Below are 72,089 nucleotides of genomic sequence, written 5' to 3'. Positions count from 1 at the left end.
AAGGTCAAGTCTAAGTGGATCAAGGAACTTCACATAAAACCAGAGACACTGAAACTTATAGAGGAGAAAGTGGGGAAAAGCCTTGAAGATATGGGCACAGGGGAAAAATTCCTGAATAGAACAGTAATGGCTTGTGCTGTAAGATCGAGAATTGACAAGTGGGACCTCATGAAACTACAAAGCTTCTGCAAGGCTAAAGACACCATCAATAAGACAAAAAAACCACCAACAGATTGGGAAAGGATCTTCACCTATCCTAAATCAGATAAGGGACTAATATCCAATATATATAAAGAACTCAAGAAGGTGGACTCCAGAAAGTCAAATAACCCCATTAAAAAATGGGGCTCAGAACTGAACAAAGAATTCTCGCCTGAGGAATACCGAATGGCAGAGAAACACCTGAAAAAATGTTCAACATCCTTAATCATCAGGGAAATGCAAATCAAAACAACCCTGAGATTCCACCTCACACCAGTCAGAATGGCTAAGATCAAAAATTCAGGTGACAGCAGTTCCTGGCGAGGATGTGGAGAAAGAGGAACACTCCTCCATTGTTGGTGGGATTGCAAGCTTGTACAACCACTCTGGAAATCAGTCTGGCGGTTCCTCAGAAAATTGGACATAGTACTACCGGAGGATCCAGCAATACCTCTCCTGGGCATATATCCAGAAGATGTCCCAACCGGTAAAAAGGACACATTTTCCACTATGTTCATAGCAGCCCTATTTATAATAGCCAGAAGCTGGAAAGAACCCAGATGTCCCTCAACAGAGGAATGGATACAGAAATTATGGTACATTTACACAATGGAGTACTACTCAGCTATTAAAAAGAATGAATTTATGAAATTCCTAGCCAAATGGATGGACCTGGAGGGCATCATCTTGAGTGAAGTAACACAATCACAAAAGAACTCACACAATATGTATTCACTGATAAGTGGATATTAGCCCAAAACTTAGGATACCCAAGATTTAAGATACAATTTGCTAAACGCATGAAACTCAAGAAGAATGAAGACCAAAGTGTGGACACTGTGCACCTTCTCAGAATTGGGAACAAAACACCCAGGGAAGGAGTTACAGAGACAAAGTTCGTAGCGGTGATGAAAGAATGGACCATTTAGAGACTGCCGTACCCAGGGATCCATCCCATAATCAACTTCTAAACGCTGACACCATTGCATACACTAGCAAGATTTTGCTGAAAGGACCCAAATATAGCTGTCTCTTGTGAGACGATGCTGGGGCCTAGCAAACACAGGAGTGGATGTTCACAGTCAGCTATTGGATGTATCACAGGGCTCCCAATGGAGAAGCTAGAGTAAGTACCCAAGGAGCTAAAGGGATCTGCAACCCTATTGTTGGAACAACATGATGTACCAACTAGAACCCCGGAGCTCTTGTCTCTAGCTGCATATGTATCGAAAGATGGCCTAGTCAGCCATCAATGGAAAGAGAGGCCCATTGGACTTGCAAACTTTATATGCCCCAATATAGGGGAATGCCAGGGCCAAAAGAATGGGAATGGGTGGATAGGGAAGTGGGGGGGCGCTATGGGGGACTTTTGGGATAGCATTGGAAACGTAATTGAGGAAAATATGTAATAAAAATATTAAAAAAAAAAAAAAAGAGAAGCCTGGATAGCTTGCAACATATTAGTTTTTGTTACCAAGAGTTTCCAGTTTCTAACATTACCAATCAACACAGCAGGACTCCACTCCTGCTTGCTGTGTAGTGAAGGCAGCTGTGGGGGTCATTCTGGCCAATGACGAGCAAGATGCGCATCACTTGCAGGTAAAGGTGACTACTTATCTGTCCCAATCCTCTGAAGCTCTGATTCCCCTGCCCTGAGGCTAAAATGTTCAGATTTGGTGTTGCCATCAGCTTTAGTAGCTTCTGGAGTGTATGGAGAGGGGGCACAGACTCTAACCATAATGTGAGAGCAGAGAAAGGCTGTTGCTGCTGAGTGCCGTAGGGATTTTGTGTTGTCTGCTCTGGCAGAATGCAGGCCATCTTGACTGATACACCAGAGGTGAGGGGTGAGCAGTCCAGGCAAAAACAGTTCTTTGAGTAAATGCTAGGCAGTCATTTCTTTGAAAAAATAAAAATAGCCCCTGAACAAATATTGAAAGCAAATACATTGATTGTAAATACTTACACCACACCAAAATCTTAAAGGAGAATTTAAATTATTATGATTCCAACCTATCAATAGTGGTTCTCTCATAGTTTAATTTTCACAAAACAGAGATGGATGGACTGCTGGGCACACATGAACTGTGCTTGGGACATTTGTAAGTTGCTGAATCCTCAGCAGGCTGTGGATTAGGAGCTGGAGACAGATGTTGATGGGAACCACAGACCAGTGGAGAAACTTCACGAGTGTGAAGGGAAGAAGACAACATGGAGCAAGCTAGAATTGGAAGTCACAGGGCAGAAACAGCCATTGCAACCCAGGGATGAATGATACGCCAAGGAGAAAAGGATGCTTAGCAAAGAGATGAGGATGGAGGTGAGTGAGCAGTGCCAGGAGTGAAGAGGAGTAAGGAGCACCAGTGGGAGGGGGAGACCATGCTGAGAAGCACATGTGTGGTCACATAGCATGGACCAGCTCAGCATAGAGGAGATCAATTTTAAATTGTAACTAAAAAATTTAAGTTAACATACAAAGTGATGGGCTTAAATGATGACATTTCATATATACATGTCAATATATTTTATATTCCTCCTCCTGACCCACTAACCTCCCCATCTTCCTTGACCCCACTTTGCGGGTTCCCATCCTCCCTTTTCTGCTTTCAGATCACAGAGGTGCACATACCCCACTCCCATGCACACATACACAAACACATACCTTCATACACACACACACACACAGAAAAAGAGAGAGAGAGAGAGAGAGAGAGAGAGAGAGAGAGAGAGAGAGAGAGAGAGAGAGAAAGAGGGGTGGGTAAAGTGAGATATAGATAGGTAGGTAGATAGATAGAATTAAAAAACTCAAAATCAAAATAGTACAAGGCAACTTAGGAAGGTGTTGGACATCTACGTCACCTTGATGGTTATCACAATTGTTTGCATATGTTCAAAACAAACTGCACCTGCCAAATGTGTGAGTCTTTGGTAATTATGCCTTAATAAAGGATGCTATTTTTGTTTTAGAAGAAAGCCACTGGTTTGTTGAATTATGTTTTGCATCCTCAGGAAGAGGTATGCTTGAGAGGGGGAAAGTCAGACAGCCTGGTGGTTTGAAGGAGACGTTCCCTATAGTCTCGGGCATTTGAATACTTAGTCCCTACTTGGTAGCATGTTTGGGAAGCTTTAAGAAGTGGGGCTGGCTGGAGGAGTTATGTCACTGCAGGCAAGCTTTGAGGTTTCCAAGCCATGAAGTGTTCCCAGGTCACTTTTTCTGGTCAGTTTGTCCATGTGGTTCAAGATGTGAGCCCTCGGCTTTCTGCTCTGGCCACCATGCTTTGATTCGTGGACACTAAACCTCTGCAATGGTAAGCCCACATTAAACCTTTCTTTCTATGAGATGCCTTGGTTATGGTGCTCTATCCCAGGAAGGAAAGTAATACAAACAGTGAAAGGAAGCTAAGGCTGAGAGGATGAGAATCACACTGGGCTGTGGACTGAGTGATGAATGGTTTCAATATTCTTACTAAAGCAGGGCATCGGAACATCCCTTGGGCAAAGGAGAGACTGTGGAGAGAAAGAAGAAAGTCTGAGTAGCTATTGTGAAGAGTGAGCCTGGACTCCAGAGAAATGGGCACAGATGAATCAGGTCTTCATGGAAAGCATTCTGTAGCCTGAATGAGAAAACAGAAGGTTCTCTGCCTACCCACAGGATTAGGCATTATAGACCTAGTGAGAATCAGGGAGACCCGTGAATCATAGAATAAAATTCAAGACTTTTAGAACCATTATAAAGTGGGGAATCTTTCTAATTTAGTTACTAAGCTCAGACAGTTGGGACTCTGAGGGGGCAGAGTGGAGTCATTCAGGAGTTGGCGGCAGACCAGGGACTGATGACAGTGTGTTAGAGTTTGCTGGTGAGCAATAGAAATGGGCTCTGACTCATTTAACTCAGAGAGTATAGTAGGTAGAGAGTCTTGGAGGCAGGGGTAATCTGAAGACCCATACTGAGAAAGCTGGACTAGTGGTTCTCAGGATCCAGCTGGCAGGAAGCACTGCCCTCCGGGCATACTGGGGCCAAGTGAGTCATCTACTCCTGTTGTTTTCCCTCAGTCAGTTCTTGGCAGAAAGAGGTAGAGGAACTAAGCTTTAAAGAAAACATGATAGACAGCTCATGAAGCCTACCTGTGATATGAGAGAGTGACTTTTCTCAAAGCAACACCATTCTCGGAAGCTGGATGGCTACAGAGGAGTGAGCTTAAGAGGGCAGTGTAACCACAGCAGTGTAGGATAGCCACTGAGATCAGGACCCTGGAAACAGAAAACCCAGTTTAATTATCTACATCCAAGTACCGATAACTGTCTGTTCTTCTCATTCTCCATCTGTAAAGTATGTATACTAGAGACTTGAATTGCTATATGTGAAATGAGGTGGTGGTGGGGGTTAACAAAAAGGTGCTTTTAGTGGCCCATTATTATGGATATTTATACTGGGTGCATTCTATCCCTACCATACCATGTGGCCACCATATTGGACATGTGATGGAGTTTGCTTCTAACTTCTATTTCTCTTCTCAGCTGCTCTATCTCATTTTGACTTTTTAAATCAGTCACCCATGGACAAGATAGTGTAGGTTAAAGCCCAACCTCTAGTTAATGATAATGATTTTATTATTTAAGGCCATATTTGAGGCATTTCTCCAGACAACCACTATTAAGGGGTAACTTGTACTGAGAAAACACAGATCTAAGAGTCTGAAGTTCTAGGTTCTAGTCCTGGCCCTGGCTCTTGTTCATTCAGTGACTTGGGTAAGTTAGTTAACAATTCTGGAATCCAATCATCCGGGACCTGAGACTGCATTAACCAGGGAAGCAGATAACCCGGCCTGATCGGGGCACAAGTCCCTTCTGGTCCACTGCAACACCAGAGTTCCTGGCCCGGGGAGTCTCTGGACACCTGCAAGGACCCACACAGGATCCCCCACGGGATCCTAAGACCTTTGGTGAGTGGAACACAACTTCTGCCAGGAGGCAGGTTCGAACACCAGATATCTGGGCACCTTCCCTGCAAGAGGAGAGCTTGCCTGCACAGAGTACTCTGACCACTGAAACTAAGGAGAAAGCTAGTCTCCCAGGTCTGCTGATAGAGGCTAACATAATCACCTGAGGAACAAGCTCTAACCAGAGACAACAATAACAACTAGCTCCAGAGATTACCAGATGGCGAAGGGAAAAGGTAAAAATCCTACTAACAGAAATCAAGACCACTCACCTTCATCAGAACGCAGCACTCCCACCCCACCTAGTCCTGGGCACCCGAACACAACTGAAAAGCTAGACGCAGATTTAAAAGCTTATCTCATGATGATGGTAGAGGACATCAAGAAGGACTTTAATAACTCACTTAAAGAAATACAGGAGAACACTGCTAAAGAGTTACAAGTCCTTAAAGAAAACCAGGAAAACACAACCAAACAGGTAGAAGTCCTTAAAGAAAAACAGGAAAACACATCCAAACAGGTGATGGAAATGAACAAAACCATACTAGACCTAAAAAGGGAAGTAGACACAATAAAGAAAACCCAAAGTGAGGCAACGCTAGAGATAGAAACCCTAGGAAAGAAATCTGGACCATAGATGCGAGCATCAGCAACAGAATACAAGAGATGGAAGAGAGAATCTCAGGTGCAGAAGATTCCATAGAGAACATCGGTACAACAATCAAAGAAAATACAAAACACAAAAGGATCCTAACTCAAAACATCCAGGAAATACAGGACACAATGAGAAGAACAAACCTACGGATAATAGGAGTTGATGAGAATGAAGATTTTCAACTCAAAGGGCCAGCAAATATCTTCAACAAAATTATAGAAGAAAACTTCCCAAACCTAAAGAAAGAGATGCCCATGAACATACAAGAAGCCTACAGAACTCCAAATAGACTGGACCAGAAAAGAAATTCGTCCTGACACATAATAATCAGAACAACAAATACACTAAATAAAGATAGAATACTAAAAGCAGTAAGGGAAAAAGGTCAAGTAACATATAAAGGCAGGCCTATCAGAATTACACCAGACTTTTCACCAGAGACTATAAAAGCCAGAAGAGCCTGGACAGCTGTTATACAGACACTAAAAGAACACAAATGCCAGCCCAGGCTACTATACCTGGCCAAACTCTCAATTACCATAGATGGAGAAACCAAAGTATTCCACCACAAAACCAAATTCACACATTATCTTTCCACGAATCCAGCCCTTCAAAGAATAATAACAGAAAAAAAAATAATACAAGGACGGAAATCACGCCCAAGAAAAAGCAAGAAAGTAATCCCTCAAGAAACCAAAAGGAAGACAGCCACAAGAACAGAATGTCGACTCTAACAACAAAAATAAAAGGAAGCAACAATTACTTTTCCTTAATATCAATTGGCTCAATTCCCCAATAAAAAGACATAGACTAACACACTGGCTCCAAAAACAGGACCCAACATTCTGATGCTTACAGGAAACCCATCTCAGGGAAAAAGACAGACACTACCTCAGAGTGAAAGGCTGGAAAACAAATTTCCAAGCAAATCGTCTGAAGAAACAAGCTGGAGTAGCCATTCTAATATCGAATAAAATCGACTTCCAACCCAAAGTTATCAAAAAAGACAAGGAGGAGCACTTCATACTCATCACAGGTAAAATCCTCCAAGAGGAACTCTCAATTCTGGTTATCTATGCTCCAAATGCAAGGGCAGCCACATTCATTAAAGACACTTTAGTAAAGCTCAAAGCACACATTGCACCTCACACAATAATAGTGGGAGACTTCAACACACCACTTTCATCAATGGACAGATCGTGTAAACAGAAACTAAACAGGAACACAGTGAAACTAACAGAAGTTATGAAACAAATGGACTTAACAGATATCTACAGAACATTTTATCCTAAAAGAAAAGGATATACCTTCTTCTCAGCACCTCACAGGAACTTCTCCAAAACTGACCATATAATTGGTCACAAAACAGGCCTCAACAGATACAAAAATATTGAAATTGTCCCATGCATCCTATCAGAGCACCATGGACTAAGGCTGATCTTCAATAACAACATAAATAATGGAAAGCCAACATTCATATGGAAACTGAACAACACTCTTCTCAATGATACCTTGGTCAAGGAAGGAATAAAGAAAGAAATAAAAGACTTTTTAGAGTTTAATGAAAATGAAGCCACAACATACCCAAACTTATGGGACGCAATGAAAGCATTTCTAAGAGGGAAATTCATAGCTCTGAGTGCCTCCAAAAAGAAGCTGGAGAGAGCACACACTAGCAGCTTGACAACACATCCAAAAGCTCTAGAAGAAAAGGAAGAAAATTCACCCAAGAGGAGTAGACGGCAGGGAATAATCAAACTCAGGGGTGAAATCAACCAAGTGGAAACAAGAAGAACTATTCAAAGAATTAACCAAACATGGAGTTGGTTCTTTGAGAAAATCAACAAGATAGATAAACCCTTAGCTAGACTCACGAGAGGGCACAGGGACAACATCCTAATTAACAAAATCAGAAATGAAAAGGGAGACATAACAACAGATCCTGAAGAAATCCAAAACACCATCAGATCCTTCTACAAAAGGCTATACTCAACAAAACTGGAAAACCTGGACGAAATGGACAAATTTCTAGACAGATACCAGGTACCAAAGTTAAATCAGGATCAAGTTAAGGATCTAAACCATCCCATATCCCCTAAAGAAATAGAAGCAGTCATTAAGAGTCTCCCCGCCAAAAAAAGCCCAGGACCAGATGGGTTTAGTGCAGAGTTCTACCAGACCTTCAAAGAAGATCTAATTCCAGTTCTGCACAAACTATTCCACAAAATAGAAGTAGAAGGAACTTTACCCAACTCATTCTATGAAGCCACAATTACTCTGATACCTAAACCACAGAATGATCCAACAAAGATAGAGAACTTCAGACCAATTTCCCTTATGAATATCGATGCAAATATTCTCAATAAAGTTCTTGCTAACCGAATCCAAGAACACATCAAAACAATCATCCATCCTGACCAAGTAGGATTCATCCCAGGGATGCATGGATGGTTCAATATACGGAAATCAATTAACGTAATCCAATATGTAAACAAACTCAAAGACAAAAACCACATGATCATCTCGTTAGATGTGGAAAAAGCATTTGACAAGATCCAACACCCTTTCATTATAAAAGTCTTGGAAAGATCAGGAATTCAAGGCCCATACCTAACCGTGATAAAAGCAATCTACAGCAAACCAGTAGCCAACATCAAAGTAAATGGTGAGAAGCTGGAAGCAATCCCACGAAAATCAGGGACTAGACAAGGCTGTCCACTCTCTCCCTACCTATTCAACATTGTACTTGAAGTCCTAGCCAAAGCAATTAGACAATAAAAGGAGATCAAGGGGATACAAATTGGAAAGGAAGAAGTCAAAATATCACTTTTTGCAGATGATATGATAGTATATATAAGTGACCCTAAAAATTCCACCAGAGAACTCCTAAACCTGATAAACAGCTTCAATGAAGTAGCTGGATATAAAATTAACTCAAATAAGTCAATGGCCTTTCTGTACACAAAGGATAAGCACACTGAGAAAGAAATTAGGGAAATAACACCCTTCTCAATAGTCACAAATAATATAAAATACTTTGGTGTCTCTAACTAAGGAAGTGAAAGATCTGTATGATAAGAACTTCAAGTCTCTGAAGAAAGAAATTAAAGAAGATCTCAAAAGATGGAAAGATCTCCCATGCTCATGGATTGGAAGGATCAACATTGTAAAAATGGCTATCTTGCCAAAAGCAATCTACAGATTCAATGCAATCCCCATAAAAATTCCAACTCAATTCTTCAACGAATTAGAAAGAGCAATCTGCAAATTCATCTGGAATAACTAAAAACCTAGGATAGCAAAAACTCTTCTCAAGGATAAAAGAACCTCAGGTGGAATCACCATGCCTGACCTAAAGCTTTACTACAGAGCAATTGTGATTAAAAACTGCATGGTACTGGTATAGTGACAGACAAGTAGACCAATGGAATAGAATTGAAGACCCAGAAATGAACCCACACACCTATGGTCACTTGATCTTCGACAAGGGAGCTAAAACCATCCAGTGGAAGAAAGACAGCATCTTCAACAAATGGTGCTGGCACAACTGGTTGTCATCATGTAGATGAATGCGAATCGATCCATTCCTATCTCCTTGTACTAAGGTCAAATCTAAGTGGATCAAGGAACTGCACATAAAACCAGAGACACTGAAACTTATAGAGGAAAAAGTGGGGAAAAGCCTTGAAGATATGGGCACAGGGGAAAAATTCCTGAGTAGAACAGCAATGGCTTGTGCTATAAGATCGAGAATTGACAAATGGGACCTCATGAAATTGCAAAGCTTCTGCAAGGCAAAAGCCACCGTCAATAAGACAAAAAGACCACCAACAGATTGGGAAAGGATCTTTACCTATCGTAAATCAGATAGGGGACCAATATCCAGTATATATAAAGAACTCAAGAAGGTGGACTCCAGAAAATCAAATAACCCCATTAAAAATGGGGCTCAGAACTGAACAAAGAATTCTCACCTGAGGAATACCGAATGGCAGAGAAGCACCTGAAAAAAATATTCAACATCCTTAATCATCAGGGAAATGCAAATCAAAACAACCCTGAGATTCCACCTCACACCAGTCAGAATGGCTAAGATCAAAAATTCAGGTGACAGCAGATGCTGGCGAGGATGTGGAGAAAGAGGAACACTCCTCCATTTTTGGTGGGATTGCAAGCTTGTACAACCACTCTGGAAATCAGTCTGGCGGTTCCTTAGAAAATTGGACATAGTACTACTGGAGGATCCAGCAATACCTCTCCTGGGCATATATCCAGAAGATGTCCCCACCAGTAAGAAGGACACATGCTCCACTATGTTCATGGCAGCCTTATTTATAATAGCCAGAAGCTGGAAAGAACCCATATGCCCCTCAACAGAGGAATGGATACAGAAAATGTGGTACATTTACACAATGGAGTACTACTCAGCTATTAAAAAGAATGAATTTATGAAATTCCTAGCCAAATGGATGGACCTGGAGGGCATCATCCTGAGTGAGGTAACCCAATCACAAAGGAACTCACACTATATGTACTCACTGATAAGTGGATATTAGCCCAAAACTTAGGATACCCAAGATATAAGATACAATTTGCTAAACAAATGAAACTCAAGAAGAATGAAGACTGAAGTGTGGACACTATGCCCCTCCTTAGAATTGGGAACAAAACACCCATGGAAGGAGTTACAGAGACAAAGTTTGGAGCTGTGATGAAAGGATGGACCATATAGAGACTGCCATATCCAGGGATCCACCCCATAATCAGCTTCCAAACGCTGACACCATTGCATACACTAGCAAGATTTTGCTGAAAGGACCCAGATATAGCTGTCTCTTGTGAGACTATGCCGGGGCCTAGCAAACACAGAAGTGGATGCTCACAGTCAGCTAGTGGATGGATCACAGGGCTTCCAATGGAGGAGATAGAGAAAGTACCCAGGGAGCTAAAGGGATCTGCAACCCTATAGGTGGAACAACATTATGAACTAATCAGTACCCCGGAGCTCTTGACTCTAGCTGCATATGTATCAAAAGATGGCCTAGTTGGCCATCACTGGAAAGAGAGGCCCATTGGACATGCAAACTTTATATGCCCCAGTACAGGGGAATGCCAGGGTCAAAAGAATGGGAATGGGTGGGTAGGGAATGGGGGGGGTGTATGCGGGACTTTTGGGATAGCATTGGAAATGTAATTGAGGAAAATATGTAATAAAAAAAGAAAAAAAAAAGAAAAAAAGAATTCTGATGTTCACTCATCTATAAAGTGGGCTTCTGCTGCTGCCTAAGGGAGGTGATGTACGGAAACATCGTATGAGCTGTGGTTGATACACAACCTTTTGTTGATACTCTGGACTTGAAAATGATTTTTTCAAATTAACAGGAGTAGTGGTCTGTCTGTGCTGGCACATACCAGCTGGAGCCATCATAGAGTCCTTTTGCTCTTGTTTATTTTTTCAGAGTTTCTTTGTAGCTCAGACTGGTCTTATACTTGCCAATTCTTTTAAATGCTGGGAGTATAGATATGCCCATCACACCTGGTCAGGGCTGACACCTTGGATGGTCTCTATGGAGACCAGGTTTTTAACTCCACTCCACGAGCAGAAGCCTGGAGCTTCCTACTAGCCTAAAAAAGGTAGCCAATGCCAGTGCACAGGACTCCCACTGCTTCTGGTCCTGTAGTCACACTCACGGGAGAATGTCAGTGCCAAGTGTAGAAATCAAACTTAGGAGTTACTTGGTTTGTGCTGAAATTCTGCCTTTGTCTGGAATGTGGCTTTAACACAGTTTCTTATCTGGGAAACGAGGGGATTGATGGTCACTGTGTGTCCTTGGGAGAGTCATCTCAGCAGTAGAGAGCTGTTTCTTTATCCATAGGACATTAGGGAAGAGCTGGCTGATGTTCGGGTTGCTTCTGATTTCTGAGCCATCCCTAGCTTCTTTGAGGCACTGGTCATAACTTGAGACTGTTTGCTTCTTTTAAGTTTTTTTTTTTAAATTGTATTCACTTGAATGGATGCATCGTTTGTCTGCTGTTTTCCTGACTGATGCTCCGTGTATAATAGGACTCAATAGCAATTTCCTAAGCAGTACAGAGGAGCCATTTAGTGAGTAGAAAGGAACTATACTTTTTCTCAAGGTTGATTATTTTTATATACATGGTCTTCCTGGTACATGTGATACTGTCCAGTGCCAATATTAATTTTGTATTTTGAAAATACCCTTTACAGAGTTAGTGGAGATATGCCATATTCTGTGATGCATTTTGTTTAAGGACAATTTTAATAATACAGGTGTTGAAAATGCATGTTTCTATGCGCGAATGCCCTAGACCTATTTTTCCAAGCACGTGCATGTCAGAGGACTTGACTTCTGCCCAGTTATATGCTGTTTTTATATCTGGTATTTGATATATGTGTGAGCACTTGGGCTCGCACTGCTGTTTGGTCTGCAAAGGGGAAAAATGAAACATAAATACGTTGTCTTTGACCTTGAGATCATCAATTAAGGCCAAACAGGTTAGAAGAGAAGCTTTTAGTTTCTTAAAGGTATTAAGATTGCCCAGAGCACCAAAAGAGCAGAGGCCCAGACCAATTACAGGCCATTTTATGAGCCCTGGCAAGGGTATATATTCGATTCTTGTTGTTTGTCCTTACAGAGTCCTTATTTTTTCATAAATTAAGACCAATCAGTCATAGGAACATGAGATTCCATTTATATTCCCAGATGACTAATGGCCTGGCTTTTGATTCTCGAGTTCAAACTCTGATGAAACAAAATAGTAGCTGTGTGATATTAGCAAATGGACCCTGTCAGGTCTGGCCATGTGCACAGCCACAGGGCTGACCCTGAGCCTAGCCTACATTTGTAGTTTTTGAAATGAAGTGACTAATCAGTTGATCATGACTGGGGAGAGACCACCAGGCTACTCTGGCCTTCCTAAGCCCCTCTTCTAACCAGCAGTTGCACAAGTCTCAGATTCAGAATGGTCACTAGCCTACAGCATGCATGCTGCACTTTCCCCAAGGACTCAAGGGCATCCATCTGGTCCCCTGAAATATATATCCTTCTTTTCTCTAAGTGTCAACACGTGAACAATTTTTAATTGTATAGGATGAACCCAAACCTGGAGATTCCAGATATACCTTTTGGAGACTAGAGTGGGGAAGCAGGAACTACATGGTAAGACAGGGGCAAGTGGGCATGAGACCAACGAAGTTTAGCATTAAAGAGTAAGCTGTAAGCAAACCCCTCCTGTTTAGCTGCCGATATCTGAGACACACATGCCGATAGCATGAGCACACACAGTAATAAGAGCTTCCTACCCTTCACAGCCTGGGACCTCCAAGCCCAGCTCCATTTATTCTGCTCTTCCTCAGGTGGAAATTTCACTGAGGACAGGACAGAATGACCTTGGTTCACAGAGTTGAAGACTGATTAAGCGTCACTGGCCAGTGGCAGGATGGCCAGTGGTAGGAGAAGAGCTTGAAATATTCTATCTGGGGCTTTGAAACCCAGCTTCTTAGATTCACTGAAACATCGAAACTCTGGGTCAATTCTTTCACTTGTTTGTGGAGGATATGTCAAGTGAAGCCATTCACTGTCTAGACTAACAGAGTTTGTGGGAGGAGGAGATGTCACAAGGAGTCAGTAATAGACAAGATCAATATTGTTGAGCTAATCCAACATGGACCACCAGGGAGGATTTTCTAGCTAGGCAGTGCTGAATTAGACCTGAATTTCAGAAAGGTCATCCTGGAATAGAGATGAACTAAGAAGTAGGAAGATAATATCAGAGGCAAGAACATGATTTGGATGAGTACAGCTGCCGAAGGGATGGCTGGGTGGAGTGGCTGGATGAGACACTGGAGACAGATTGCAGGTTTAGTGACTCACTGGATGTGACAGCAGAAGTGAGGGGGAGCTGACTGAGTTGTCTAGTCACGATGCCACAAGTCATGACGATCAGTACAGAGGGTAGAGTGAGGTTAGGAGAGAGGCTTCTGCTTCAGTGTGACTAGAGGGCATGTGGCAAAGCCCAGTAAGCAGTGGAAATAATGACTTAGAACACGACAAATGGGGACACAACAAAGAGTTAGGAGTCATCCGAGTAAAGGGAGTTCAACCAACAGCCAAGGTGAAAAGTTTCATCACCAGATCATGATGGTGTTTGGGCTCATAGATCTTCATTCCCACCAACAGCTACTTCTCTTGCTAGAGACCCTGAAAATGGGGTGTTCAGCCACGACAATGAAGCCAGACTCTTGTCTGTGTGCAGATTCAACAAAGCCCAAGATGAAGTCAGCACAGCCCTTCAGCAGTTGAGAAAATCTTTAGCTTCCACTGAATGTGGACATCATAAAATACACATGCTGTAACCTGGCCCCATCCAAGGAATGACTGTCTTGTGAATGACTACCGACTCACCACCATCTTTCCTTCTTCAAGGTGGTTACACCACTGGGCTCACAGCCACTGGGGGCTGCTGACTTCCTCTAGCTCAGGGTTGTGTTGTGCCTTCTCTGCCTGCAGGCAGATGTAGGGATTCAGTGGTCATGTGCCTTGGGACTTTGGGGGGATAGGATGTGCATCCTATCTTAGTGCATCATCTCTATGGAAATAGGAATGGCATCAAATTTTAAGCAGCTCTCCATGCTCAGCCACAATTGCAAGTGAAATGTACTAATTTCTAATTCTGTCCATCTTGGAATTGAAGGATCCTCTAATTTGCTTACTGTGTGTTGTATGGTGCAAAGTTATATCAAAGTATACTTGACACATACGTTGTATGAACATGATACTGCTTAGGAACTGGACACACCACCTTTCTCAAAAGAAAGCCACCTCATTGTGGTTTTAGTTAATGGGCAGGACTGTGGATCACACACTCATTAAAACCATAGCTTTGTTTGGAACTAAGATTGCTCTACCTTGGGTCATTGATGCAATGTAGGACCCTTCATAAAGTATATTGAGTGTCCTGAACCCAAAGGGACACATACAAAGACCTTTCAGTGACATTATTCAATAAGACAGCAACCCTGCATGTTTAGGAACTTAAAGGGCACTTCAGATGTGAAGACCGCATACTATACAGGTGCAAAGCCAGGGACCCTGGTATGTGTGCTGCAGATCAGGCACTGTGAGGCATTCTCCATGCTTTATTGATCAGTTCCATAAGGTTCTGGAAGAAGCTGACATGTTATAGTGATGTGAATCCAAACCAAAACCAACCAACCAAACAAAGCAGAGTTGTTTCTTCCAAGGGGCCCAGTTAGGGGCATGTCAGGGTGGCCTTTAAGAAACAGATATATACACATGGTATGTACTCACTGATAAGTGGATATTAAACAAAGAACATGGAATACCCGTGGTACAACTCATGGATCACATGAAGCTCAAGAAGAAGGAAGACCAAAGAGTGGATGCTTCATCCTACTTAGAAGGGGGGAACAAAATAATTAAAAGAAGTAGAGGTGGGAGGGACTTGGGAGGAAGAAAAGAGGGGGAGGGGAAAAGAGTGGCAGAATCAGGTATGGAAGGAGATGGAGGAGATGTACAGAGGATCAGGAAATTGAAAAGAGGTGTTTAGCAATGGGGGATGGGGAACTGGGGATAGCAACCAGAAAGTCCCAGATGCCAGGAAAGCAAGAGCCTCCTAGGACCCCATGGGGATGACACTAGCTGAAATACCCCACAAAGGGGAGGGAGAAATTGTTGAGACCATATCCAGAGGTTAGGCATGACCCCCTGGTTGAGGTATTGGGCCACCCACCCATCTCCAAAAATTTAACCCAGAATTCCTCCTGTTTAAAGGAAATACAGGGACAGAGAGGGACAGAGACAGAAGAAAAGACCATCCAGAGACTGCCCCACCTGGAGATCCATCCCATATGCAGTCATCAAACCCAGACACTATTGTGAATGCCAAGAAGTACTTGCTGACAGGAGCCTGATACAGCTGTCTCTCAAGAGGCTCTGCTAGATCCTGACCAATAGAGATGCAGATGCTTGCAGCCAACCATTGGACTGAACATTGGGATTCCAATGGAGGAGTTAGGGGAAGGACTGAAGGAGCTGAAGGGGCCTTATCTGGCATCAATGGGAGAGGAGGCCCTTGGTCCTGTGAAGGCTTGATGCCCCAGTGTAGAGGAATGCTAGGACAGAAAGGTGAGAGTGGGTGTGTGGGTGGGGGAGCACCCTCATAGAAGCAGAGTAAGGGGAGATGGGATAGGGCGGTGGCAGAGGGGAAACCAGAAAAGGGGATAACATTTGAAATGTAAATAAATAAATTATTCAATTAAAAAAGAGAGAGAAAGAAACAGATATAGCAGAATACAGAGTTCCTGAAAGCTGGGAATCTCTTCAAAGGCTAAGGAAGAAACAGAAGACCTGGATCCATCTTCATAGAATAGAGAGTGTCTCATTTCACGGGGACATTGGACATCAACTTGCCCTAACCTTTTCATTAACCAGAGAGATGAAGTGGCTAGTGAGCACAGTCTAGACACTGTCAGCACTGGGCTGGAATGGCAGGTAGCTCCTGAGAAGCCCCAGGCTCCCTGCTCCTCCTAACTCAATTGTGGCAGGCACAGAGAAGGGGTGGGGCCTCTCTTGTGCTGGGGTCTGCTGTGGAACTCTGTCCCTGGCATAGTATGGCTAATGCTATCTTGAAATAACAGTGGCCCTGCCCACCCCAAGAACAGCCTCACAAGAATGGCCCATGAACACTCTTCTGTGGAGGGAACGGGAGTCACAATATATCACGTGAGATCATCCCTCCCCAGGATACACGGGAGTCACAATGTATCACGTGAGATCATCCCTCCCCAGGATACACGGGAGTCACAATGTATCACGTGAGATCATCCCTCCCCAGGATACACGGGAGTCACAATGTATCACGTGAGATCATCCCTCCCCAGGATACACGGGAGTCACAATGTATCACGTGAGATCATCCCTCCCCAGGATACACGGGAGTCACAATGTATCATGTGAGATCATCCCTCCCCAGGATACACGGGAGTCACAATGTATCATGTGAGATCATCCCTCCCCAGGATACACGGGAGTCACAATGTATCACGTGAGATCATCCCTCCCCAGGATACACAAGCTTGCACCATTTCTGGAAAGACACATTTTCTTCCATGGGGTAGCTGCCCATTTGTGGCTTCAATAAGGTGATCCCTTCCGGTAACTAACTCCAATAAACTCATTGGTCCACCAAGCCAAGCTGGTGGAATCATTTCTTCAGTCTGTCGTCAGTGCTTTCTGTAGGGTGAACACATGCTGGCTTACATCTCCCCAGGTAATGTTAATGTAACAAGAAACTCAGTGGTAGCTAGCTAGACTTTTGGTATGATGAAAAGGTTGGAGTTTTCTTAATGGGGACCTCATGCACTCACCAAGTGGAGGTCAGCAGCTTATTGCAGGGGCGCCATTCCCTAACTTTCCCTCAGATCATGTCTTACACTTCCCACTGTAAGAATGTTACAAATAGCACTGAACTGCCATGTTGGCCCTGTTGTCAAGGGCAGCACCAAGTCACCAGAACAGCTTCCTAGAGGGTGGTTGATGTTGGGACAGAGACAGGGGTGGCAAGGCTACCTGAATATGGTGGGATGGACTGAGTCCTCGAGTGGATGTGCACTGTTCTCCCTGCTGAGTGAAACGACCCAGTGATTGTTCTCACTTAGAAAGCCGCCTTATAGCTTCCTAGTCATCGACCCTGAGGAATACTCAGAAAGATTCCAGGAGACAAAATCCTCTACTTTTACACTTAATTTTTAGAAGTGCATACTTAGTAAAAGTGTTAAACACATTGAAACTTGGCCCAGTTCGGTGTCCTTTGAGAACCCTCTAGAATACCTTGAAAGCCATAGCATTGTGGCTCCCGCTGAGCTTTTACTCTTCATGCTACCTTAGTGTTGAAGAAGCCGAGAACGCTTCTAAGGATACCTTTCTCTTGACCTCACCATCTGCTCATCACTATCCTCGAATGAGAACACCCACGCCACGCTCAGATGTGCTGCTCACTAACCTACCCGAGAAAACCCATCGCTTATTTTCATGGAAGCAGAATCCCTAAAAGCCTTGGGATTTTGTGCTCTATTTGTCACAAGACATCCGCCCAGATTGATGCTGTTTACAATGAGAGTGCTGATGCTTGTGAGTCATTTGTACCAGTCCACAGTGTGAGGGAGCCTGACTCCCAGGGGTTCAAGCATCCTGGGCTGAACTGTACCTAGGCTTCTACAAATTCATGTCGGTTGAACTCACTAGCAGTTCTGTCTTCCACAAGGCACTTTTTCATTTTGCCTTAATGATAGTAGTAGTAATAAATACTATCATACTATCACTACTACTACTACCACTCCTGTTGGCATTCTGTCCAAGCTCTGCCCCACAGTTACCTGGCAACAGTCAGGTAGGCCTGACTCACTATAAAAGAAGCTGTTTGCCCCCTCCTTGCTCTCTTGCTCCTTTCTTGCTCTTGCTCTTCCTTCCCTCCTCTCTTCACATCCCTTTCTCCCCTCCGTCCACATTCCTTTTCCTCTCTCTCTCTCTCTCTCTCTCTACTTGCTCATGGCTGGCCTCTACTCCTCTATTTCTCTCCCTCTCTCTGCCTCTACTACCCTCTTAACTCCCTTCCCCATGCCCTGAATAAACTCTATTCTATACTTTACCATTGTGTGGCTGGTCCCTCAGGAGGAAGAGATGCCTCAGCATGGGCCTGCCGAGGCACCCCCTGCCCCCACACCTCACCACACCTCCATAGAACATAATCCCTCTCTATTTTTTTTATAAACACAACAACTACTATTAATACCTAAGCACATTTTTCTTTGCTTTAGATTTTGAAATATTTTATGTTAATAATCACTTCAGGTTTACTTAGAACTTACAGCGGTGGAGAAACATAACTAACAATCATTAAATGTCCATCATGTCTGTCCCCAGCTGTTACATACAGAACACACGCCTCCCTGCTTTCTTTTCTTTGCCCTTGGCAGATGTTACTAATCACTCATGACAAGCTTTCAGTGAACCTGAGTAGGACCCTACCATCGTCAGGCTAGCACTTCAGGAAAGCACTGTCAATTGACCGGATCCAGACATAAGATTTAAGAATAAAATAGAAAAATAGACTTTGCTATTCTAGTAGTACTAGGCCTTTATATTTATTTTTATTTTGCAATGAAGACTCAAACAGGACACATTATTTTTGTTTACAGTTTAACACACTGAAACTAAGATTAAGTAAGTCATTAGCCACACTCAGCTAGTCTGAATTCAGATGGTTGGATAGAACTTTGCTGTTTGAGCTCCTTTATACAGATTGGGTACCTAGAGACTTGGTTTATGTGACTCCTGGATCAGAGAGTATTACAAACACAGCAGCTTCTATATCCCTAGCTCATCTATTCATTCCACAGACGGTTACTGAGGGCTCAGCATTGTGTGTGGCAGGCATTAGATAGCAGTGGATAAACAGATACGATACATATCCTTGAGGAACTTCTGGGCTGTGTGGGACAGACTGGTGTTAAACTAAAAGACCCAGGTGAAAGGACCAATGTTGGCACAAGACACCCAAGACCAAGTTCTCAACACAAAGGAGACATATTTGGTCCAGAGGGAGAAAGGGTAGAGAATAACAGACAAAACCAGGAGGTAGAGGAAGAGGGAGAGGGGCAAGGGAACAGGGAGAGGGGAAGGGAACAGGGAAGATGAGAAGGGAACAGGGAAGAGGGAGAGGGGGTATTTGTCCTGGAGGGGGACCCAGGATTGCCTCTGGATAGAGGAGACAGATGTGGCCCATAGGAAAATGGCAGTTTATAAAGGGAAATGGGGAACCCTTGCTAGGATGAGTTGGTTTGCTTTGATTGAGCATGTTAATTAGGTGAGCTAAAGGAGCTTTTGATTGCAGGACTCCAATGCTTTGATAACTGGATTTGGTGGTCAGCCTCAGGAGGAGAAAAAAGCCAGGGAACAGACCCTGGAGGCTAGCTTTAGGAATGCAATCTAATGGGTTTTAGCAAGGCAGAGGGAGTGGGGGGAGAAGGGCAAGGCCTGCCAGACCATGCTTGCCATGTTCAAGCTGGACTACTTTTTATAGATGCTGTCAAGTAACAGGGAAGGTTGCTACCTTTAGAGAATACAAAACACTTTTAAGAGGAAATACAGTGAATCTTCTCTAACTGCTGGTTCCTGAGTCTGAGGAATCAACCAACTATGGCTGGTAAAAACGTATTTTTACAATTGCATCTGCAACTAATTGCACAGACCCCTCCCATTCTGCTCTTTTTAGTTAAATGTACTCTTTGACAATTTCATAGATGCACATAATACATTCTAATTACTCTCACGCTCACCCTCTTTCATCTCCCTCCCACTCCTGTCCAGCTCTCTTCTTCCTTACGGGTCCTTTCCCCATTAACAGCTTCTTTTATTTTCTGGCCCATTGAATTTAACCAGGGCCATCTGTGTAACAATGGGCTCACAGCTGTCCATTAGGGTTTTGTGGACACTCCAGTGGGTATACATCTGATAACAATGTTTCCCCCTCTCCCAGACTCTTTAGGTAGATCAGAAGGGAGGGTGGGCTTCACGGTCCCTCTCCCATCTGTCTGATTGTTGATAGGACCTGTGCATGTAACCACAGCTGCTGATTGCAGTGGCTTTGTCATTTCCAGAGAAGTTAGAGTCAGTGTAGAGTTATGTTGTGAGCCAGTCTGTACGCCCCACCCTTAAGGAACATGAATTTGGTTTTTGTTCACCCCATTCTTAAAATACAGGTCTCAAGACTTCTGAAATTTCTTGAGTGATAGGTGATAGCATCTACCCAATGCTCTTAAATCTTTTGGAATTTTCTGAGAGCCAGGGGCATCTTTTGTTTTAATGGTTGATTCTTCTTCTTCTTCTTCTTCTTCTTCTTCTTCTTCTTCTTCTTCTTCTTCTTCTTCTTCTTCTTCTTCTTCTTCTTTTTTTGTCATAGATTTTATAAATGGCTGTTTTTAGGCAATGTTCTTCAGAATGTCAGAAGGAAGGGAACATTGAAAATAATTTTTTCCACCCAGGAAATCACAAATGTGCTTGCTATCATGGTTCTGGAACCAGTAGGGATTGTTAGTGCTGAAGTCCTTTGATTCATTGGTCATCTCCTGAGGTTTGAGTAATGTTTCTGGCTTGAAGTGCCCCTCTTGAATACTGTGCACATTCAGGGCATACTAATTTTTATTGTTTTGGATCAATAGTTGGTTGAAATCTCACCAAGTCAAAACACTTAATGAATTGTTTATTTTATTTCTCCAGAGCAGTACTCCTCAACCCTATAAATTTGTGTCCCTTAATAACCATAAGATTCACTCCTTCCTACATCTCTAATGACATATGAATCACCATTTACCAGACACACAGAAATTTTTTTGTACCATAAGAGTAGAAACCATTTTGTTAGACTTCAGTTATGTTGAAATACTGAATGCACTTCTTGACCCAGTTCCGAAGATTCTGATTTGGACCCTTAACTGTAGGTCTCATTGCAGCAGAATGGACAGGGGCACACACAGTCTACTCCAATGAAAATTTAATAGATGTTTCTACTTGCCTTGTTTAGCCGAGCTACAGCTAATGTTTCAACAGATGTAAGCTCAGGGCTGTCTCTGGGAGCTGCTTTCTGATCAATGGGCAGTGTCTTGACAATAAAGCTTAATATAAAATCTCACTCTGGGCACTATTCCAATATTAAGAAGAACATGAAAAACACAGTCTATCACTGCTTTTATTCGTCTTCATAAATATTCTCTCTTTTGCAGCACTAAAGCAAAACAGGGCCTGCAATTCTAGCCCTACTTCAAGGTGGTCCATGCAAATAGACACCAAGGTGAGAGCAGGAAGGGGCCATACAAATCATTTTAGTCTCCCTTATTTGAATGAGGTGGACATCATGACAATGTTTCCAGGGATTACCAAATATACCAGTGATGTGCTTATTAACAGACAATCAAATTTTAAATATATATATATATATATATATATATATATATATATATATATATCCAGTTTTGAAAGCATGGCCATAAATATGTTCCATTAAAACTCTGTGAGGCAGAAACAACTTTAAGTCTGAGGTGTCTGACACAGGCTTTGAATTTAAATGCTTGGTCCTAGTTGGGGAGGCTATTTTGGGAGTTTGTCTTTACTTCAGGAGCCAAGTACCAGCTGGAAAAAGCAGGTCCCCTTGGGCAGGGCTTTGGAGATAAAGTATCCTGTGGTAGTTTGAATAGGAATGTCTCCACACAGACTTATGTGTTTGAACGCTTAGCCCACAGGAAGTGGGACTGTTAGGAAGTGTAGCCTTGTTGGAGGAAGTGTGTCACTATGGGGGTGGGCTTTGAGATCTCCTATGATCAAGCTATCCCCAGTGTGGCACAAAGTCTCCTTCTGCTGCCTGCAGATTAAGTCTTAGAACTCTTGACTCTGACTCCTTCAGCACTAAATCTGCCTGCACACTGCTATACTTCCCACCATGATGATATTGGATTAAACCTCTAACATTGTGAATAAGCCCCAAATTAAATGTTTTCCTTTGTAACAGTTGCTGTGGTCATGGTGTCTCTTCACAGCAATGAACCCTAATTAAGACATATCCCTAGTCTCTTCCTGCTTAGCCAGGAAGTAAACAGATTTCTCCTGCCATGTATTCCTGCCACCAGTTGTCATACCCACATGCATGAGATTATGTACTGAATTCTCTAAAATGGTGGGGTGAAGTAAATTCTCCTTCTCTTAAGTAGTTCCTGGAAGATATTTTATCACAGAGACACAAAGTAACTGATATGCTCTTGCTATCCTCATTTTACAGGACAGAAAATAAGGCTCAGGAGAATCATGTGACTAGTATTAAATTAGTTCTTTAGGAAGTGGTAGAGCTGAGATTAAATTAGGTATTTGATTCTTATATGTATGACATCTCTACTTGTGGTGGCTGATCTGGCCAATGTGACCACATCTGGAATCAACTGAAACTCAAGCAGCTGGGCACACTTGTGGGGGTTTTCTTGATCATATCACTGGAAGTGGGAACCCACCATAAAGTTGGATCTTGAGGATAAGAAGGTCCACTCTAAATCTGGGTCACACCTTCTGGTGGCAGCCTACATGAAGGGTGTGGAAAAGGAAGCTTTGGCTTCACTGGGATTCCAAAACAGATTGAAGGCCATCTGAGACACCCAGCTTTGTGGACTGAACAACTACCACATTCTTGGCCTTTCTGTTAAGACATAGCCATTGTTAGACTAGTCAGACCACAGACTGTGAGGCACTTTAATAATACATTGTATATATATATATATATATATATATATATATATATATGTATGTATATATGTATATATGTGTGTGTGTGTGTGTGTGTTCATTCATTCATTTTGTTCTCCTCCTCTTGAGAACACTAAGTAACAAACTATTGTAAGTAGGTTTGAAAAGTCAATTAGACTGTTTCAGGCATCTTTGAACAAGGTGCATGTTGTTATTTGAAGAGAAGAGACATGAGTGAAAGAAGTAGGCAGCTCTTCGGAGTGGCTTTGTGTACAGTCCCATCTCACACTGTCACAGCAACATATTTGAAAAAAAAGCTGAGGGCTAGACAGCTGGAAATTCAACACTGCAATTTAAGAATTCTGTAATCTGGGCCAAGTTCAATCTTTTTGAATCCTTAATTTCCTCACTTAAAGACAGAGGACATTCAAATCTAGGCAGGGATTTATGAGGTTAAAGCCTAGTAAAATGCCTGCTGCCTAACATAGCTCAAATGGGATTTACTCCAGGACGAAAGTTAGTAGGAAGGGGTTTGGGGGACTCTGACAGGCAGGACTGCTGCAGACTATGAGCTGTCATTGTGCTTAGGGTGATCCTGTTCCTGAGACCCTGAGTTCTTATTAGTTCTAATGATGAGAGACCCAAGGGCAAGCATTGTAAAACCACAGATAGCATTTGTAAACATTACATTAGCAAGAGAAAATTTGATCTCACCAATAGAAAGCAGGAATGTAGTAAAGAGAAATTATGAATAAGTATACTAGAGAAAAAACATAGAAAATGAGAATCATGCCTAGAGATAGCATAATGTCTTAATGTGATGGTAGTTAAAATAAACAAATGTGTGTTACACTTAGTGTATTTGGCTAAGATGACTCTACCCCCACAGTAGAGACATCCCAGTCCCTTGCAGGTGTAATTGTGCTGGCTAGTTTTATGTCACTTTGACACAGCACGAGTCATCTGAGAGGAGGAAACTTCATTTGAGAAAATGCAAACATAACATGGGGATGTAGGCAAGCCTGTAGGGCATTTTCCTTACTTAGTGGTTGATGGGAAAGGGCCCAGCCCCATGTGGGTGGTGTCACCTCTGGACTGGCAGCCCTGGGTTCTCAAAGCAAGCAGGCAGTAAGCACGAGTGCATCCTCTGCTTCGGCTCCGGTCTCCGGCTTTCTATCCCAGCTTCTCATCGTGAATAACCGTGATCAAGACATGTGAGTTGAAGCAAATCCTTTCCTCTTGACGTCGTTCTGGTCATGGCCTTTTATCACTGCAATAGAAACCTGGCTATGACAGTAATGTAATAACGGTTTTAATATGGGAAGATGCTCCCGGGCTTATGTTTAATAACTTAGATAAAGCACATGCAGAAGAGACAGTGATGTAACCGTGGGGACAGGTGACCACACTACAGAATGCCAACAGCTACCAGAAGGTCCTGCCTCTGTAAAGAACAAGTCACCTTGCTGATGCTTTGATTTTGGAATCTGGTTATGACTCATCCACGTTGATCTATAATAACCATCACAGGACACCTAACGTTCACATATGCTCCCACGCAAATGTGTTCTATTTGACTGGAGAATCCTGACTAATACAAGATCTCCAGTAAAGAAGTGCTCAAGAGAGCCCAGAAAACCTTCAGAATCATGAAATATCGTGTCTTAGCCTGTGTTCTGCTGCTGTAACAGAATACCATAGATTGGGTAATTCAGAAAGAGACGAAACTGATGTCTTAGAGGAACTGAAGCCAAGGAGTCTGAGATCACAGGATTGAATCTGCGGCCCTTCTTCCTTCTTGCTGCATCATAATTTGGTGTCACAAGGCCAGAGAGCATGTGCTCAAGAGAGAGGGTGGGAACAAGAGAACGTGCAGGAAGTCAGCTTGTTCTTGCAACAAGACACGCCTACTGTGGCGGCCCCTCCTGCATCGCCCAGTCTCTTCCTAAAGTTTCACCTTTGAATGATAGTATGATTGAATAATTGTCAATAGGAATTGGATTTCAGAAGTGTTTTGGAGGGGATATTCAAACTGTAGGATATAATAATAAATTATTTTAAGCCTCTAATACAAAGTAGTTTTGCTATAGAGCAATAGATAACAAGCACACGTGCCACTGTTGCTTTACTGGAATGCGTACATAGCAAAGTGTCTGCTTTGAAAAAACTATTAAATTATTGAAGCTTTTAGATGGCCAAATGAGGGGCAAAGGGCGCAGGGGAATAAAGAGAGTGGGAGAAAACCCTGAGTCCCACCAGAGTTCCGGTGCTCTGGGTGGGCAGAAGTGGAAGGACTGCCGCACGCTTTCCATGCGGCCCCGGGTGGGTGTCTGGCTGTGGGAAGCCATGTACCCCAGCTCGAAGGGGGGTGGACAAGGGGCAGTCCTAGGCACCAGGTTCCCATCTTCAGGCATCCCATACACTGATGGACACCACAGAAGAGCTGAGAATGGAATGGGGGCGCCAGGGGCAGCTTGGTCATCCCTGGGGCCAAAGGGAGGAGAGGGCAGGGAAAGAGGGAGGTACTGGGTGGTCCCCACACAGGCAAGAGTTCTTGGTCCAGTCTGTGGCTGGAGTGCAAGAAGACCTTCTGGTGGGAGGTTAGACAAGGCTCATTAGGGGAAAGTCTATCCCATTGTTTGAGCATGGCGGGCCTTGATGGGCAGAGACATTCTATGGTTTTAGAGCTTTATTCTAGAAAGGCAGAGAGAAAGAGAGAAGGTAGAAAGAGGGAGAGAGACTGGCCATGGCCATATGGAGATAGGGGGGAAGGAAGAGAGAGAAGGAGGGCTAGAGAGAAGAGTAAGAAAGATGAGGGCTTAAAGAGAGCGAGGAGGGGCCGAGCAGTTCCTTTTATAGTGGGCTGGGCTATCAGGTAACTGTGGGTAGGAGCATACCTGGCTATAGTCAGGTAACTGTGGGGGTGGAGTCTATCCAGAATGCCAGGAGCTTGGGACATTGTCTGCATGAATGATAGTCACACACCTCTTCTGCAGGGGATGTGGGGGTGGTAACTTTGACAGGAGCCAGGGGTCCAGGAGACATGACCTTCTGTCCCATGTAGGTGGAAATCAACACCCACTGGGTCTCCTGGGGTTCTAGATCTTTGCTCGAATGGAGACCAGGCTGTCTGTGCACAGCCCACTGCCCCATAGTCAAGTAGTTGTGAAATTGACCCTATCTCTTAGCCCTTGACTATGACACATATCAACAACATATTGCATTTCACACGGTGAGGGTTCCAGGCACATTTTATTCTTCTAACTCAATATGTTTCCCATGAGGATTGATGTCATGCAGTTTGATGTCAGGAGGTTACAGGGTCATTGCCCACCTCATCCCTACCACTCCTCTTCCCAGCTTCCTCATCCTTCTGCTGCTGGGTAGGGACAGGTTTCCAGTGGACTAAGCTTGGAGTGGATTGATTCTATTCATTGTCCTGACTGCAGAGGCACTGATACAGTGGCACTTTCAGTAAGTGGCTGCTTGCCACTTTGGTTGTGTGCACTGAAGTGAACAGACTGTCAGGAGGAGTTGACGATGGCAGGCGCAGTTCACAGTTTTGATAGGCAAGTCTTTTATGAGAAATCCTCTTTGGTAGAATGAAGTCACTTACATTGACCAGAGCCGATGGAACCTCATTGTTTGTTTCATTTGGTGACAAGCAATTTTCTCAAACAGGTAGGCACCTTTCCTCCTCTTCTGAGACAGACTGAGTTACATCATTAACAATATTAACATTTAATTAATTTAATTAATATTAACATGAGTTACAATATTAACATTTCCTGGTACATTTGCTGGGGGTTTGTGCGCAGTGAATGACGAGGCTGTGCAGGGGCTCTGGGCTGTCGTCCTATGTTTTCAGCTCACTGACATTCTGACATCACATTTTGAAAGAAGACCCATGGCCCACTTCTGGGTCTAGATTGTTCTAGACTGGATGTTTGACATGGCTTAGAGGAAAATTACCGTGCTGTGAGTCTCCAGGGTTCTGACACGGAGTTTCCCCTTTCCTGGGAAGGGAGTGGAGCTTGTTCAGTATTGTGTCTGTGTGAGCTGGTGTATGGCCGTGCATTGCAGGCAGATGTGAGCATGTGTGTTTGCCTTACTTTGTGTGGATCATGGAAAGCTCCAACCTGTGGATGCTGTGTGAGAACTGCACATGCTTGTTCACTTCAGCAGCGTTCAGTGAGTGCGAGGAAAGGCCTCCGTCTGCTGACTGCATTGGCAGGAGCCAGAATGGCCTATGGTACACTCATCTGCATCACTGATCCTTCAGACATCCCTGTTGCCCTTGTAACTTAATGTTCCGGCCAGGCCAGTTTCTAATTTGTCAGCAAGGACAATAAATTGCTACTGATCGTTGGTCTCTCCCTATTCTTAGACTATTGCCTAACACAAAGAGACAGGCTCATTCAATTTGGAAATGTTAATAGGATGCCAAAACCATGTTCTGAGCAAATAAAGGAAGGGCTTTCTCAAATGACCGAATCATTCTTTCCACAATCAAATCCCAACTGTCCCTGTTTGTGCGGCTGAATTAAAAGATGATCGAGACCTTAAATGTATTTATTAACCTAATCACATAGCATCTGAATAAGAAGGAAAGGGATGCCTCTCCCGCAGTGAACTTCCACGATAAAGCTAAGTTTTAGAAAATGAGTTCTAACACTTGCACTCTGTTATTTGCAGAGCATAGGTTTTCTGAGACTCGACACTTCCCGTGTGTGCCCGTTCAGGTCATCATTCACTTCACTGGCATGGATTTTAGTATTTACAATATTAACATTTCCTGGTGCTTCTGTCTGTCACCTTCCCTCCTCCCATTTGTGTGGTATGTCACTCCTGGCTGGGATCCTCCCATGGAAAATGAGGGAAAGCTGAATTGACATCAGCTGGTTTTGAAACCTGTGAGCAATTAACCTTGTGCCAAAAGGAATACTTAACATAATTGTCGGGAGGTTGGGGTGCCAAGCTGCGGCATTTATATTGTTAAACAGCATTCCCTCTGGCCTCTGGTGCTGATGATCCCTTGTTGTTTTGACTCCCTTGTATGGGGACCTATGGGATTAAGATCTTCTAGAATACTCAAGAAGGAAATTGCTCTCCTTTCTTGAGGAATTTCCTTTATCTCTGTACAGATCTTATTTGTACAGCCATTTACTGTTTTGATAATAAGAAATAATTAACTAGTGATTCATTGTATTCTTTGATTTTGTTGGAAGTGTTGCTTGCAATGCTTTAAGAACTTTTAGATTTTAATTAACCTAATGTGTGTGAGTGTTTTACCTGCATGTGTAGCTCTGCAGCAGGTGCTGTCTGGTGCCTGAGGAGGCCAGAAGAAGTTGATGGAGCCCTTGGAATTGGGCTACAGACAGCTATGGGCTTCCATGTGGGTGCTGGGAATCAAACCTTCTTCTTGTCTTCTGCAAGAGCAGCCAGTGCTCTTAACCTTAAGCTGAGTCTCCAGCTCCTCCATTTGTAACATTAACAGAGATTTGGCAATGGTACAGACACTTAGTAGATTAATTATCTCTTCTATACAGTGGGTCCCTATTCCTACTCACATGCATATGTCTGTCTGTTTGTCTGTCTGCCTGCCTTTGTATCTGCCTGCCTGCTTGCCTGCCTGTATCTGACTCTGTCTTTCTCTCTTTGGGAAAATATACATTGTGTTCAGATCTCTGTCCTCTAGATGGGATTTTTCTATGGGATTTGGTTTATTTTCTAATGTCTCAGGCCAGTACCCATTGGTTATGCTTGCTATTTGCTCTCTCCGAGTTCTCTTATCTGTAGCATGCATGACTCCTTCTGAACTGTAGTTGAATTATTTGTGACTATGTTTCCCCATAGGTTATTTGATATGGGCATTAGTCATAGAAACTTTTAAAAACTCACTCCATTTGATTTAGTATTATAAGTTACAGAAAATAATATTAAGGGCATATTAGTGGTCATGGAAGGCATCAGACAAGGTTTTGGCAGGCTGAGTCATGCAACTGGGCTGTAATACAGCTTACGTGTCCTGACAGCCATGTAAGTACTACCCGGGGTAAACGATGTAATACATTTCTATTACAGGTGACACGAAGATATGCTGGTTTTGTACAACATTTTGATGCTGTGCCTTGTGCTATCCATCGACTAGTTCAGCTCTGATTGTTCAGGTGTTTGATGACTCAGGCGTCAACGTCTCCCTCCCTGCCACACTACAGGAAGTGAAGCCCAGTGCACAGAGGCAGCTGCAGAGCCCTCTGGTGACTCATAAGCTGATTGCGACTTTGTCATTTTGGTGTTGATCCTTGGTAAACGGAACTGACAAACCAGCCAGTCAGCTGCCTCCAGGGTTGAATGAGTCTAACAGGCACTCTCTCCAGTCTGCACCAACAGAGCAGATCTCTCACCAGAGGCCTCCTCCCCACTTATCTGCAGAAGTCTGCTTCCCTCCATGGGCGAGGAGACAAGGGAGTTTGGCATGTCCTATCCCCACAACCCCCAGCAGTGAAGCTGCAAAGGTCTTCACAGTTCTTTCTCTCGGGTTCTTACACAATACTTCTATCCTTGCAAATGCCTGTTCTCCCATTCACATCATCCCAGACTCACCCAAGTTCGCCCTGGGTTTCAGGTTGCTCACAGTGTCAGCTTCTTGCACTCTGTCTCCCTCCCCCCTCATTTATTCTTGCTCTGTCTCATCCTCAGACTCTCACTCTCTTGCTCTGCAAGTGTGTTGAATGATAAGTATTTTACCAGACTTTGGAGGAGATGGGCTCAGGGGGCAGAGAAATTGTCCCCAGCATGGCATGAATAAAGCCTTAAGTAGCCATGGTGCTGTTTCCCCTTGATGTTTGCCCCTGGAGAGCAGATGTTCCATGACTGCCACTGTGTCCACCTTTTCTTCATGCCTTCTTCCTTACCTGTTGGTGCCTTTCAAGGAACTTCCTTGCGGCCCTCGTCTTTAAACCCCTCTATTCTGCTTTTTCCAGTAGAAGTAAGCCCTCCCTGGGTTTCCCCAAAATGCAGACACATACATGCTCAGCCTAAAATTCAGGAACAAGTGATCAGTCCTCCTGACACCACTGTCCCTCAGAATCTGAGGAGGTACGGATGAGTGTACACAATCTGTAATCGAAGCATTTCCCTCTAAATATTTACCCTATGCATTTTTGAATATTTTGAAAGGCCTTTAGTTTCCCATTCCATTGTAAGATCAAATGTTCCTATTTTTCTCTATTCAAAGGAGTTTTCATTATTCACACATCACAGGGAAATCGATGAACTCATTCACTATTCCCACCACCCTCCCTCCACCTTCTCCCCACCTGCCTTCCAATATACATTTATGTCCATTTCATGTAACTCTCTCCCTTCCTCTCCTCCCTCTTCCCCCATTTTGTCATTTCCCCCTTTAAATGGTAGAAATTGCAAGCTTTCCTTTCTTGACAGTTATGATTAAGGGACTCTGCACCTGCTCAGGTGAATGAATGGGAGAGACGCTGAAGCGCATACTTAAGCTAACTAATACCTTAGTCTCCTTCCCTGTCTGCAAAAAAAAAAAAAAAAAAAAAGGTTTGCAGCTCAGAGGGACCGCCCCCTTAAGTAAGTGCATCAAGCATTTCCTGTTCAAGTTCCTCACGAAGTCAAAAGAGCTCTTTTGCACCTTGACTCATGATGCATGTTAGGGAACAGGGGCGCTTTCAGTAGAGATGAATGGGTGCTCAGCTCACGTGGAAAGCAAGAAGGAAATGAGAAATGCAAGAGAGAGGGCAGGCAGATGTAGCAGCTTTGATGGGAAATGGCTTAGCCCTTCCCCCTTGGCATAAACTTGAGGGGCCCTAAGACTAAAAGGGGGCCCACTCTATAATAGAGTGCCCGTGATCTCCATGTTGCTGTCTCATTTCCAAAGTCATCTCCTTCTCCACTTAGAATGCACAGCTATTTTTCCTTCTCTGATGGGAAAAGGCAGTCTTGCTAGACATGTACCCAATTAGTATGTAAATTTTACTGAAGAAACAGCCTTTTCTCTCTCCTGCGTTCTAAGGCTTCTGTCCCCTCTCCACCTCCCTTCTTGCTGTTGCCTCGGAGAGGGTCCCCAGGGGCCATCATTGCAGGTGGCTGATAAGTCACTTAAATCTCCTGAACAGCCCTTCATCTCTGATTTTTTTCTCACACTTATTGCTATTGCTGACAGAAGAATTGATCGGGGTGCGGAGTTCTCAATTTGGACTTGGCAGGTTGGAGTTCAGTCTTCCTGAGTTCCTTGTATCTCTTCTATACCACAATTACAGATTTGCTCAGATTTGGGGGACGCATGACCGTGCACCATACACAGGTGGTGGTATCATGTGTTTCTAAGGAAGATACATTATGAGGATTGGTTGTCGGCTTCAAGGCTAGGAATCAATGGCTATAGCTTCCAGTAGTGATTCTTTACTAATTACAAAGGATATTTTAATTTGTTCTCCTCTCGCTCATTAGCCAGAGGGCTTCTGTAAAGGTATTGTCTTTGGTAAAAGTCATTGAGACGTCATCTCTTATATGTCACGGAGGATAAATAGTAGTTTCTTTCTCTTTATTTGCAAAGTTTAAACGAATAAACTGGTTCTCTAGCAATCCCCAAAGATGGTAGTCTTAGGTAGTCTTCTGCTAAGACCAAAGTCTGCTTGGAAACCAGAATTTGAGGGTGTTGAAAATACCAGCAAGGGTTGTGGAGGAGGGGCGTGGGAAGGAAGGCAGCCCAGGCAGGGCACACTATTAAGTTTGCACGGGATGATTGCTGCACAGGCTGTTTGAAGACTCTGGGGCCTGGTAAAGATGCTGCTGTGCTACTCGGTGACACCCTGCTTCCTCTGTTTTGGTGATTGGCTCTGGAAGCCACAGAGTTTCTGGTGAAGACCAGAACTGTACCGGCAGTTGGCATTCAGATCACTGCCCCGATAGTTGTGGTTGAGGTACCGAGAGAAGCAGAGACTGTCCATCTTTCCTCCACCTAGCATCTCACATCTTCCATTGTAGATACTTCAAAGTGGTCGTTACTGAGAGTCTAAAAGGAGAGAGCTGTACCGTGAATGCACTGAGACATCTATACCTCTACTTCAGCAGCAGGCCAAGACTGTAGCCACACTCACTTTCTCCCCATTATCCTCAACCTAAGCCCCCCATCCTGGGTGTCCAGATGATCTGGCCTCATAACTAGCGGTGAGATCCTGCCCTCCATTTGTGGGGTCAGTATACACAGTCACATTGTCCTTGCTGGCCTTGGATTGTGTAGTCATATTTATTGTATTGTATCACCAGCTAGCCTCACGGGGCTTTCTGGCACTAAGGAGAGCCACAGTACTGCCATGATGCAGCCGCAACCTTAATTCTCCATGATGCTGCGTGTTTAGCAGAAGCCTTCCTGCGTCTCATGGCAGAAACCGTCTCACTTTTTAGCATCATAATAAGGGAGGGTCTGACCCCTCAGTCCACTGCTCAATAAACCTGGGGTCAACCTTGATTGCACCTTGAAATGGGGGCGGGGAGGGAATTTAGTTGAAGCCCCTCCAAGACAATTATTACTGTACCCCATTCATTCTCTTAAACTCAGTTATGACTCGAGGAACTCAAATGACAATCTGAACAGTTTAGGCTGTTGGTGCCAAGAGCACACACATATCTCCAGTCTCACCATGAGATTCTTTTTCTCCATTCCTGAGTCTGGAGAAAGTCTGGAATGAAAAGATTTGGCTTCTTAGATGAAACTTGAAGATAAATGCCCACCATTTCCTGTCCTGTTTTGTTCTCAAGTGTCAGGTGTGTGTGTGTGTGTGGGGGGGTGTCTGTAACCCTGTAGTCTCTGGGCAATGCCAGGGTGACCTCAGCCTCTTCAAAGAACCTTTCTCATGAGTGAACAATGGAACCAGCTGGGTCCTTAGGTACCAGCTAAGCTTGTCCTGCTAAGAAATCACAATGAAGCCCAAAGTTTTCTAACCTTTAGGACTTGTTTCTTCCTTGTGTTCCTGGGCAACTATAAGGTCCTCCAGTATCTTCCCTCAGGTAACACACCCAGGAGGGGTCCTGAATGGCCCTGGTGTTAACTCAGGCCTGGGTCAGTCATCCATATCTTCCTTCCCACACCTAATCCTATGTATATTTTAGGCATGTTTTCTCTGTGTACAAACTCAGGCTGCCTCCTGATGTTGAAGCTCATTTCTTAATTCCTGGAATTTCTCATTCTGGATTTCTGGGTCTTCCTCCCCCCCACAACCCTCCACCTCAGTGTGATCTTACATACCTGTCCTGTAAGTGTCCAACCATCTCAGAGCTCTCTTCTATTGTTCTTGTTAATCTGGTACCTGCCACTCAAACAGGCTGAACCATAAGAGCCTCCTGAGCTTCCATGTCCCCAGGTTCTCACTGCAGTGAGTCCTTGCTGTCCCTACTTACCTGCTGTGCAGACCACATTGGCTCTCATAGCTCCCTCTGATCTGGTAATAACCATGATCTCGTTCACCGCATCATGGCTTATTGCCATGGGGTCCACGTACAGCTTCTTTCCTTTCTGATCTGCTAGCTCGGCCTTAGAGGCTCCTGGCTTTTCTCTCTGTACAGTCTTTCCTCCCTAGAGTTTAATCAGTATGTCTTTTATTTACTGTTTTTTGCCTTTCCTTTCTCTTTTCTGTAGCCAGTGCTCTGACAGAAAAGACTGACTCTTGTTTCTTAAGCTGATTCAATTCTCCCTTGATTCACCAAGTAAACCTAATTTTCAGAGGCCGCATGTACCTGCTAGTCTTTTTAATTCCTTTCTAAGATTCTGGGTTTAAAACAAATTACATGGACTTGACAATGCCCCTCCTCCAATTTGGTCCTAAGTCTTATTTCTGCTGTGGTAACCATCCTTCTCCTGGCAGCCTTTCAGTTTCTCTGGTTTTACTCACTTGATAGAACCTGCCACTGCTGTGGTAGAGTTCACTGCTCAGAACCCCCAAGCCTGCCCTGGTGGTGGTGGCTTTGCACAGCTGACTCTAGTTTCTCAGAACCAACTTTCCACAGCTCACAGTCTAGTTCCTAAAGGTCAAAAATAGAGGAACAATTTAAGATGCTGCTCTAATGCTTCATATGGTGCCCAACATGGGAGGTTTGCACTCTTGGAGAATAGTCCAGCTCTTCATCTTGTCCCCAGCAGAGCCATAGAAAAGACATTCTTCAAAGATAGTAAACAGGTCCTTGATGCAAAAATTTATCCCATATACCTGTATCTAAAATACTATAACTTTGTTTGGGGGTGAGCTTCGTTTCCCAGGGATTTAATACCTGTTTGGCAGAGCTCACTATATCCACAACCATGTCTGGCTACTGTTCTATCCCTGGCCAAAGGCCCACAGGTACTCTAGCCTGCTGCTATAGCTACTGTATGTGCTTAGGATCTCAAATAGTCCTTGACTTGCAGTAGTGTTACAAGACCAGCATAAGTTGAAAATATCCCAAGAAATGCATGAATACACATGACTTATGGAACACAATAGCTCAGTATAGCTTATCTTAAATGTGATCAGAACTCTTATATTGACCTACAGTAGGGAGAATTGTATACTATGAAGTTTAGTCAAATTATGTTGCTTGTAATTTATTGAAGTGTGTGAGTATGTGCTGAAAGGTTTAGGCAGAATGGCTGTGAGGACACACAACTGCATCATCAGAAAATTGAAAAAAAATGTGAGTTGAAATATTATAAATGGGGATCCATGAGTGTTTGTTACAAGGTCGACTCCATATGCTGGGTTCTAGGCTGCCAGTCACAGCACTTTCAGCTTTTCACTTTGACTGAGATCATACACAAGAAACAAACTCACCAGAGCCAATGAGACTAGCCAGCCTGGCATGGCCAGCCCCTTCCAGATCATGGGTATGCCACCCTGTGTTTGATGTGGTAAACGGAGAGCAGGGTTTTCTCACTGGGCAGCTGCAGAGTGCAAGCACAAAGAAGTTTCCCAAGCATTGAGTGCTGGCCGTTCCCCAAGTTAGACTGGAATTGCTCCCACTGAACAAGAACCGTGCCACTGAGCTTCTGAGCTTCAACATCCCGTGCCGCTGTAGTCATGGGAAATGGAGATGGAAATGAACCCATCCTCATAAATGAAGATATGGTCCAAATCATGCCCCTCCTTGGCCACTGTGAGTACCTGTTCTTCACCAAGGACAGCTTAGCTTGGTCTTGACTGCTTCACATTAAAGGAAGCTTATTAAGGTACCAAATACAGAACTACCCCACTTCCACTTCACTCCATCAAAGTGAGTGGGATTTCCCACTCCTGGCACTGTCTCTCTGTCACCTGACAGCTTAGCTTGGTCTTGACTGCTTCACATTAAAGGAAGCTTATTAAGGTACCAAATACAGAACTACCCCACTTCCACTTCACTCCATCAAAGTGAGTGGGATTTCCCACTCCTGGCACTGTCTCTCTGTCACCTGACAGCTCTACTTCCATGGTAAGCCCCTTCTTCCCCTTCTCTTTGGGATCCACTGAAATTCCCCATCATGCCTTTCTTTTTCTTTTTGAAAATACTCAATGAACTTAACTTGTTCAGTCTTGGGAACACATCCTCAGTATCCTTTTGCTGGAAGCTGTCTTAATCTGCTTCCTATTACTGGGACAAACACCATGACCAAAAGCAAATTGGAGAGGAAAGGGTTTATTTCATCTTACAAGTAATGGTCCATCATGGAGGGAAGCTAAGGCAAGAACTGAAGGAACCTGGGGGAAGATGGGATACTGACCTGCTTCGAGGTTCTTGTTCAGCTACTTTGGATATATAGTCCAAACCCACCTGCCCAGGCATAGCACTACACACAGTGGGCCGGACCCTCTTACATCAGTTGTTAATCAGTAAAATGCCTTCCAAGACATGCTCACAGGCCAAACTGATGGTGGAATTATTCAGTTGAAGTGCCCTCTTCCCAGGTGACACTAACTTTTTGTCAAATTGACAGCTGAAGCTAAGTACAACCAGAGGCTGTTGGCACTGAAGCTAAGTACAACCAGAGGCTGTTGGCACTGAAGCTAAGTACAACCAGAGGCTGTTGGCACTGGAGATAGTTTATAGATCATTCACCAGTGTGGACAGACAGAGGAAAGGGGTAAGATGCTGGGAGAGAAAGAAAGGTTTGTGCAGGAGAATCAGGTGCCATGCTCTGACTCTCCTCCAGTTATCCTGTCTTCTGTATGAACCAGGCAAGGGTCTAGGCTTGAGGCAAACCCAGTGTAAGTATTGGGTGGGGGCAGGTCAGAAAGTAAATGAGTGACTGATGGTGTCCTGGTCCACGTGGAGTCCTCCAAGACTGACAGCTCCACCTGTGCCATTGTAGGCAGATGACAGGTCACTGAGGCAGAATCTTCAAGGATGTTAAGGACAGCTCAAAGCAAAGGCCTTCTGTGTGGTGCCAACAAAGATGGAGGAGGTGGACACACCCATTTCTGGGTAGAAATTTGACTGCAGCTACAGAGTTTTGCAGGGTAGCTGAGTCAACCCAGGAGGTAGGAGATGGTAGCAGGAGAGAAAATCTAGTCCCTGGTGGAATGTGTGGATGAACTAACCCCAAAGCCCCTTGTAATAGACAGAGAGAAAGCACAGAGGGGCAAATGAAGCCCAAACTTCTTTCTTTCTTTCTTTCTTTCTTTCTTTCTTTCTTTCTTTCTTTCTTTCTTTCTTTCTATCTATCTATCTATCTATCTATCTATCTATCTATCTATCTATCATCTATCATCTCTGCATACACACCTGTAAGTGCTATAGTGGATTAGATCATCTCCCAAAAGCCTATGTGTCAAAAGCTTGGTTTCTAGCTTCTCATTATTGGAAGACAGCAGGAGCTTTTATGAGTGTGGTTTAGTGTGAGGTTTCTGTCTCAGGGGCTTGCCCCCAGAGGGGACTGTGTTGCAGGCTCTCAACTTCTTCTCTCTTCTTCACTGCCATGCGGTTGGCAGTTTCTGCTGCCACATATAGTCATGATAGATTTGCCTGACCACAGCTCTCCAAGCAACAGCCAGCAGACTATGGACAGGAGCCTCCAAACTATGAGCACAAATGAGCTCCATCCCCTACAAGTTTGGCCACAGTGCTGGAAAGCCGAGGGGTGCTATGTGCCAACTGTGGCTGCATACATATTTCTCCTGTCAAAGTGGCTGCCAAGTCTCACACGAGCCCAGCACACTGGATGAACGCAGAGGTGAGGCCTTCCTTCTTGATTGGAGTCGCACACCCAGGATGAGCACACAAAGCTGATAGGTGAACATAGGTTTGAGAACTGGAGGAGAAGGAAGAGGAGAAAGAAGAGGGGGAGGGAGAGGAGGGAGAGAATGTTTTCTGTTGGGAATTTGTACTTGAGGGGAGGAAAGGAAAGAGTTAATAAAATAACATAGGCAGTGTGGGTCTGGAGAGATGGTCCTTCCTTTAAAATATCTGATTTAAATTTTACTTTACTTTATTTTTTAAATTAAAAAATTTCACAATTTTTAAATGTTTTATGTGTGTGGGTGTTTTGCCCTCATGTTCGTCATCTGGGCACCATGTATGTGGGGATGAGTGGTACCTGTGTGGGTGCCAGAAATTGAACCTGCTTCCTCTAGAAGAGCAGCAAGTGCTCTTAACTGCTGAGCCACCTCTCCAGTCCCTAAAATGTCTGTTTAAAACATAAATATCACAACAATTCAGACACAATGAACAATTTTCAGTCTGAATTTATCAGCAGCAGCAGCATGAAGGTCCTTCCAGCAGCAAGGAGCCGCCTGACTGATGGAGGCTGGGGTGGGGTGGGTTGGGGATGGGGTAGAGTGGGGAGGAGTCAGGAGGATGCCTTTGCAGATGTCTTCTGGTAAACTCATCTTCCTTTGTGTGGAACAGCACCTGCTTAAGGCAGTGTGCTTTTCCCACCCAGACTCTGGAAATGGGCTTATACTGTTCACATTGTTTGCTAAGTTAAACATTTACCGTAATCATTAAATTGTAAAACCTTGTCTAAACTTTCCATCTAAGTAGTACAAAACATTAAGATTGGAAGAAGTAATACCAGTCCTCCCAGTCTGATCCCATCTCTAAACATGTAGCTGTTGCTCTTGGTAATTATCTTTTAAATGTTATGCTTACACTCATACAATTTCTTAATTTGTCACTCTGAGACATACCTAATGCATTTCTGTTATAGAAGATGAACAGTTAGACTTTTTCATTTCCAAACCCCTCTACCACCTCTCTTCCCATTCTACAAATATAACTATGATTTTTTGGTAAAATAAATTGAATGTTCACTTTCTTATGAAAAGTGCGAAATCACTTCGTGAGCTGTTTGTAGATGAACCACAGCCTGTGCTATGACTGCGTTTCCCTTCCTGCACAGGGTTCTTTTCTTTGCTTGCCATTCTATCATGTTATAAAACAGAATTGAAAGCCACCTTGCAACCCTCAGGCTCCCCATAACACACCAGGCACCTCAGTCAGCTGGAGCTCTCAGAAGCCTCTGCAGGATGAAGGATCTCTCAGGCTGCTTTAAATCTGGAGCCAGTATCTCATTCATCTTCTCCTTCCCCCACTAAATGAACCGTCTTAATTCTTTTTTGAGATTTATTTATTTGTGTGTGTGCATGTGCATGCATGCATGCGTGCATGTGCAGGCACCCATAGAGACTAGAAGAGGATGTTAGATTTGGAGCTAGACTTTGGTAGGTTCTGAGTCACCTAATGTGGGTGCTGGGATTTGAACTTGGGTCATTTGGAGGCTCAGCAGGTGCTTTTAACTGCTGAGCCGTCTCTCCAACCACATGTCAATCTTTACATCTTTTAACCCTCTTCTGTTTGGAGTGGAGGATATATTTTATTATATTTCTAGTTCCCAAACCAATATTTAATGCTTGCTATTTGGGAGAATCTTTATGTGATCACTAATGTATTCACCCATGATGACCTCTGGCCTTATGGAATGGATGTGGTGAAGAGATGTGAGTCAGATTTCCGAGATCTTCCCTCTGTGTGCTTTTTTAGTTTTCTTCCTCTGACATATATATGGATGGCTGGACCCCTGACAGGCATGGAGTGAGGATGCAGATACCAATGGTAGCAATCAGAAAGAATGACGTACATGCCCAAAGGCTTCTTGGAGTTACATAGTGATTCTGTTCTGTTCTCTAGACTTTCACATGAGAAGAGAAGAGGAAAGGGAAAGATGGGGGAGATGTAGAGGCCTTGAGAGAGATCTCAGTGCATTTAATTGGCTCTGTACTTACAGACTTCCTACTGATAAAACTGCTTGCCAAGAAAGAAAACATGATGGTAGCATACAGAAGACACTGCATGTCTGAAATGTTTCTTTTTCCCACAGGAAGGCTGACTCGCAGCTTGAACAAAAAGCAGTTTAGAAATCACTTTCTGCCAGCCTTCTGCAGGCATGGTGTGCTGACTACAGTTGTGTCATCTGAGGGAAGGGAATGTCAATCAAGAAAAATGCCACCAGAAGATCGGCCTTTAGGCAAGCCTGTAGAACATTTTCTTAATTAGTGGTTAATGTGGAAGAACCCAGCCCACTATGGGCCATATCTGAGCTGATGTCCTGAGTTCTATCAAAAACAAAGCAAAGCAAAGCAAAGCAAAGCAAAGCAAAGCAAAGCAAAGCAAAGCAAAGCAAAGCAAAGCAAAGCAAAGCAAAGCAAAGCAATCCAAACCAAACCAAACCAAACCAAACCAAACCAAACAGGCTGAGCAAGCCACAAGGAGCAAGCCAGTAAGCAGCACCCTTTCAAGGCTTCTGCAGCAGCTTCTGCTGCCTCCAGATTCCTGCTTGAGTTCCTGTCCTGACTTCCTTCATTATGGAATGGTGATTTGGAAGTGCAAGCTAAATAAACCCTTTCTCCCCAACTTGCTTTTGGTCAAGGTGATTCGTCACAGCATTAGCAACCCTGTCTTTAGTGTGTCTGTCCTTGAGGGTAGCCCAGGGCTTCTGAGTCTTGACTGGTCTCAGAGGCCTGCTCTTTCCTATTTGCGGTTCTGAAACCCACTAGGCTACAGGGACCCTTCACTGACATCCATGATGTTAAGTTCTTTCCTGTACTATTTATCAATTAGTGATTTCTTTGCATTGTCTACTTTCTCTTTTTGGATCATAAGTCAGATTTAGTCATGGATGGAAAAATCCTTCCTATACATTGCATTTTCTTTTCTGGATTTTGTGTCTATTTTTCTGAGATAAACATTTTTATTATTTTATTTGAAATAATATACAATAACATATTGTGCAAAATTAAAGTGTAGCATCATGGAGAAGTGTAAGGAACTGAATTTAGTTTTACAGCTGTGATTCCTAACTAAAAATAGCACTTCGTAACTGTCTTAGTTAGGATTTTACTGCTGTGAACAGACACCGTGACCAAGGCAACTCTTATAAGGAAAACATTTAATGGGGGCTGGATTACAGGTTCAGAGGTTCAGTCCTTTACATCAGGGCAGGAACATGGCAGCATCTAGGCAGGCACGGTGCAGGAGAAACTGAGAGTTCTACATCCTGATCTGAAGGCTGCTACAGAATACTGGCTTCCATGCAGCCAGGATGAGGGTCTTATTTCCCAAATCTACAGTGACACATCTACTCTGACAAGGCCACACCTACTCCAGGAACAGAGCCATACCTTTTAATAGTGCCGCTCCCTGGACTGAGCATAACAAACCATCACAGTAACTAAGAGAAAGCAGAAAATGTTATTTAAAGATGCATATGCCCTGTGTGTGTATATGTGTGTGTGTGCATGTATGTGTGTGTGCGTGCATGTGTGTGTGTTTGTGTGTGTGTGTGTGTGTGTGTGTTAATCAGATGACTGATTAACTATCTCTTTGGGAGACCCAGATACTCAATACTTATAGATCATTGCTTAAGCATAATTATTGTCATTGTTTTGATTAACTTGTAAACCTTTAGACCTATTGGGTCCAGTGTAATGGGGCATCACTTACTTTTCGCTGCTGTGAAAAAAAAACAATGACAAAAAAGCAAGCTAGGGAAGAAAAGGTTGATTTTACCTTCAGGTCCAGAGGGGATGGAGGCCTTCATGCTGAGGAAAACATGGTAGCAGATTGTGAGGCTAACCTGGCTGTCAGGAAGCAGATCACATTTCAACCCCAAGGAAGGAGGGAGGGAAGGAGGAAGGAAAGGAAGGAGGAAGAGAGAGAGAGAGAGAGAGAGAGAGAGAGAGAGAGAGAGAGAGAGAGAGAGAGAGAGGCAGGGCCAGCCTAAAAATACCTGCAGGGTTTACCTCCTCTTACAGCAAGGCTCCCAGAAGCCTTCCCAACAGCACCATCATCTGGGAGCTACATTTCCCATTACACAGACTGTAGGGGGCATTGCTCATTCAAACCACCATGGCTGGCTTGATACTGTTGCAATTAATGTGGCATTGCTATGTCCAGCATGCATTCCAGGGATAGACTGAACTGGGGTGATGAGGGAATGAAGAAATGACAGACAGACAGACAGACAGATAGACAGAGAGAGGGAGAAACTGGGGTCAGGTGGTCTTGTCTGTATGACAGAGAAACCTCAGTACCCTGAAATCTCGGTGTGTTTACTGTAGACAGTTGAACAGGAGGCGGGGTTATTATGCCACTGAACAAGGAGGCAGATACAGATAATCTTCATAGGAGCAGTTTCTGCAGTGGAGCAGACTTGTGGCTGTAAGCATCCATGGGAAGGAAGCTACGGTGGGCATTTTTCTGTAGCATTTTCAACATCTGCACGCAGACAGGAAGAAGGCTTTGTCATCCTTCTGAGCCTGGTTGGAGGATGAGATAGGGCTTTGCGGTTTTTCCATGGGTCTGAGGTCAGGGTCCTTGACACGGATGGCTCATGTCAACCACAGACATTTACCTAGGACTTCCTACACTGCAGGCTTCCTCCACTCCCCACACGGAATGATCAAATAAAGCCAACTAACACAGCCATCACCTTGCTCACCTATGATTCTTCTAAGACATTTGAGAGTTGCTGTTAGTTATTCTGAAATGCACATTACAGTTGACTATAGTTCTCAACTGTGGGATGGGGCTCAGAGCTCTTTGAATCTTGGTGCCCTGAGGTCAGGTACTCCCAGCAAGTCCGTCTCTGTGCCCAGCTTCTGGTAGCTTCTTCTCACAACTTGAGTTCCACTTTATTAGACCCCACCCCACCCCCAGTAAGTGAGATCTGTGTGTGTCACTTGCCCTTCTGTGTCTGGCTCATCTCCATTAAGCATATCTTTCATGTTCATCCATTTTGTTATGGTGACAGGTTTCCCTATTTTTAAGTGAACAGAGCAGTTCATCTCTTTATGTACACACTTAAATCCCTTCCTCCCTTCACTGGACAACTAAGCTTCTACATCTTTCCTGCTGTGAATATCGCTGCACCGAATACAAGTGTGCGGATCTCCCCTCAGCATCCTGACTTCATGTCCTTTGTGTACTCAGAACAGGGATCCCGTGCTTATCCTGTGTTCTTTTTTAAGTTTATGAGAGATCCGTTTTCAGCATCTTCCTGGTGTTCGTTAGCTTTCACCATTTGGGAAAGGACTAGTAGATACTTCATACAGACACATAGGGTGTGAGACTCTGCAAACTGGGGGTTGGAGCAATGGCCCAGATGACAGCTGTGCCAAGTACCTTTCTGGAAGTATAGCCGAATATCATTAATCGTGTCGGGTGGGCTCTCTATCATGGCATGCGTCTTAAGCTGGGCCAGTCATTGGTTGACCATTCCTTTAATCTCTGCTCCATCTTTACCCCTACACATCTTGTTGGCAGGAGAAATTGTGGGTCTAAGATTTTGTGCCTGGGCTGGTGTCCCAGTCCCTCCATTGGAAGTCTTTCCTGGCCACAGGAGGTGGCCATTTCAGGCTCCATATTCCTCACTGCTGGGAATCCCAGTCAGAGCCACCCTCATAGATTTCCAGGAGCCTCCATTATCCTAGGTTTCTAGATCATCCCAGAGATGGTTCCCCCTGCCCCCACCAGTGATTCCAGTTCTCCCTGCCCATACTCTCTCCAAAGTACAGGGTAACCATGCTACAATCGGCAGACCTGAGGAAGTTTAGTTACAAGGAAGGCTGGGCTTGAATCTCACTGAGAAGGAGAGATAGAGTGGACATTAGAGGTGAATGGAGGGAGGGAACGGAGTAGGAGAGGGGCTGGGGAGGGGAGCAGAAAGGACTTGGCTGATTTAACTTCTGAGATGTGATTTCATGACAAATGGGTTCAACCAAGAGTCCTTAGTTATTGAGACTAAGGCAAAACTGAAGAGTTTGGGGTATCATTATTCCCATGTAAACTCTGTTGGTCACTGGAACAGTTTCAGATTCCCAAAAGCACCCCAGAGATGTGAGCAGGATGCCCCACCTCCCAACCCCTGTACAACAGAGGCAGGAGGCAGCTGGAGTCATGTGGGCTGCAGGCTTAGTGAGTGCTTCAGAGGGAGAGAGGAAGGGAGAAACTGACTTGATTCAGGAAATGCAGGAGTGTCTGGAGAGTGAATGGACAAGATGGTAATCAGCACAGGGCTGGCTAATTGAGACAGCAGAGGAAGGGCAGCAGGCTGCTTTCCAGACCCAGTTTAACAGGAGAGGGAAGGGAGATCTAATAGGAAGCCATGGAGACTTTTAAAATAAGCAGATAACGGCTAGGAGGCAGGCCAACTCCATTCATTCACAGACAGCCTCATGGAGAAAGCAGATTAGATCCCAGGACATTCTTCACACTTGGGCTGACCACATCCAAAGACCTCCGCTCACCCTCTTTCTCTTGGCTCCTCTTAGGACCATTTCTGAAGGTTAAAAGGGTCTACAAGGCTAAAAAGGGGATGACATAACCTGGTGGTGCCAGACACATGGCTGCCTGCCACAGCCAGATGCCAACAGTAGAGGTTCAGAGCTGTCCAAGGCTGCCAAGCCCTTGGGGATCCGCATTATATAAGGTGGTGGCTGCCAACTACCTGTAAATGGAACTAAGCCAGGGTCAGAGTATCTGGGGCAGGTTTGCAAGAAACTTGCCTAAGCCTCTTTGCCGGGAGCTATTTCTCAGATGGAGAGGTTTAAAACATGGAAGGAAGCCACAGAAACAAAACTAATTTAGAACAGAAAAAAATAGCTTGCAAGGAAGTCTAGGTTTATGAAGATGGCTCAAACAAAGCAATTAGCTACTGAAAGACCAGAAGTCAAGATACTCAAGGTTGGTGTTGCATCTTCCTGGCAATCTTCTCACTTGATTGGCTTATTCTCAAAGGTGTTCATCTATCTGGTGACATCATCACTTCAGAAGTCAAAAATAACACAGCCTTTTTTCTTTTAATGCATAGTATGTTGTACATGTGTGCTGCATAGACAGGAGTGTGCCGAGGTATGAGCTTGCATGAGCACAGGTGAAGAGGGCCAGCGGAGGACATTGGCTGTGTCTGCCTTTGTTGCTCTTCATTCTAGTGCCTTGAGATGAGGGTTTCTCACGGAATCTGGAGGACACCGATTTGGCTAGGGTGACCAGCAAACTCTTGGGGTCTGCCTGTCTCTGGATACTCCCCACTACACCTTCCCCCATTCCCCCCGTGCTATCTATGGTTACAGGTACACACAGCTTTGCCCAGCCTTTAACATGTGTGTAGGGGATTTGAACTCCAGGCTTACTCTTACCCATTGAACCATTTCCCTAGCCCATTAGTTTTAAAGGGAGTCTATGGCTTATGATTCAAGGTTCACATATTTTGGAGACTACAAGGTAAGTCTAGCTGCCCCCCCCCCACCTTGCTTTCTCTGTTATTTTCCATCTCAAGTGGGTGTCTCACAATTTCTGGCTTTGGAACCAGCCTGGCTAGTAGTTACTCATGAAGGAGGCACATAAGACCATTTTCCTTCTTAATTCCCACAAGGGTGTCCATTTGTTCTCATGGGTTTGCTTAGCTATCTTATAATTCACATCATTGATCCGACGCTTTCTTTTATTGGGTTGGTTTTACTCGCACAGGTGTCACAAAGGATGTTGATGAACACACAGGTGCCCCTTTGTGATGTGGTAAGACACAGAGCCATGGGAGTCCATTTCTGTCTGAAAGCTTTATAGAGCCTTCAGGGGTGAACTTTTATTCCTCTTATGTGCTAGAAGTATTTTTATTGTCCTTATTAGCTTGTCTACTGAGAGCAGGAACCAATAATTGTCCAGTTCTTTTCTCCCAGGTTTCAGCTGCAGTGTCTATAATCTACAGTCCCTCGTTATTCCTGGCCAGACAGAATGCGGTGTCCTCACCATCCGTCCCTCTAGGGTTTCATAGCTATAAAAGAGATGCCAGGCCAATTTCTTTGCAGAAAAAAAATTTATAGGCATCACTTTCACATGTGATGTACAGTGTCTATTCCTTACTGATGGGCTTATCACACCCATTAAAATGTGTTCTGCTATGTGACATTTCTGGTGTGCTTCTGTTTACAAATTTAAATTTCTCAACTATAGTTGAGGGGAAAAGGACACATTAACCATATATACATCAGCATGAACTTGGAAAGTGTCACACTCTCAGAAAGTTGCATAATATTTCACCATTATCACCCACATCTTGAATTGTTTCATAGAAAAGGCCAATTGTTTTATGTCAATTCTTAATCTTGGATTTTTTAAATTGTCTTTTAGCTTATGATTTGAAGATCCTTATAGAAACATTTTGTAAGTTTTAAGCTACCATCTGAAGATTGGTTTATTCTAGTTTAATACATGGACAGCCTATTTACTTGACCTTTAGAGGTGGATTAGGAGGAAATATAAAAGGGCTTTCTCAGATGCCCATCAAAACCACACTCTAGCCAGCACTCAGGTGCTGTGCCAGAATTCAGAAAGCAGAGGCAGATGATATTTGTGAGTTTGAGGCTAGCTTGGTCTACATACCAAGTTCCAGGCCAGCCAGGGCTACAGAGGCAGATCCTGTCTCAAAAACAAAACAAAACAAAACAAACAAACAAACAAACAAAAACCCAGAACCAAAACAAAAAACCCTAAACCAACCAACCAACCAACTAACCAACCAACCAACCAACCAAAGCGACACCACTAAGCACAGCTAAATTGGTTCCCCTTGCTCCTGGGTGACAGATTCCTGTTTGGCAGTATCAGGGCACCTAGCCCCTGCTTCACTGGTAGTAGCAAGCACCTGCTCTATGAATTCCCCTGCTTTTGGAGTAGGTTTGTGAATCACTGAGCTCAGCCCTTTATACTGACTTACAGGTGTCTGTTGTACTTTCCGTGTCAGCCCCACCCTTGCCCCGTGGGCCCATTGCCTCAGTGACCACTAAACAGAACACACAACTCACTGTGGCTCTGCCCATGCTTTGCCTGTGAGACTCAACCTGCTTTTCAAAACCCTTTTTAAAAATTTTCTGTACTAAGTAACAAATTTCCTAATGACAAGTTCATGCATATTTCGTTTGCTCGAACATCCCTTCAGCACCCCCATCTCTCTGCCCCACTTCTGTATCCCTTTATTCCCCCAGATTTCCACTCCCCCCTTTTTTAGTATTTTTTATTAGATATTTTCTTTATTTACATTTCAAATGTCCCCTTTCCTAGTTTCTCCTCCGAAAATCCCCTCTCCCTTCTCCCTTCCCCCTCCCCCTTCCCCTCCTCCACAACCCACCCACTACTGTTTCCAGGTTCTGGCAATCCCCTATACTGGGGCATAGAACCTTCACAGGTCCAAGGACCTCTCTTCCCATTGATGTCCGACTACGCCATGCCCTGCTACATATGCAACTAGAGCCACAATCCCTCCATGTGTTTTCTTTGCTTGGTGTTTTACTCCCAGGGAGCTCTGGGGGTACTGGTTAGTTCATATTGTTGTTCCTCCTAGGGGTCTGCCAACCCCTTCAGCTCCTTGGGTACTGTCTCCAGCTCCTTCATTGGGGACCCTGTGCTCTGTCTGATAGATGGCTGTGAGCATCTACTTCTGTATTTGTCAAGCACTGGAAGAGCCTCTCAGGAGACAGCTTTATCAGCTAGCTCTGATAAAGCTAGCTCCTGTCAGCTAGCTCTTGTTGGCATCTGCAATAGTGTTTGGGTTTGGTGGTTGTTTATGGGGTGGATCTCAGGTGGGGCAGTCTCTGGATGGTCATTCCTTCAGTCTCTGCTCAGAACTTTGTCTCTGTAACTCCTTCTATGGGTATTTTGTTCCCCTTCTAAGAAGGATTGAAATATCCACACTTTGGTCTTCCTTCTTCTTGAGTTTCATGTGGTTTGTGAATTTTATCTTGGGTATTCTGAGCTTCTCGGCTAATATCCACTTATCAGTGAGTCCATATCATGTGTGTTCTTTTGTGATTGGGCTACCTCACTTAGGATGATATCCTCCAGATCCATCCATTTGTCTATGAATTTCATAAATTTATTGTTTTTATTAGCTGCGTAGTACTCCATTGTGTAAATGTACCACATTTTCTGTATCCATTCCTCTGTTGAGGGACATCTGGGGTCTTTCCAGCTTCTGGCTATTATAAATAAGCTAAACAAAGAATTCTCAACTAAGGAATACTGAATGGCTGAGAAGCACCTAAAAAATGTTCAACGTCCTTAATCATCAGGGAAATGAAAATCAAAACAACCCTGAGATTCCACCTCACACCAGTCAGAATGGCTAAGATAAAAAACTCAGATGCTGACAGCAGATGCTGGCGAGGATGTGGAGAAAGAGGAACACTCCTCCATTGCTGGTGGGATTGCAAGCTGTTACAACCACTCTGGAAATCAGTTTGTCAGTTCTTCAGAAAATTGGACATAGTACTACCAGAAGATCCAGCAATACTATTCCTGGGCATATATCCAGAAGATGCTCCAACTTGTAATAAGGACACATGCTCCACTGTGTTCATAGCATCCTTATTTATAATAGCCACTTCCTCTTTAGTTTCCCCTGTCTTCTATTGTGTTTCCTGTCTCTTCCCTAAGCCCCTCCCATCTCTTCTCTAAGCCCCTCCCTGAGGTTCTCAGGCCCTGACTCGATTTCTGTTCTTTAGTTTGTAGCATGCTTGAAGGAAAAGCAGAAAAGAGCTGTCAAAATGACTGAATGGCTTGGGTAAGTTTATTGCAACATGTTCTGATATCAGAAAAGGATGGCAAACCCCTTTCTTGCTGTATGGAATTTTAAATGAAGCGAGCAGTGATTGCCTCTACAGAAGAAATGCACTATGGACAAGGTAAGCTTAAAATAGCTTACACTTTTGATGAAAAAAAAACCTTTATTTGAAGTAATATTTTTCATGATGTTTGGTTTTTGTTTGTCTGTTTTGTTTTGTTTTTTTGACTCTTGATTAGAAACACTCAAGATAGGGGAGATTCCCAGGAGTCTATGGGGTTGACCCTAGCTGAGATTCCTACCATCGGGGAATATGGAGACTGAAATGGTTACCCTCTGTAGCCAGGTGGGACTTCCAGTGGAGGGAGGGGGACATCAATCCAAACACAAAAGCTTCAACCCAAAATTAGTCCTGCCTACAAGATGTGCAGGGATAAAGATGAAGCAGAGACTGGGGGAATGACCAACCAGTAGCTGCCCCAACTTGAGACCCATCCTAACCCTGACACTATTAATAGTACTCTGCCATGCTTGCACACGGGAGCCTACCATCACTGTCTCCTGAGAGGCTTCACCCAGCATTGGATGGAAACAGATGCAGAGACCATAGCCAAACATCAGGAGGAGCTCAGGGAGTCTTGTGAAAGAGTGGGGGGTTAGAACTGGTGGGAGAGGAAACATAGACCTACCCAATAGTGTGGTGGTACCCAAGGGGCCTTCCTCTTCTGAGGAGAAGGGGTAGTGTAAGTAGGGGTGAGAGGAAGGATGTGGAGGTGGGCCATCAGGATGTAAAGTCGGGGTTCCTTTACATTTACATCCATATTAAACTCTTTAACTTTGTCTAATAGTGAAATATTTTTAGAATTAATCTGCCCCTATATCTTGCTTTCCTTTGCATTTTCTCTTAGAATTAACAACCAATTTTTAAGTTGAATTCTTCTTTTGATATTTGGCTTTATGTTACTATAACAAAATGTCTGAGACATCAACTTAAAACGAAGAAGGCTTTTTTTGTTGTTGTTTAATTTTTAGTTTTTGTTTTTTGGGTTTTTTTTGGGCGGGTGAGGTGTCACAGAATTTTAATTTAGTTCTGTGTAGTTTGGTGTGCTGGGTAGTCTTTATGTCAACTTGACATGAGCTAGAGTCATTTGGGAAGACAGAACTTCAACTGAGAAAATGCCCTTAGCAGATTGGCTCAGGGGATCTTATACCTTCCTCTGACCTCCACATTCGTCTTCACCTGCATACACTCATGCACACAATATACACATAATTAATAATAAGTACATCTTTAAACATTAAATATTAGTGACACTCTCATTTATTTATTTTCAATGTAGGTGTGTCACATGCCAATATGTTTGCTCTAAAAGCTTTCACACTCACGTAATAAAAGAGTCTTATCAATTCCTGGACAAGCTGGAGTTCCAGCAGGGCTTTTCTGTGCGTTTGTGTTGTCAGATCAAGTGACGCTAAAGGCTCATCGCTAAGGCTTATTTTTCTTTATACCTTGACTTGACCCATTTGAGTATTTCTCTAATTATTAGTTTCTTTTAAGGAACGAGGGGAGGCAATGCAGAAGCCTCCTCTTTGTTCTGGAGGCCACGCATATCAGATGGCTCCTGGAGATCCTTCCCTGCCCCACACAGCCCACTTGCTGAGCACCCACAGTTATCACAACTGCTCATAAAGGCCCTATCAGAGGCCAGAGTAACAGCATACAGACCAGTCTCATTAATTTAAATCCTTGTGCATTTTCTTTTTATTGGTGACAGGATTATATGATATTTGAACTTTATTTTCTAGAGTGTGTGCATATTATAAATATGCATATACATAGATGTATGTGTGTATACATGTTCTCTCTCTTTCTCTCTGTGTATATTTGCTGTTTCTAGACATAGATATAAAAAGTACAGTTATAGAAAAAAGATTTTTTAAGAAATCAAAGCCAGGCCTGTCACATAGAGAGACACATAGAGAACTAGCAGACCCCATTTCACAAATACAACAGGGGTCAGCCCAGCTCACTGGTTGGTGGTGGCTGAGTAACAGGCTGGCTAGGGGTACAGAGTAGATTTCACAGCCACACCTGTCCATTTATTTGATTGATAATTGGCTCTCTGTTCTAGTGGGAGAAATAGTTTTTTTTTTAATCAAGTGTTTTTTTCCTATAATGATACATAAACCAGATGCACCCCCGGGGGAATAAGAGACACCAGAGAATAAACAACACAAAGAGACAACTAGATATCTTGTCATCTTACCTTAAAGAGATACCAGGTTCTTGATCAGGTCCCTACGACCCATAAGAGACCACACTGTTGGACTATATCATCAAAGCCTGACTTCCAAGCAAAATCATAATGAACGCCTGGTATCAGTGTCTAACTCAGAAACAACAACAACAACAACAACAACAACAACACACACACACACACACACACACACAGAAAGCAGAAACACTAGATAGAGTCAGTGAGACTGAGGATAGATTTGTGGCCCAGGACTCTTTCCAGAACCTGGCAGAAGCTTTCCTGGATATAAGGTTTCCATGCATGTGTGGCATCTGAGCAAGCTATGCAGACTAGGTGAGGCTGAATGACCCCCAGGGCACCTTGGCCAAACCTCTAAGATACTTTTCCTCTCTCTCTCTCTCTTTTTTTTTTATGATATTTTAAAATTCCCATGTTTGTGTAGCTGTTTCCTCTGAACCATTTATCCAGCAGGGAAGCTCCTTAGTCTCAGAAAATAAACAACAATAACTGCTTCAGGAAGTTCTTGAACCTGATTCACTTAGGCTCCTCTTTTCTCAGGCACATGTCACCTGAGAAGGCTTCCCAGAGACATCCCCAGGCCAGCCAACCTGCTTGGAAGAGACAGAGACCAGCTGAGCAGTCTGGAGATGCTCAGACCAACTGAATGGAAGGAGCGAACACTCTTCATCCCCCTGAGCTGCCTATAGGCTATTCAGTGTGTTCCAGGTTCCCAGATTTTTTGAGTTGTCACCTATGTTGGCTTTGCCAATGCAACTGTTTTTGAGTCATTTTTGCCCCTGTAAGTAACCCTTCAATCATAGTCTTAAAAGTAACTTCAATAAAACTCATTGGTTGACCCACTGGACTGTGGTGGTATCTTCACCTTAGTTTGTTGTTATATCCCTATCTATAGTGAGTAGACGTTTATTCCCTTCTTCCAAGGAGCAGCATCACATGTGCTATCCATAGCCATATAAACAGACAAAAAAAAAATACCAAATTGAATCACTTACCAGATTGTGTCATGACACTCTCAGAACAGTGATTTCCAGCCTGGACTGGGGTAGAAACCTGCTGTAGGAGATCTAGCAACATTTATGTGTATTGGTTGCTCTCAAATAAGTAAATATTAGTCCTCACATTAAGTGGACCAGCACTTAATAAGAATTTTTAAAATCCTGATCAATAAATTACAGTGCAGAAATATTCAATTCACAATACCTTTGTTAATCATTATGCACTGAGATGCTCCATTGATTGGATTTGGCAAGTTTAGGATATTCTGTGAACTTTGCTGTTGTATGAAAGCCCTTACAGACAAGCTGAGAGAGATTCACTGGGGTGGGGCTCTCATAAATCAACCGCTGTCTCACTGTTTTAATAAAGGCAAGGACAGCAACTTAATTTGTATTTTTAAAGAGTGGTTCTCCTAAAACCAATTTTGAGGGAAGAAGTTCCATAGGAATACAGGTGGGTTCCCGGAGAGAAAAGACGGCCATTACACTTAGTCTTTAGGGCTGATGATTTGTGTACATTTCAATCCCATGTTCCTGCCTTGTCTTGGGCAGGGCTGTAAATTGAAAATGTGGTCCCTTGAGCTCTGTAAATCAGTGGTTCTCAACCTGTGAGTTGCAACCTTTTCAGGGAGTTGAGTGACTCTATCACAGGGGTCAGACATCAGATATCCTGTATATCAGCTATTCATAACAGCAACAAAATTACAGTTATGAAGTAGCAACAAAAGTAATTTTATGGTTGGGATCAGCACAGCATGAGACACCATATTACAGTGTTGCAGCATCAGAGAGCTCGAGAGCCATTGCTTTGGGTTCAATCCAGATAGAAAACAAGGTTTTGTGATCAGGTTAACAGTAGGATAAGACTCTCAGTGTCATTTTGATTTGCATTTCCCTGATGACTAAGGATGTCGAGCATTTCTGTAAGTGTTTCTTGGCTATTCGAGATTCCTCTGTTGAGAATTCTCTGTTTAGCTCTGTACCCCATTTTAAAATTGGGTTATTTGGGTTGTTGGTGTCTCGTTTCTTGAGTTCTTTATCTATTTTGGATATTAGCCCTCTGTCAGATGTAGAACTGGTGGAGATCTTTTTCTAATGTGTAGGCTGCTGTTTTGTCCTATTGACAGTGTCTTTCGCCTTACAGAAACTTTCCAGTATCATGAGGTCCCATTTGTCAATTGTTGATCTTAGAGCCTGAGTCACTGGTGCTCTGTTCAGGGTGTTGTCTCCTGTACCAAGGTTCAAAGCTATGCCCCACTTTCTGTTCAGTTAGATTTAGTGTATCTGGCTTAAGTTGAGGCCTTTGATCTACTTGGGCTTGAGTTTTGTACAGGGTGATAGATATGGGTCTATTTGCATTCTTCTACATGCAGGCATCCAGTTAGACCAGCATCATTTGCTGAAGATGCTTTCTTTTTTCCATTATATAATTTTTTTCACTTCTTTGTAAAAAATCAAGTATCCATAGGTTTGTGGGTGTACTTCTGGGTCTTTGAGTTGATCCCATCAATCACTCTATCTGTCCCCATACCAGTAGCGCACAGCTTTTATTACTATTGCTCTGTAATACAGCCTGAGGTCAGGGATGGTGAAACTTTTGGAAGTTCTTTTCTTGTTCAGGGTTGTTTTAGCTTTTTTTGTTCTTTTAATGTCTTTTTCCCCTTTATCCACAGAATGGCTAAGACGAAAAACTTCAGTGACAGTTCATCCTGGTGAGGATGGTTCATGGGAAACACTCCCTCATTGATGGTGGGAGGGCAATTAATTTGGCAGTTTCTCAGAAAACTGGAAATAGTTTTACCCTGGGACCCAGCTATACCACCCCTGTGCATATACCCAAAAGATGCCCCATTATACCACAGGGACAGTTGTTCAACTATGTTCATAGCAGCTTCATTTGTAATAGCCAGAAACTGGAAACAACCTAGATGTCCTTCAACTGAAGAATGAATACAGAAAATGTAGGACATCTACACAGTGGAATTCTATTCAGCTATTAAAAACAATGACATCATGAATTTTTCAGGCAAATAGATGGAACTTGAGAATATCATCCTGATTGAGGTAATCCAGACCCCAAAGGACATGCATGACAGAAGCCTAGCATAACTGTCCTTTAGGAAGCTCTAGTCAGCAGCTGACTGAAACAGATGCAGACACCTACAGCCAAATATATAGGATGGAGCTTGGGGACTCTTATAGGAAGAATTGGGGGAAGAATAGAGGGCCCTGAAAGAGACAGGAACGCCATAGGAAGACTAACAGAGTCAACTAACTTGGGCCCTTAGGAGCTCTCAGAGACTGATCCACTAACCAAAGAACATACAAGGGCTGGATCTATGCATCCCCTGCACATATGTAGCAGATGAGCAGCTTGGTCTTCATGTGGGCCTTGAAGAATTGGACTGGGGGCTATCACAAAAGCTGCTGCTTATCTGGCAATATGTTCCCCTAACTGGGCTACTTTATCTGGCCTCAGTGGGAGAGGATGTGCCTAGCCCTGCAGAGACTTGATGTGCCAAAAGGGGATTATATGGGGAAGGGGGCACCACCCTCTTAGAGGAGAAGGGGAGGGTGATGGGAGGAGGGACTGTGTATTGGGGGGGGGGGGTAGGAGTAGGGGCAGAGATTGGAATGTAAAGTGAATTATAAAACAAACAGTAGGAGGAGACTTTCTTTAATGACCTGATAAAATGTCTCTGTCTCTCCTCAAGGAATATAATTAATTTGAAATTGAGACTTTAAGGAACTGGCATGGAAAACAGAAATGAACAGAAAAAAGCTCAGCAGCACTGACACCTTGAAAAGATTTGTGAAATTAATTGTGCCAAATAAATTGTAAGAGAGCACTACCAATCTCTCTGCTTTCTCCCACGGTGGAAATGAAAGCCCTCAGGGGACATCTGCAGAGAATAACACTTCCGAATAGTCTTGCTTTGACAGTTTGTTTTCACAGCTCTTCTAGGGAGTTATATACTGCTCTTTGTAATTTACTCTTGGACCTCAAAAGGCCTTCCCTGGCCTGTTATCCTAAGCTGCCTTGTAGCTCGGATTCATTTCCTCAGTTCTTTCTACAACCAGGCACCCATTCGTGATCACCCCGTGGTCCCTGGAAGATGTTCTTTCTGAAGTTCTGCCAGGCTCTCTCTGTAATCAATCCTCTAGGGCATGCTTCCTGAATCGTCCAAGTTTGAGGTGAATTCAGATGGATCTGAACTTCTGTGATGTAAGGGTGGAGGGGGCCAACCTTTTCTGACATCTTAATTCACTCATGATGTATCCAGGAGGGCAAAAAGGCTTATTATTTGGAGAAGGTTGAAATCCAGGAAAGCATATTTGAATTGTGGACAATTAGTTCAAATTAAACTGAGAAACGATTTAACATTTAAATGATTAAACATGTAAGTGTATGCATTTAGTATATTAATGTATGCATTTAGTATATTAATGTATGTTCATTAGCATCAGAACTAATGAAGCGGTTGATTGTCATGCAAAGGTTTCTTTTTTCTTTAAACTATTAGGAATTTTAATTTGCCTACCAGTTTTATGATGTTCTTGGCTTTCTTTGTCTATGTAAATCATTTGCATTTTAATTTGGGCCATATGATTTTATAGGCTTAATTTATCTCCCTCATTTCTATATTAATAGGATATTTTCATTAAGTATATAATTTAATCCAACTAGAAGTCTGTAAGAAAAGAAAAACATGCTTGCATTGTTTGGTCTTTGAAATCTAAATGCAGAAGTTGCCTTTGATTTCTTCTTTGTGCATGAGAGAGATGATGTGGCTTGGGGGAGGGGTTGCCTTTCTTTCTTCTTTAATAGAATCTAGATTCACAGAAACTTACAGGGTGGATTAATGTCTTCTCCCAACCTAAGGATTGCATGCAACTATAGTACAATGTCAGTGTGGGCAAATAGACATTGGTGTAGTCCGCAGAGCTCTTCTTGATGTCATTAGTTACGTATGTGTGTGTTGTGCATGTGTGCATATTTGTGTGCATGTAATGTGTAATTTGATCACATGTATAACTCCACATAACCATCACTGCAAGTCGAGAGTCTTGGCTGAATGTCATGACTAGGCACATTGATGTGAAGTATCACAAAACCTGCATTGTAACTCTAGCTCTGGAGGCCTTCATCTCCCCTCACTATAATTCCATTGTCCCATAAAGGCTGTGTGGATGTAGTCATGCAGAATGCATCCTTTTGAGACTGGAGTTCTTAGTTTCTTCTTCTAAAATGTATTCTAGTTGTTGCATGTAACAACAGCTTATTCCCTTTAACATTGACTAGGAGTTGTGATATAGCTGGCATAGCTAGCATATGTCAGGTAAACTGTAGTATAGGTATGTAGTATGCAGTTTACTTGACAATTCACCCATTCTGGACATTTGGTTAGTTTCCAGGTTTGCAAATATTATGAAAAAAGCTACTTTGCATTCACATACAAGTTTCTGGATGAAAAGTAACTTTGCACTTGCTGTGATACACTCATGGGGCTCCTGTCTGAGTTGCATAGTTTATTACTTACTCTTATCATTGCTGTGACAAGACCTGACGTAAGGGGATGGGGTTTATTTTGTCTCTGAGTTTAAAGGTAGAGCGACCTAGTGGTGGGGTGGTTCTCAGCTCTGCAGGCAGGAACATGAGGCTGTTTGCTCACACCTAGGCAGATCAAGGAGCAGAGACAGGATGGGAACAGAGCTGAAATAGAAACATCCAGACCTATCCCCACTAATCCTTCCTGCAAAGCCCCTCATAAAGGTTCCACCAACTCCCAAGCAGCAGCAGCAGCAGCAGCAGCAGCAGCAGCCAGGGACCAAATGTTCAAACAATATTTGTAGGATCATGAAAGGCAGCCTGGTGTCTGGTTGAGCTAAGGCTAGAAATCCCAGTGACCCTGAAGGGATGGTAGGCATTTTGCCTGTTCTTCTATAGATAGAAGCCTTCACACCAGGCTTCTATCACTAGCCTCAGCTCCCCATAGATTTCTGGCTTCAGTCATATAAGGGCAATGCCTCAAACCCCTCCACAAGTAGAGGATGTGGCCTATAGTCATGTAGACTCAAGACAGTTCTCCATTTTAATGAGGTACCTAAAGGCAAGGAGGACTTAGCCAATAAACTCTCCTTTCCAGACACACCTCCCTGCAAAACGTATTTAACTTCAGGCCTGGCCTGAGAAGTGGAGTACAGTTTTACACATCCACTTTCTGCCATGACAACAAATGCCTTAAAATCATGGACTGCCTCTTTTCATCGAGATTCACCATGGGGAGCCATGGAGAAGACTTTTGCTTACAGAGCCACCGCCTGATCTCCTGCCTGATCTCCTGTAGAAGACCTTTCTGTGCTCCCAGCCATGGCCGCCACCAAGCTCAAACCTGCCACCACTGTCAAGCTAAGGACTCTCCCCTAAGGACCAGCTGGAGCTTCCCCCTTTTCCCTCTTGGCCCCAGGCTAGATCCAGCCCACAAGCCCCCACTTCCATTCTCAGCTTTTCCTCAGCTTCCAGCAGCGCTTGGGTGCCTGAGAGCCTGAGAAACAGACAGCCCCAGCTTCCTTGCAGGCCTGGGGACCCAGAAACAAGCTCTGGCTGTTCCTACACCAAGAGCGGTATTCTGTGGCTTCCCTAGGAGCAGACAGACTCAAAAACCCATAATCCTACAAACATTTAAAGCAGAGTATATGGTAAGTCTAGTCTAAGTCTTGAGCGGGCAACTGCCGACTTTTGTTGACCGATGCAGATCTGCCTGCAAAGACCTGGAATTTGAGGACCTTAAAGAATGGGGTGGCTAATGCTGTAGACAACCTTACTTCAGTTTCAATGTACTTTTATACATAAATGTAACAAAGAAAGAAATGGTACAAGGAAGGTTATTTGAGTTCACAAAAACATGATCAGAAAAACATGTATACAAATGTCAGTAAGCACATACTAAATATTAACAGAGCAGCCCTTTCCCAGAACTTTCTCATGACAGATCAATTTAAGTACAATTACTGGGCATGTGCTATAGATTTTATCTGGGAAAGTACAAAGTCAAGGCAGAGGCCATATTCAGATTCAGGGCACATGGAGAACAGCACTCAGCATAGCCTTTCACCAGGTTGCAGTGCTTTAAACGAGATGGCCACCATTTTCTGGGGCATTTGAATACTTGGTCCTTTTTGGGTAGCTTTAGGAGGTGTGGCCCAATGGGAGGAAGTCCATCACTTGGAGATTTCAAATGCCACATGTCATTCCAAGTTTGTTGTCTCTCCTTCCTGTTTATGGTTCTAGATGTGAGCCCTCAGCTCTCAGCTCCCAGCTACAGCTGCCATGCCTGTCTGCTGCCACAATTCCCCACCATGATGGTGATGGACTCATCCTCTGTAACCATAAAGCCCAAATATTCTTCCTTCTCTAAGGTGCCAAGGTCATGCTGGTTTATCAAAACAATAGCCTCAAATGGAAAATACAGAACCCCTATGGTATAGCTAAGGCAGTTCTAAGATGGAGTTTATGTCTACAGGTCTTTACATTAAAACCTCACAGAGCATAGTGTAGTGGCTCAGCCTGTGGTCTTGTAGCTTATGTTTACATACGTTCCTTCTATTCCTGGTTTCATTGGGACTTTTATTAGGGAAGCTAAATTTTATCAAAAGTTTAATGATCTTAATCCCAATTGGGATTAATCAGGAGACTGAGGCAGGAAGATTGGCATTAGTTCAAGTTTAAGAATTGGAAAAAAACAATCCCAAAATTTACATAGAAGCAGGGAAGACTTCCAAACAGCAAACACGATCTGAGAAGAGAGAGCAAGCAGGAGGTCTCATAGTATCTGACTCCAAAGTAGAGCTATAGTAACAGACGTATCATTGAACTGTCATAAAAGCAGACATTGAGCAATGGAATGGAATGGAGGATCAAGAGAGCAACCCACAGTGATATGGCCACTTAATTTTTGACAAAGTATTCAAAAGATAAACTGGAGTAGGGGGAAGTCTCTTAGGAAGTGGTGATGGAGAAACTGGGTATCTACATCACAAGAATGATGCTAGACCCGCATCTCTAACACTGCATAAAATGAATTACGACATCAGCATAAGGCCTGGACCTTTGACAATGCTAATGGAGAACATAAGAAAACTACTTCAAGATACAGGTAAAGAACTGTAGAGGCAAGAACTTTCTGAAAATAGCACAAGAAATAATCCCATTAACTGACAAAGGGATTACATAAAAGTAACAACAAACCCCAAAACTTCTGCACAGCAAAATAATCCCCAGAGTGAGGAGATAATCCACATAAGGGAAGAAAAGATTCTAACTATGTCTAAGACAGGTTAACATTTAGAATATGTAAGAATGACATACATTAAATGTACATGCACAAAATTCTCTCTCTAGTCAATAGTCTAATGAATGGATAGTTTTCAATGGAAGAAAGACAAATGGCTAATACACACTTGGAAAAGAATTCAGCAATCTTCATGGTCAGGGAAATGGGAATTAAAACCACATTGATATTGCATCTCTCTCCTATCAGAATGGGCATCATGAAGAAGGCAAGAGAGAGCAGCTGCTGTTAAGGATGTTGGGAAAGAGAACCTTTGCTGTGGTAAGATAAGCTGATGCAACCCTGTGGGGATCAAGTTGGAGGCATCTGAAAATAGGATTCCTCTGTGACCTCGCTTGAATACCTCAAAGGACAAGTGTTACCACAGAGATTTGCACATCGGTCTGAATTGCTGCACTAGTCATGGAACCTAGGAAATACAGACCCAAAGCCATAGAGCAGAGTGACCAAGACTGGAGACAGTTAAAGGTGAGAGCTAGCATAAATTTTTCTTCCTTTAAACTATTTTCATCGGAGCAATAGAAAGTTGATGAGCACAGGATTGAGTCCCCAGAGCAGCTCAGTGTTGTAGCTCCAGCCCTTGGTACCACAGATGGGAAAGAGAGATGGCTTGGCCAGGCTGTCTGACTGAAACAGCAGTTCAAGTTGCTGCCTAAATTGGGTTTTATGCCTGGGATTTCCCCCAGTCCCCCATTCTGCCTTTGCTTCAGTTCTGGTCACAAAACCAACCTACATGGCACCATGGCCACTTCCAGAGACTTTTGTCAGCCTAGCCAGGAACCTTATGCCCTTTACACTGAATCCTCCTTCGTCCCTCTGAGCCACCACAGAGCCCAGCATCAAGTATTACCCAGAGGGAAACTACACTGCCCATGACATTTCTAATCTACGGTCCTTTTATAAGATGTCTTGACAAAAATGCTCACCTCATTTGGCAGCCGGTCCTTTCCTCATGGCATTAACTGAACAAGTGAGTTATTCACTGGCCCAAAGCCCAGCTTGGCTGTCAGGTGTGTGAAAGCTACAAACAGAAAATAATTCATTTTCCTCTCTAGGGAACAGAGAAAATGTTCCCCTCTTCCTCTGGATGAAAGTTACCAACCTCACTGTTGCTGGAGCTTAGAAACCCCGCTTTCAGGGCAAGGGGCACTTCCTGCCTTTTTATTTGTGGAACATTGGGAAGTATTAGGGTCTTTGTTGTACAACTTGGGTTTTGTGCTTCACGTAGCTTTGTGGATTTCACAATGCTTAAGAGAGACGGGGATGAAAGTTATGATCACAGTAGGTTTAACTACAGCAATAGTGCAGATACAGTGCTGGTAACTCATCAGCAACAGGGGTAAAAATTAATTCTTTAAATAAATCTAAGAATGGAGACTTCAAGTACTTAGCTGGAGAAGATGCCAGAATAAGATTTGATTTCACAAGCATGAGAAAACCCTATGGATTTTGGCTTCACAGGCATGATAAACCCTATGGATTTGGCTTCAGAGGTATGATAAACCCTATGGACAATGCATGGCTGCATTTGCATGAAGTAAATGAAAAAGAAGGGAAGAACGCCATCTTGCATACTTAGTTAAAACGTTAGACACAAACGAGCAGCCTTGTCCCATGCAGGGGATGTATGCTCTGTTCCTTATAGTTTCTGTTCTGGACGTTCTGAGAATTTCGCAATCAGCAATAAGTATCCCAGCCCTGCCTGTTTTGTGTAGACCCAGATAATCTGGCTCCAGCAGCATTGTTTTTCCATACGGCGCCTGCTGTGTCTGCCGTACCTCGTTTGTCAAATAGATGTCAGGAGCTGCTGACAGACGACATGGGAGGTGACTGACAGATGGATGTGTTGCAAGTATCTGAGAACAACATTCATTTTAGGTATGGACGCATTGCTTATGGGCAAGATGTGCCTCCCTCTTCTGCATTCCTCATTGTCTATGTCAGTGGTTCTGTGGGGAAATTTTTTTTATAATCACTTTGGTGCATATTATAACTATCTGTTGGTAACTGTGATCAGTGTGGATCATGTTTTATTTTCTACTCCTGTCCCACGCTGCTATCGACATCATAACATAAAAAAGAAACTTTGCTTTCTTTCTTTTCTATGTGCAGGACTTAACTGTGTTGACGTAACACCTGATTGGTGACCTTCCTCTGTGTATTTTTGCTGTGTTGGATCTTTCTAGGACTCCATAGCTAATCCACTTCTCTTCCTATGTTTCTCCTTCCATGTAGGCTGCTTCCCTTGAGGGTGCCTGAAATTCCAAATGAGCACATACCTACTGCACGCACCAGCCACCATGCTTCGCTGAGAAATCAAAGGATCCAGCTCCTCCCAATGCCCCGCCCATCTCTGCAGGCATTTAGTGGGCATGTGAACGTCCATCCCCAAGCAAGCTTGCTTCCCTTCCCTGCAACATTCATCTTCCTTGCTCATTCAGTTATCCATGTGTAGAGGCAATTATTTTCTTCCTCTGTCAAAGCCCCATAGGCGGTGTGCTGACTCCCCTAGAAGTCTGGATCCCGTATGGCGGTGATCCTGAGTTTGGAACAAGCCTAGCCTGCGTCTGAACCTTGGTTCTCAATGTTTACTACCCATGCCACTCTGCTGCATTTTCTCATCTTAAAAACAGTAAGATGGCTGACGAGATACTCAGCAGTTAAGGGTACTTGTTGCTCTTGCAGAGGACTCAAGTTTTGTTGCCAGGCCTCACATGTTGGCTTACCACTATATGTCACTGCATTCCAAGACATCTGACATCCTCTTCTGGCTTCTGGAGATACCAGACATGCTGGTGGTGCACATACATACAGGCAGGCTAAACATCCATACACATAAAATGAAATAAATCTTTTAAAACAACAGCAAGAAGAATAGGAGTAATAATTATATTTGACGCAGAGGGCCTCTAAAGGTTTGAATGCCTTAGGTCAGTTAGAGGTCTTAGAACACAAGAAATAATAAAAAAAAACTCACTTTTGCATCTCAGGCACCCTCTGGTGGCTTCCACTTACTTCCTTTTAAGTCTTTGCCACTTCTCACCTAGACTGTGACTGTCATCTTCCAGTTTTCTCTATCATGTGACCTGCAGCTTCTTCCTCTTTCTCCCCAGAATTACTTTAAATGAAATGTGATCATTTATTTCATTGTATCCTTCAACAGCTTCAGAGCAGCACCAAATGCAGTTGTCTGTGTGATCTCAACATCTCTCGAGGCCCTGATTTTTGCTCACGACTCCGTTTTCACTTTCTTCTTCCTTGTGTGTTCTGCAGTGTGAGAATCTTTCCATTTCTTATCTCCTCAGGCCCTCCTGAAAGCCTTCAGTTTATTCTCCAAGCCTCAGTCTAAAAGTCCTGTTTTCTATGAGCTTTCCACAACCTTCTGTGTGGGAGTCAGGATCAGCCCTGCCTATAGTTGGATTCACCCCCGTCAAAGGTCTCACCTCTCTGCCTGGAGGATTTGCCTTTAGAGCTTATTTTAATGGTAAATATGGATATATTTAAAACTGACCCATCAATCACATTGTCCTTGACTTTAATGCAGTGCTGGAGCTGTGAAAGATGCATAATTTTTATGGGTCTGTCTGTTGTAGGAGTCAGTGCTGAGGAGAGCGTGTCCTTGTAGCCCTAGCCTCTTGCTGCAGAGCCTGGAGTGCACTGGGTGCTCCATACCAGCTTGCTGAGGAGTGACTTGTCATCCTGCATGTCATCAGGAGACCACAGTGTGAATGTCATGGTTCTAGAGACTAAACCACTGAACCACGTTGACACATTTTATCCTTGCCACACTAATGTGACTTGTCTTTGTAGATCTACCCAGGGAAGAAGTGTCCAGGACACTTCTAGAAGACTCAAATTTAGAGGATGAGTAGCAGGTAGTCTGAATAATAATGAAGGCAGGGTCACTGGAACGTTTCTTGGATGCCAGAGAGGGTGGTGTGTGTATGTGTGTGTGTGTGTGTGTGTGTGCGCGCGCGCACGCGCGCGCTCGTGAGCAATTCTCATGTCTCTGGTGGCAGACCTGGGGCTTCTATTATACCAATTTTAAATCTGAGGAGACTGAGGTCTAAAGTTCCACTGTTCATATCTGGTAGAGCTGAGGCTTGCCTTCTGATGCTGGGTGTGCCTTCAGCAAAGGCAATGCTCTTTATCCAAAGTCTGAGGGCTCCCACCATATTTACCCTCCAGTGGCACTAACTGTCTGTCTAGAGGAGAGGTGGTCCCTCCCCTACTGTGTCTGGAGGCTGAAACTGAACGGAACTGAGCAGTGTGGAATGGCTGGAAACCAGCTCTTGGGGAAGAACAGTGCTGTTCTGGTGCTTCACGTCACTAGTCTGTGTTCCTGCTTTCTTCTCTGCCCTTTTCCCACTGGAGACTTGCCCTGTGCTTGACTCAGAGGATATGATGGAGCAGAGAGCAGAAAGCAATGCTTCTGTTTTCAAAAGCCTTAAGTCTCAGAGAAGGGAGTCCATTCAGGGCACGCATCATATGTCTTGGGCAGAACATAAAAGGCATTTTCTCCCCTCCAGAAGATGCCTCTCTGTCTGGAGTGGTTAGAACCAGCGGAGGCTGTGGGTTCCTGAAGCAAGTGCTCAGACCTCTCCTCCTGGCAGGGTGTTGGGAAAGAGATGCCTGGGATCTTGAGTTTCAGGAACAGCTCAGGAGAAGCAAAGAGGCTAAGATCTAAGATTCCAGGCTGTGAAATGGAACTTGATGATCAGAAGGTTTCCTAAGGTTTTAATACCCCTAATCCTCTTCTGAATATTGAGATGGAAGATGTCAAGAAGGATCAGGGCTTTATCTAAAGATTTATTTGTATGCGCATGCCTCTGTGTGTGTGTGCACCTGAGGGAGCTGGGGAGGCTAGAAGAGGGCAGCAGATCCCCTGGAATGGGAGTTGTAGGCTATGAACTTCCTGACCTGTGTACTGGGAACCAAACTCTGGCGCTCTGAAAAATTAACTTCTGTGCTATCTCTCCAGCTCAGGGCCAGGTTTTGTGCAGTTCTGATGGGTCCTCAGAAATGAAGCAAGCATTTAGGTCACCCCAAGTAGTTATAGCAGCCTGCACCTATGCCTTGTTAGAAACACTCTAGATGACATCTATGCCGTCTGCACACTCATTCCACAGGCACAATGTGGGGCGTGCTTGGATGCCATGATGGACAGTGTAGGGCATGTTTGGATGCTTTGTGTGGGGTCTTGATCCAGAAGATGTGCTGCCAGTCTAGAGAGTCCAGTGAGTTCCAGACACTGGGTTCAGGGGTCAGAAATTAGCTCTAGAGCTGGTGGGCTCCTTGTATAAACTAGTAGGCCTGTAGGGCCAACCGTCTATGAGGTCCATCATAGGCAAAAAGAGGCTAGACACAGATAATGAGTCAAGAGATGTGTGTGGCAAACTGGGGGAAAACACTGGAAAGGAGGGGGGTGCTGGACAGGAGACTTAAGAGTTGGCTTAGGGCTTCTAGAAGCTGGTTGGTGGCCCTGGTGCTTAGAAGGTCTAGGCAGAGATGTATCCCCTCTTCCTGTAATGATGTTCAGTGCCAGATGGAACACTCTAGCCTCTTTTTGCAAATGCCCAGAGCCAGGGAGGGAAAAGAAATTTGAAGGAAGCATTCAGAACAGCCTGTGCTTGATTCAAATTCACTCTTTTGAAATATTCTCTCTGGGAGCAATGAAACCTGGAAGGCAAACTCCTAGCCTTTTCCTCTAAAGAAGCAGGTTTAAACAAACTGCAAAAACTCACTGGGGACTAACTGTAGACTCTCAATGACTTTCAATGTCATCCGATTCTTTTTCCTCACTCAATGGTGTGCTGAGGGCCCAAGGGAGTAACATGAGTAGGTGCCTTCCATTTGTTAGGGACAGTTGTCTCCGCTTGAAGCTCCTCCCACTAGGTTCTCAGCATCTGAATGTTTAATTGAAGTGACCTGAAGGAGTTTGCTATTTGTAGAGGTGTAGGCAGAAATAGGCAACCCATAAGGATCCTGAGAGTCACAACAGCAGGAAACAGCAGGAAGCCATCAACTTCCCAAGGCCTGCAGTAGTGGGGGGGGGTAGCTCCTCTTAAATTAATCCCCTGAGACCCAGAGTCCTCAGAGACTCTGCCCAACCTTAGATGTGCAGGGCTTAGTGATAGCCAAAGCCACAGGACATCAAAACCAGAAGGAAATGATGAAGATAGCTGCTTCCTTTCCTCCCAGGCACTCACCAGCAAAGCCAGCTGGAAGCCACACAACAAGGGTAATGCTGGCAGACACAGCCCAGGAAGCTCACCTCCTTTCCACTTAGAACCGGCCAGGAAAGGTCAGAAAATGGATCTGGAGGTTCAGCAAGCTGAGGGTTGTTAGAAGCTCAGGCTTCATGCTTTCTCATTTAACATTCTTCCTGTGTCATTTCTCCCCAGTCTCTGGGTACAGGGTAGGTGGGTTGAATGTAATGTTCTGTGTCAAATGGAGGAGGCAGTGAGCTCTCCTGCTTAGGAACTGAGATTTTTAGCCTTTCTTCCCGATACTTCCTTACTCAGTGATGGATGAATCCATAGTTATCTGCCTAGGGTTTTAAATCCATACATTTAAATTCCATTTCCTCTGAGCACTCTAAATAGTTCCTTAGAGGCTAAAGGCTATTAGCATCCTTCTCCGGCTTCTTCTCCTCTTTTTCTTTTTCATCTCACACTCCGCCAAAGAATTACTAAGAGAATCTTCAGGGGAGTCTAGATTGTCAGATTTGAGCTTCTTCTCCAGGAAAGAAACTTGATAACTGTAAGGATCGGAGCCGAATGAGCCGAATGCAGTCACGAGACAGGTTATAAAAATAAAACACAGATCTGTAGGGCAAGTGAACCCCCAGGAAGAAATTATTATTCATCATTTTATTTTTCTTCAAAAAAAAATGTAAGCGTAGGTGCTGATATGAGGGTTTAACAAGTAAAAACGTTTGTCCAGCAAGCTTGAGTTCAAGTCCCAGAAATATAAAAAGCGGGATGCAGATGCCTTGCTCACATTTGGAATTGAAGGAAGATGAAATATTGTAACTTGTGAGTTGTTTAGGAGCCCACTGCCCTGGCCTGGGACTGAGAACAAAGCAGAACAGCCCCCAGGCATGCCAGGGCAGGGTTGTTGTTAAGGCATTCCTAAGAACATCTTGACTGTAAAGATGAAAAGGTATGCAAGGACCAGCAGGGCTATATTATCTGAGTCAACACCACCTGGCCAGAAACCTCCCCTCTGTCTACTGCCCCTTGACGCTGGGTAAAGTCATACATCAATTGGTTGCTATGTGAACAAAGATAAGCCCCCAGCCCACAGGAACAAAGTCCTGATCTTTGTAATCTTTCTGTTAATGTTTGAATAAGCCAATAGTGTGTCGCTATGCTGAATTCCACACCCCTAAGCCCCTTACCCCATAAAACCCCCTAGCTTTCAAGCCTCATGGCCGACATCCGTTATCTCCTGTGTGGGATGCATGTCAGCCTGGAGCTCCGTAATTAAACGTCCTCATGTAATTACAGCAAGAGATGGTCCTTCGTGATTTTATGGGTGCACGCCGAATCGGGAATGGGGTAGGGGCTTCCCCACTAGATCTAACAGAATCACATCACACTAGGTGAGGGACAGCACCTAGAAGCCCTGAAGCTAATAAGGGGCAGCAAGAACAAAAGAAAGTCAACTTCTGAGAAATTGTTCTCTGACCTCCATGAGCTGTTGTCAAATGTGTGTACTCACATTTGCACACACACACACACACATACACACACACACACAAGTTTTAAACATTTTTGTTTTAAATTGACAAGAAAATACATATAATAAGATGCTGGCTAGGATGGCTCATGGCTCTTGTCACTAAGCCTGATAACCTGGGTTCGGTCTCTAGAATTTACACAGTAGAGGAAAGAACCCACACCCACAAGCTTTCCTCTCGCCTCCGCACACATGCCGTGGCATTGAATAGATGCGAGATTCAAATACACAGCAAACAAACAAACAAACACAAAAACAGACGAATATAATAAAAATACATATAAGTCAGGCTTGGTGGTCCTCGCCTGTAATTCCAGAGAGTTGGGATAGGCTAGTTGAGTTATGGTCTGCTCTCTCACCCCCACCTCCCTACTGAACAACACAACAAGAGCTTTAAAAAGCAAATAAAAGAAACTAATGGAGGCCAGAGAGATGACTCAGCAGTTAAGAGCACTGGTCGCTTTTCCAGAGGACCTGGGTTCAATTTCCAGCTCACAAGTGTCTATAACTCCAATTCCAAGAGATCTGGTACCCTCACATAGACATGCATGCAGGCAAAACACCAGTGCACATAAAATAAAAATAAATTAATTAAAAATACAAAGAAAGAAAACAATGGTATACAGTTTTCACAAACACATTGTAGCTGACCTACTGTGATTCTTTAGTGCTTTTTTTGAGAATTGATTTCTAAGTGTGGATTACTGCATTCATTTTACAGCTCTCTAGCATATTAGTATATGAATTAGCAGTTTACATCCATATGACCTTCCTAATAGATAAACTGGGTGTTAGCTTTCTCACAGCTGTGACTCAAACACTCCCACAGAAAATTCTCATGTACAGTTTGTGAGGCAGGTATGGGGAGATTTTTGAGTGATGGGGACAAATAGATGACCAGGGTGAGTAGCTAGACATACAACGTTCTGTTTGGAGACGTGGCAACATTTAGTGAGCACTTCCTGTCTGAATAACACTCCTATAGGAAGAGTGAAAAACAGAGGTGAACAAAAGAGGAGGCGTGGTTCTTGCCCTCAGTGAGTGTCTGCTCACTGAAAAGGATACTAATCCAAAATGGGTGGTGAGCCAGCCTACATAAACAGCATGGCTGCTGTAACAGGGGCTGTGGCTGAGGGAGCAAGAGGGAATGTCACTAACTCTGAAAGGCAGAATGTGGGAAGACCCAGAGGAAGTAACTTCCTGGCCTGAGACAAGGGGAGGAGAGGGGTGGATCGGAGGTACCACAGGCAGAGGCAACAGCAGGGACAGTCATGACCACAGAGAAATGCAAGCCCATGCAGGGAGCTGAGGCTACGGGGTATGAAGCAGATGAATTGGCTCTTAGGAGGCCTGTGGGTTTTCTATCCCATTAGTCTTTTCTGAGGTCTCATCAGCCACCAACTAATCTATATAGTCAAAGCCATGCCAGCTGGCTCTTCACCTCTTCTTAAGCAACTCCTTTGTTTAGGCTCACTTGCCTTTTATATTTAATAAATCCCCATTAGGTTTCCTTCATTTCATTCTAGTTTTTCTCTTTTTGGAGAAAGATGAGTGAAAAAACAGCAGTGACAAGAGCTTAGAGAATGAAGAATGAGTGAGCCCTTGCACTCCCTCTTTCCCTCTGATCTGTCCCGTCTACACCTTGCTTCTTCTGCAGTTGTTGCCATGGTGTGTAATGTATTAGCAATAAGTGTAGTTGATTGCTTTCATTACGCCTATTAAATGAGGCCCTTAAAGCTCATTACCACCCAGGCTGCGCTGCATTATTCTCGCCTTCTCTACAGCTCTAGTGCTCACGTGAGTGTGTGGGCAGTCCTCCTCATTCCTGGAGAGTGAATATGGTGTGAAATTAAATGTCAAAGATAGGAAGAAAAACCGATTGGTTCAGAACTGATTTACCAATGAAGACACTTTAGAAGATGAGACATGGGTTTGTGGAAAGTTACTTGAGTTTCATGGGGCAGAGGCTGCTGCCCTCTCCCAGGAGGTTTTGTTTGTTTCTGTCTCCTGGTGTTGCCATTGCCCAGATGGGTTTTAGCAGTGCATGTGAGTGTCTCAGGAAAGAAGCTGACTGGTTATCGTGCATATAATGCTGTGACGTGTCTTTGTCTGGCTTTGGGAAACGGTGGCATCCCCAACATGGAGCAGGATTTTTTGTGTAGGCGGTGGCTGAGCTTTGCCACAGCTGGAGTTCCCAGGGACCAGGGCTGTGTCTGCCTCCATCTATCTGCCTGCTTCTTATCTGTCATGGAAATAATGCGAATTTTTATCTGAGCTATTGAATATGTGAGTCTTTTTTGTTAGTGGTTTAATTAAAACCTGATTATGACTGGATAAAATCTGCATCTTTGGGGGATATAGATGAAGATTGTTAGCAAGCTTTTATTACAATAACTTTTAGCACAGCCCCTCCCCCTAGAATTTGAATACCTTTTACTGAACTTCACTCCTGTTTTCTAAGAATCACAGCAAACCTCATTCTCTTATATTTCTTCAACTCCTAATTTATATTATTCTTCTGACTTTCGTGACCGTTTGAGTCTTGGAGACAATCTATATAAACATTTTTCAACTTTCCTTTGTTTTCTCTGAGTGTTGGTAAACATGGTTTCTTTAGCATCTCACAACCTGGATGCAGTAAAAATCAACCAGATGACCTGAGACTTGAGAATAAATGGATGAATGTTAGGGATGCGGTACAGCTGAGACTATCTTGATGTTGGAGGCTAGATCTAGCTTAGGTTTGGGAGGGAAGCAGATAAGAAAAACAACTTGGTGGGGCTTGTTGGGATGAAATAAAATGTGCCATAGCCCAGGAAGTGGAAGAGCCTAGGGGTTTCTCTTCACTTGACTTTCTAATTCAATGGGATAGTGGTTAACGAAGCCTGAGAGCTCGCCTCTTTTCAGTTTCTTAAACCATTATCAAGTGAAATATCCAAGTTGAGTTTATAAATGGAAAAGAGGTGACATTTTTCTTACCAAGGTTTCTGTTCAACTTGCTTCTTGTCACTGTTTTGGGAAGGACTGTGATGTGGGGGGAAAGCTCTGGGCAGACAAAGGCTGGCAAGGCTCTGGAAGGGTGGAGGCCTTATTGTAGAAAACTATGGTTAGGAGCTGAAGGGAGACCTTAGAACTGAGGATGACAGGGATGTGAAAGATTGCAAGGTGAAGGCTGGGAAGGAAATGTTGAAGTCAGCATGAGTAAACACAGGTCATAAAATCAGCAAGGTGGGGTTTAACATAAGCAAGGGAAGCCTGGAGTCTCCATGGAAATGCAACTAGGAAGAGAGCAACCAAAACACCAGCTCAACTCAACGGAACCAATGGGCAGCAGGCATCTGCCTAGCATCCTAGAGACTCAAGAGTCTCCAGAAGGGACCAGCCCAGGACAGAGTAATTGTAAAGTGGGGTGAAATGTTAAAGTGTTCTAGATTCACGAATAATGCTTCTCAAAATTTGCTCCCAAAATAATAGGAATGCTTGTTAAAAATGTAGATACTGGACCTCTTAAAATGAAATAATAAGACATATTCTGGGACCAAGAAACAGAATAACAAGTACTGCAGAGATTAGCCAGAGAGCATGGATCTGCTCTCGGGATAGAGGATGCCAGCATTTATAGGCCTTATAATGTGCTCCAGACATGGTGCTAGATATTTGGTGGGTGAAGGTACTGTGCTTTTGACATCACAATAAAATAAGCAAAGACTTTAATATAACATGGCAGGGGTTTCTGTGTTAAAAGAAATAGGAGATACTATGGGGCTCTGGCTAGAGATGATGCAAGAAGCTTCACAGGGCAGATTATGGCAGCATTCCAAAAGACAATGGAGTTTTCCAAAGCAGAAGCTGTTTGCAGTGGAAGGAATGAGTGTACAGTGTCTGGAAGGAACACTGGGACATGAGAGCAGACAGTGGTATTCGGAAGAACGTTTACATTTCCACTCTATTGGGGTCATTGGAAAGCAAGTGCCAGTCTCCTGGGGATTAGCAGAGTCTGGCGGCAGAGATGCTCTGTGATCATGCTTGACACTATCTTGTGAGGAGGATGTGCATGTGAGGAGTACACTGACCCTGGAGGCTCAGAGTTGCCTGGTGGAGAGAGAGAAGGTAACTAAACCAAGAATTTTTAGGAGATGTTAACTTTTCCAGAAAAGGTGAGGGCTGTGAAGAGACTAAAACAGGGCTTTCTCCTTCAGAGAATATAACCAGCTGTATTGTTTAGCCAAAGCTACACAACCCATGTGCCTCCACATCAAGGCAGATGTAGTAGTGAAGCCTCAGGGTGAATGGATGGGAACGAAATGGGGCATGGAGAGCAAAGGAGCCTACTAGCTAGAAGATAAACTGGGAGGCAGAGTCAAAGCCCCAAGCTAGGATGAGGACACACCTGAGCATCCTCAGGCTGGGAAGGACTTCCTGCAGGGAAGTGTCTAGAGCCCCTGCTGCTGGACCTCCTGCAAGTGGTACTCAGCAACAGTTTTCAGACCTCCCCAGCAACAGTTTCCATCCCCCATGTGCTGGCAACCATTCTGAAATGTCCCTAGAGATAGAGCAAGATAAAGGTATCTACCCCAGAATCTCCTAATGTGTTTTGAATGAGGCCTGTGAGCTCACTTTGGGGGTCTCTGTATCTTGGTAATGGGAGACCCCAGCATGCTGGACTTCTGCAGAATAAAACACGCTTTGCGTTTACATACTATTTGAGTCAGCTATCATTCTTGGGCAAATCATGGACCCTTATATTCATTCATTTAATTACTATTACAATCATTGTCACAGGGGGCTTTTCTAACTCATAATTACTTTTATATTTATTTACCACTTGACACTATACTATAAGGGCTAATTTCTTGTTTTCATGTATTTGTTCAGTAAATTTGTTTTGTCCAATGGGTTATAATCTAAAGCTAATTATTAACTGTGTTACTAACATAATCCCAGATTTGGCTGATGGAATCCTCTTCAAGCTAGGTTCTGTTTCTCTTTTGACATATAACCATTATAATTCCTTAGGAAACCTCCTTCATTCACTACAATATGAAACTTCAAAGCCATATTGTACTTTTTCTGTTCCAGTCCCCAGACAGACTTGGTGATCTATTTATGGCTACCCATGTATTCAGGTGCACACACGTACATGTACATGTGTTCCTATACTTCTCCATATTAAGACTAATATGGACTAATACTTTCAGTTCTAACCCATCACATTTCTAACTCTTTTATTCACAGAAAGACATCTAATTCTCCACCTATTCTTTTTGGTTTTTTTTAGATTTATTTATTTATTACATGTAAGTACACTGTAGCTGTCTTCAGACACACCAGAAGAGGGAGTCAGATCTTGTGACGGATGGTTGTGAGCCACCATGTGGTTGCTGGGATTTGAACTAAGGACCTTTGGAAAAGCAGTCGGGTGCTCTTACCTGCTGAGCCATCTCACCAGTCCCTCTCCACCTATTCTTAACACTAAAACACAGTTATTAGACCAAACCTCCCAACACAGA

At 43.7% G+C, this 72,089-nt stretch overlaps 1 long non-coding RNA gene across 1 annotated transcript; it reads right to left on the bottom strand.

Moving 5' to 3' along the window:
* Positions 1-36,514: 36,514 nt before the first annotated feature.
* LOC147003988 (uncharacterized) lies at positions 36,515-59,788 on the bottom strand. The gene is made up of 3 exons (XR_015047522.1): positions 59,763-59,788; positions 40,775-40,824; positions 36,515-37,407 (listed from the first exon to the last, which is right to left on the bottom strand). It is a non-coding gene; the product is annotated as an uncharacterized LOC147003988 (long non-coding RNA).
* Positions 59,789-72,089: the final 12,301 nt, after the last annotated feature.

Source organism: Mus caroli, unplaced genomic scaffold, assembly GCF_978045245.1.
Source record: "Mus caroli unplaced genomic scaffold, Mus_caroli_1 scaffold_7, whole genome shotgun sequence".
NCBI lineage: Eukaryota > Metazoa > Chordata > Mammalia > Rodentia > Muridae > Mus > Mus caroli.
This window is presented reverse-complemented; position numbering and strand designations above follow the sequence as displayed.